The 72,089-nt window shown below is 35.0% G+C and overlaps 3 protein-coding genes and 1 long non-coding RNA gene across 7 annotated transcripts; 2 read left to right on the top strand and 2 right to left on the bottom strand.

Annotated features, from left to right (window-relative positions):
- Positions 1–14,512: 14,512 nt before the first annotated feature.
- LOC115950132 lies at positions 14,513–15,358 on the top strand. The gene has a single exon (XM_031067376.1). It carries the CDS (start codon positions 14,513–14,515, stop codon positions 15,356–15,358), a length of 846 nt encoding a protein of 281 aa, XP_030923236.1.
- A 1,736-nt stretch (positions 15,359–17,094) lies between these two features.
- LOC115993778 lies at positions 17,095–20,071 on the bottom strand. Of its 3 annotated transcripts, XR_004093077.1 has the most exons (4): positions 19,972–20,071; positions 19,121–19,126; positions 17,768–17,856; positions 17,095–17,159 (listed from the first exon to the last, which is right to left on the bottom strand). It is a non-coding gene; the product is annotated as an uncharacterized LOC115993778 (long non-coding RNA). The 3 variants fall into 3 exon arrangements; XR_004093078.1 differs by lacking the exon at positions 19,121–19,126; XR_004093079.1 differs by lacking the exons at positions 19,121–19,126; positions 19,972–20,071 and adding an exon at positions 19,028–19,119.
- A 26,760-nt stretch (positions 20,072–46,831) lies between these two features.
- LOC115994739 (developmentally-regulated G-protein 3) lies at positions 46,832–59,130 on the top strand. The gene is made up of 10 exons (XM_031118974.1): positions 46,832–47,046; positions 48,237–48,290; positions 50,037–50,213; positions 52,051–52,122; positions 52,582–52,641; positions 54,045–54,154; positions 54,856–55,155; positions 57,791–57,982; positions 58,491–58,542; positions 58,673–59,130. Exons 1-10 carry the CDS (start codon positions 47,005–47,007, stop codon positions 58,721–58,723), a joined length of 1,110 nt encoding a protein of 369 aa, XP_030974834.1. The 5' UTR covers positions 46,832–47,004; the 3' UTR covers positions 58,724–59,130.
- Positions 59,131–59,523: 393 nt separating this feature from the next.
- LOC115950740 lies at positions 59,524–64,122 on the bottom strand. Of its 2 annotated transcripts, XM_031067975.1 has the most exons (4): positions 63,897–64,122; positions 62,297–62,551; positions 60,098–60,166; positions 59,524–59,813 (listed from the first exon to the last, which is right to left on the bottom strand). In XM_031067975.1, the coding sequence occupies exons 1-4, from the start codon at positions 63,912–63,914 to the stop codon at positions 59,766–59,768; spliced, it is 390 nt and encodes a 129-aa protein (XP_030923835.1). In that variant the 5' UTR covers positions 63,915–64,122; the 3' UTR covers positions 59,524–59,765. The 2 variants fall into 2 exon arrangements, with proteins under 2 accessions (XP_030923835.1, XP_030923836.1); XM_031067976.1 differs by lacking the exon at positions 60,098–60,166 and having other exon boundaries at positions 59,545–59,813; positions 63,897–64,120.
- Between the last annotated feature and the right edge of the window lie 7,967 nt (positions 64,123–72,089).

Raw genomic sequence — 72,089 nt, 5'->3', positions numbered from 1 at the left:
GTGTCTCTGTAAAGTGATTTTTATGGCTTTGATGGTGGTTGTAATTGTGTTTTGGTAGTTGAATGAAATATTATTTTTATTGTAGTGTTTATATTATTTTATTGTGTTAAAAGCTAAAATAAAACCACTGCTGTTGGATGTGAGAAGGTAAAATAGATAAAGTGACTTTTGTGGTGCTAAAAAACTAAAAATTTGGCTCCACTGCTGTGGATGCTCTAACATGTGTACTCTCTGTTATGTTTTATTTAAGGCGTAAATGCATTTTTTATCCTTACATTTTGGAGTCATTTCTATTTTACCACTTTTAGTTCCTAAAACAAAAAACACTTTCCATTTTGGTCCTTACCGTAACTCACTTAATAGAAAAATCATATGTGACAAATGAAGTGTACTATTGGTACAGTAAATGCTAATGTGGCGAATAAAATAATATTAAAAATGTCATATCATAATCTTTTTTTTTTTTTTTTAAATTTATCAATTTTAAACCTGTTAACGTATATTATGTTATGGGCTTTAGGCTCAGTTAGGTTACTTGTATAGTACACTTGTATTTGTACTACACTTTACTTGTACCGCACACATATGCCTCCTATATAAAGGCACTGATGTATATTCTTTTGATTCATGAAATACAATACAATCATTCTGTATTTCTAACATGGTATCAGAGCCACTGCTCTGATCTTTTCTTAGCAGTCTTGTCTTCATTAGTGTGACTTCCTTTTTAACAACGCTTCCGCCATCACAATTGCCGTCGCAGCCTCTCGCCGTTGAACTTCCGACGTAATCCAGCCATCGTCCTTGGGTTCCGGACCTGCAGCCGCCGTCGTTAAGGAGTTTCACACTACACAGACCACTGCTCTTTGCATCACCGCTGCAAATATTGCTCCGATTACGTTTTTGAAGGTACCACTGAGATCGTCTTGCACCGATCTACACACTCGTGGAAGCCTCGACGTCATCGGAAACTGCACGCGCCTCCACGCGTCGTTCAAAGTTGTTGTTCCGCTGATCACGCGCCACACGCGCTCCCACGCGCCGCAGCTTCTTTTCACGCGCATCCAAGCGCCCACACGCGCCTCAACAGTATTGCTGACGTCAGCCCTAGTTGCGCCGTTGTTGACGTCACTTGCTTGCGTCAGCCGCTGACGTCATCTTCTGACTTTGGGGATTTGACCGTTGACTTTTCACGTTGACCGTTGACTTTTCTCCGGGGGTTGACTTTTTCAGTCCAGGTTCTCCTTACCCAGTTTTTCACGTAGATTTCATTTTTGCAGTCTGTTTTTGCATATTGTGTCTCTAAATGGATAAAAATGATATTTTTGTTCCTCGCCCCATTAATATTGTTTTGGAGGGGAATAAAAATTACTTATCTTGGTCTCAAGTTATGCGCAGTTTTCTCAAGGGTCGCATGCTCTAGCATTATTGTATTGGTGCAATCATTATTCCTGTCAAGGGAGCAAGTGAAGAAGATGTTGTCTTTCTTGGTCGCATGATTGAATGGGATAGTCATAACCACATGATCCTCACATGGATTCGGAACACTTCCATTCCCTCTATTTCCAATCTGTTGGGCAGTTTTGATGATGCAAAATCTGCATGGGATATGTTGGCCAAAAGGTACTCCACTACTCATGGATCCATGAAATATCAGTTAGTGGTTGAATTGCATCAACTCAGGCAAGAACCAGGGCAATCCATCAATGACTATTATGATCAACTTCGCTTCATTTGGGACCAAATTGACCTTTCTGATCCAACTTGGGCATGCTCAAAGGATGCTCAGCAATATGCTTCCATCAGAGATGAATTTCGCCTCTATGAATTCTTGATGTCACTTCACAAGGATTTTGAGCTCATTCGAGGTCAGCTTCTAAATCGCAGTCCTGCTCTCTCTCTTGATATTGCTGTGAATGAGTTGGTTAGAGAAGAAACTCGTCTTGCAACCCTTCAAGCCTAGAATAAGCTCAATGTTTTGGCTATTACTCCATCTACTCCACTCATAGAGCAACCTCAGCAATCAGGTGATTCCTCTAGCTCTAGCAATCGTCGCAAGCAGACCAACAAAAAGGTCTGCAACTATTGCAAGCGTTCTGGACACACCATTGAGACTTGTTACTGTCGTAACAAATCTACTGCTATTGTTGCTAATACTGAGCCTACTCCGCCAATGGCTTCCACCTCAGCTGAGTCCCAGTCTTCTGGATCCACTATCAACCTCTCCCCCACTGAACTATAGGAGATCATAGCTCAGGCTGTTCGTATGGCTGATAATGCATCTCTTTCCACTGCCCTATCTGTTCTACCCGGTAAGTCTCAAACTTGGCTTTTTTATTCTACCTGCTACAATCACATGACACCTCACTCGTCCTTATTCTCTAAACTTGACCCTGCACCACATCCTCTAAATATTCATATAGCTGATGGTTCCACCATGCATGGGAATAGTCTAGGTTTTGTTTCAACCTCTAACCTTTCTGTTCTTAGAGTCTTCCATGTACCTGACCTATCCTATAATTTGTGCTCTGTGGGACAATTAGCTGAACTAGGTTATCGCCTTATTTTTTACTATTCTGGGTGTATTGTGCAAGATCAGAGGACGGGGCAGGAGCTTAAGACCGGTCCTAGAGTTGGGCGTATGTTTCCCGTGGACAATCTTCATCTTCCACCTGTTGCTCCTGTTTTTGTTGCTGTTACAGCTGCTGCAGTTTCTTCCTTACATTCTCTTGCACTTTCGCATTCTCGTCTTGGTCATGCACCATCTTCTCGGGTACAACAGTTAGCGTCTAAAGGTCTGTTGGATTCTGTGTCCAAAGACAATTTTGATTGTACTTCATGTCAGTTAGGAAAACAACCAGCTTTACCTTTTAATAACAGTGAATTTATTTCTAATAGTATTTTTGAGTTAATTCATTATGATGTTTGGGGACCTTCTCCTGTTGCTAGTATTGGTGGATCTCGATATTTTGTTATTTTTATTGATGATTATTCTCGTTATAGTTGGATCTTTCATATGAAATCTCGTTCTGAAATTTTACCAATATACAGCAACTTTGCAAAAATGGTTGAAACACAATTCTCCAAACGTATCAAAACTTTTCGTTCTGATAATGCTCTTGAATATACTCAATATGCGTTTCAAGCTCTGTTACATTCCTATGGCACTGTATATCATCTAACTTGCCCAGGTACCTCTCAGCGAAATGGTCGAGCCGAAAGAAAACTTCGTTATATTCTTGACACTGTTCGTGCTCTTCTTCTTTCTGCCAAAGTTCTTGCCCCATTTTGGGGTGAAGCTGCTCTTCATGCTGTTCATGCGATTAATCGCATTCCAAGTGCTGTCATCTATAATCAGACTCCGTATGAGCGTCTCTTTGGGTCACCCCCTGACTATCATCAACTTCATTCATTTGGATCTGCTTGTTTCGTTCTTCTTCAGCCTAATGAGCACAACAAACTTGAGCCTCGATCTAGACTTTGTTGTTTCCTTGGTTATGGTGAAACTCAAAAGGGGTATAGGTGTTATGATCCTGTCTCTCATCGTCTTCGTGTTTCTCGTAATGTTGTCTTTTGGGAACACCGATTGTTTGTTAAACTCTCTCACTTTCGTTCTTCCTTGACTAACTCCTCTGTTTTAGAAATCTTTCCAGATGAGTCTCTTGTTCCTTCTACAAATACTTTTGATCCTCCTTTGGAATTTTCTCCAGATATTTTTGATACTTCTCTTAGACAGGTTGAAGATAAACAAGTTGATGACGACCTACCCCACCTTGAGCTTGGGCCCTCTGCTCCTGCTCTGCCTGAAGATCCTCCACAAGACATTCTACCTCGCCACTCAACCCGGGTAAGATCCATTTATACACATTTACTTGACTATCATTGTTACACTGCCCTTGCTACACTTCACGAGTCTCAAACCTATCGTGAGGCCTCTACTGACCCTTTATGACAAATTGCAATGAAAGAGGAACTTGATGTATTAACCAAAAATCATACTTGGGATCTGGTTACTCTCCCTCCTGGACAGCCTGTGGTTGGTTGTAAGTGGATCTATAAGATCAAGACTCGCTCTGATGGATCCGTTGAGCGCTACAAGGCTCGTCTTGTTGCCAAATGTTTTACACAGGAGTATGGGATTGATTATGAAGAGACTTTTGCTCCAGTTGCTTGTATCTCATCTGTTCGTGCTCTCTTAGCTGTTGCTGCTGCTAGTAAATGGGATCTTTTTCAGATGGATGTTAAAAATGCTTTTCTTAATGGGGATCTGAGTGAAGAAGTCTATATGCAACCTCCTCCTGGTCTCTCTGTTGAATCAAATAAGGTTTGTCATTTTCGACTTGCACTTTATGGTCTTAAACAGGCCCCACGAACTTGGTTTGTCAAGTTCAGCTCCACTATCTTTCGCTTGGGTTACACTGCCAATCCATATGATTCTGCCTTATTTCTTCGTCATACTGATAAAGGCACCATTTTACTTCTTCTATATGTGGATGATATGATCATAACCGGTGATGACCTCAGTGGCATTCAAGAACTCAAGGATTTTCTCAGTCAGCAGTTTGAGATGAAAGATCTTGGACATCTCAGCTATTTCTTGGGTCTTGAAATTACTCATTCCACAGATGGTCTTTATATTACTCAAGCCAAGTATGCTTCTGACCTGTTGTCTCGAGCTGGACTCACTGACAGCAAGACTGTTGACACTCCAGTTGAACTTAATGCGCATCTGACACCCTCGGGGGGGGGGGGGGGGAAACCATTTTCTAATCCTTCTCTTTACAGACGATTGGTTGGCAGCCTAGTTTATCTCACAGTTACTCGTCCAGACATCTCCTATGCTGTTCATCAGGTGAGCCAGTATCTGTCTGCTCCACGATTAACTCACTATGCTGCTGTTCTGCACATTCTTCGATACCTGAAGGGCACCCTCTTTCATGGCCTTTTCTACTCAGCTCAGTCTCCTCTTGTACTCCGTGCATTCTTTGATGCTGATTGGGCAGGAGATCCTACTGATCGCAGGTTCACTACAGGTTATTGCTTTCTCCTTGGTTCTTCTTTGATTTCTTGGCGAAGTAAGAAACAAACTTTTGTAGCCCGCTCTAGTACTGAAGCAGAATATCGTGCCCTTGCTGATACCACATCTGAGCTCCTTTGACTACGATGGCTTCTTAAGGATTTGGGTGTGTCCACCTCCTCTGCTACTCCCTTTTATTGTGACAACCAGAGTGCCATTCATATTGCTCATAATGATGTCTTTCATGAACGGACTAAACATATCGAGATTGATTGTCATTTTATCCGTTATCATCTTGTCCATGGTGCTCTTAAGCTTTCTCCGTCTCCTCCAAAGATCAACTTGCAGATATCTTCACCAAGTCACTTCCTAAGGGACGCACTCGTGATTTGGTTGACAACCTCAAGTTGGTCTCACATCCACCTTAAGTTTGAGGGGGGCTGTTAACGTATATTATGTTGTGGGTTTTAGTCCCAGTTAGGTTACTTATATTGTACACTTGTACTTGTACTACACTTTATTTGTACCGCACACATATGCCTCCTATATAAAGGCACTGATGTATATTCTTTTGATTCATGAAATACAATACAATCATTCTGTATTTCTAACAAAACCAAAAAAAACAACAACAAAATTAAAATTCAAAAAATACATAAATTTAAATATGGGTTCACCTTCAACAAGAACACAATGAACACAAACTCAGATTTTAAATATAAGAACACACACCCAAATTTTTTAGTATTTTCTTGCCCTTTCTTGTTAACTAAACACAAAAACGTAAACACAAAAACACACACAAACCCCTGGCAACCAATGGACTCAAGGCAGTGAAGAACTCCATCTTTGAACTCAGATTGGTTTTGAGGAAAATTAAGATACTTTTATCCATTTTCTTGGCAACCAAACAAATTTTCCAGTTTCACAAAAAAAAAAAAAAAATCAGATTTGACAACCAACCAAAATTTTGATGTCAATCCTAAGATCTAAACATTTTCACAAACCCAACAAATCCCCTTATACACAAACCCAACAAATTCTCTATCACAAACCCAAAAAATTTCCTTTCACAAACCCATATTATCCCTTTTCAAATTTATCAAAATTCCAAAAGAAATACAGCAGACTCAACCCTAGATAAAGAGAGAGTGAGATGAGAAAGTGAGGAGGGAAAGGGGTTTCGGATCTACCTGGAAACCCACATGATGGCATCGGCATCCTGCCATCTCACCATGCTCCTCAACCTCACCCTCACACTCATGCCCACTCTTACCACCAGCTCTAGCAAATGATTCTTAGCGATAGTAGTGGCAATGATGAGGACCATGAAGTCGAAGTCAAGGCTCCTAAGAAGCGAGCTGAGACATGGGTCCAAGACGAGAGCCGAGACGTGGGTCCAAGCGGAAGTCGAACAAGCACTTGTAGGAGCAAATTTCATCGAAGATGAGAGAAAAAGGGTTCGTTCGATCACCCACTATGTGCACAGACAAGTGGAGGAACTTGCTTAAAGAGTTCAAGAAGGCTAAGCACCAAGATAGAGGGAGAAAGAATGGGAGGCGGAGAAAGATCTGGGGAAGAAGAAGAAAAAGAAACTAAGTACAAACAAAACAAATATAAATTCCACCATTTTTTTTTTGTTTTTAATTTATTTTTTTCTTTTTTCTAATTTTTATAATTGATAAATTTAATTTTTTAAGTTAGATGCTAATGTGGATGTTTACATGGATGCTGATGTAACATTTTTTAATATTATTTTAATAGACACGTCAATATTTACTGTGCAAACAGTGCACTCCGTTTGCCACGTAGGATATTCCCGTTAAGTAAGTGACAGTAAGGATCAAAATAGAACGCGTTTTTTGTTTTAGAGACTAAAAATGATAAAATAGATATGTAGGAACTAAAATAAAAATGATCCCAAAATATAGGGACCAAAAGTGCATTTACGTCTTTATTTAATAAAGTTCCCCTATTATGCCAAAAAAATTATCAATTCATTCATAGGTGTTATTTGAAGAGTTTTATTAGGATGTTGTTGTTGTTGTATTTTTTTTTTTTTTTTTTTTTGGAAACTTAAAATAACTATAAAATTAAACATCAAAGGTTTTTTTATAATATGGTTTATTTAACTTTTTTTTTTTTTTTTTGAGAAGATGGTTTATTTAACTAGGCTAGTCTAAACTCATAAGATTTGTGAGTTTTAATTAGTTTAACCATTGTCAAATAAAAAATTCTAGAATTTGAACTCCAATTACAAAAAAAAAAAAAAATTGATTGGTGTCTTGGTCATGATGATAAGAGCAATTATTATGGAATTGACATCATAAATTGAATTCTATCTTATTTATATATATTTAAAAAAAAAATCATTAGAACTAATATAGGTTTAATATTCATGTGTGAGGTAAGATCTGCCATTTTTTTGTTTGGATCGACAAGATCTGCCATTCTTGAATTTGAAAGGAATCTCATTGAATAATATATTTGGGTTTATGTTTAAGTTTTAATTTATTGTTTTGAAAAGTTGAATATTTGTATTCAGCAAAAAAAAGAAAAGAAGAAAAGTTGGATTCTTGTTAAATAGAGGGATAAAATATAAAAACAAAGGGAAACACAGAAAACCCACCCCCACAAAAGAACAACATATTAGTAGTTGGAACTTGGAAGTTGGACACTAGCTTCCTCAAATTTCCACAATCTTATCCATTACCTTCATATCCTTTACTTGGTTAAGTAATACTTTTTGAGCCCCAAAAAGAATGTTTTAAGTAATACAAACTCGGAGTATCATACTTAAAAACCGGTTTGGTTTAGTTGAACTGGGATGAAAGGGAAAGATACTAATGGAAATTTCAATAGTTTTTTTTTTTCACCATAGAATATATTTAAATTTTAATCCAGGTCCCAGAGATAGCTCCTCACTACAAGTCTTTTATTATTATTTTTTTTTTTTTTTTTTTTTTTTTTTTTTTTTTTTTTAATTTTAAAAGCGTGACATTTGAAATTGTACCACAAGCATATCCAATAGTTTGGCCCAAGAAAACCTAGTCCAACTAAAAATAGGCCAGGTTTTCCCGTCCCACAAATGCAATTGGTGCGAGAATAGAGGTTAATTTATATTTTTATTTTTCTCCTGTAACCGTCCCATTTACATTTAAAAAAATAAAATTATTTTCTATGTTTTTTTACAAGGTATATATGCATGCTTTAGCCTTCAATCTTTAAATTTATGATTTTTTTTTATGTTGCATTATTGGTTTTATATTTTCATGTTTTAGATTTAAATTGTATATATTTTTTAATTGTTGTGTTGTAATATTTAAATTTTATAATTTTTTTTTAATACTTGAATTGTTATATTGTCATACTTTTGAAATATTTTTGTAATTTTAGAACTTATTTTTTAATGTATTTATGAGTTTTAAGTTAATATATGATATATATTTTAAACCAAATTTTAATAAAGTAAATAAACAAAATTGAATATAACAGGGCATGGCAGGTCCTTGCAGGTGCCCGTTAGGATAGGGTAGGGGAAAAAATGTCTAGAAGCTAGAGTAAGGCGGGTACAAGGAATAGGAAATATCCTATACATTCCCTGTTTCCATCCCTGCATATGGTTCGTCAAGTAAAACGGGCAATCATGGTCACATAACACCTTGAAGAGGTCGAACTATATACTTAAGGGGTGTTTGATTTATCGTGATGTTACATTACACCATAATATTATATTATTATAATCTTATATTAATGTCATCTCAAACAATTCAAGTATGCAGAACATTTGGAAGTAGATTTGGTGCTTGAACTGTCCAAATAAGGTAAAACATTTTGTTGAGGACTATTTTTTCGGTGCACGTGGTATTACTTCATTGACACCCCATGCCACATCAACATATTATTGGTTTTTTAGGTAAATTTATTTAAAATCCAAAATAAGCTCATATCTCATTCAATTACATGGATTGGGCTCGCATGGCCCACAAGATCCTTACTTCAAGAGGCGGATTTATGGTCCACATTTCCTCTTCATCAATTGGGATCATAACCCCATGACATTATCAATATCAACATTGGATTGGGCTTAAGCAATGAATCAAAGCTCCAGCCCATATTACCTCTCTTACACTCATGACAAGCGGCTTCTTCAACAAGAGCCCATATTTACACAAAATAACAACAAAACCCGAGATACGTCATCTCATCTTTGACTTATGACCCAAGCTTATAAGTCTTTTTGGGGAAACTTTGGGAGTCGTGGTTTGGAGAACCAAGAGGTATGTTCAGTAAAGTTCCAGCGGTTTAAAGTTGGTAAAAGAAACATGTTGCTTGACGTGTCTTCTCCAACTCCCTAAACTCTGACGAGTCCGTGTGTAGCGGGTAACATATGGTAAGCATCTCTTATCACGTAGCACTTAAAATGATAGAATTCTCCATTACTCTTTTTCTAAAACTTAATATTCATCATATAACAAATGCTCAATATCTCCAACTATCTAACTACTGGATAACTGTTCATTCAATCCCTAGCTGTTGCTATACATATTTAGAAACTTCATTATATTATTCTACATAAATCTCATTACTTCTTTCAGCTAAATTCCAACTCAAACACATGGCCTAATCTGATCAGCTACCTTTTATCTCTAAATATATACAAAATATTCATGATATCTCTGTAGGGGCATTTTTTGTGTATGGTGTATTGGGTTGGGTTACCTCCTGCGGTAATGGGTCCGAATATTTCTGAGTAAGGGAGTTGGGGCCGGTCCAGTTGTAACTCAACTTGGGCCGGTTTGTGTACAAACTTATGCCTTGTCTACCAGGAGTAAACTTATTGCAAGCAGAACTGTTGCAGACAAGTTACGGCAGGCAGATATAATAATAATGACCAAAAAACAAAGTATCTGACTATTTAAATAAATGGCTATGTAATCCCTACTTATAAAGCACGATTACGATTATAATTATGATAATGTCATTGCACAAAGAAAAGTAAAGGAGAAAGAAAATAACATAGACTAATCCAGAATGGGCATAAATCAAGTTTTAAGTCTAGTCTGCCGGAACAAAGCTAAAGAGGGGAGAACGCCTCTTCTCAATGCAAATAATCCCCCAGGAAAAAGACTCTGCCATGGGGATTAATAGCTTTGAGGGAGTCGAACCTGAATAGTTATTGCCCAAAAAAGAAAGAGTCCTTATTTACGTTTTGGAAAAAAGCAAGATTTAAAGGGGGAGAGAGGGAAAACGATCTACCGATGCATGCCTACTGTATTACTTCTCATTCTTCCTTAATTTTCTCTCTTTTCCTCTCTGTTTTCTTTCTTATCTTTTTTCTCTTCTTTTTACTCTGTTTTTCTTTCTATCACGTAAAAATGCTCTGTTTTTCGGTCCTCTTTTCAAGGCACGGCAAGGGCCCTTTTATAGTGCCTGCCATGACTAATGTTTTACCGTTTTGCCCCTTAACCGCCTTTGTCTGGTCTGGGCATACTTGCCGACCACCAGGTCTGTGCGACATCCACCCTTGCTAGACAGAGGCAGGTTTGTTTCGTTCCTCTGTATACCCTAACACTTCTTCCTGCCACGGTATAAATGCTTTCTCTCTCTACTCTCAAGGCATGCACCCAACGGTTCCCCCTCAAACTTGCCTCTTTTGGGTGGTCTGCCATCCCAGCAGGACGTACCTCCCAAAAGGGTTTGGGTAGGAGCCGCAAATAGATCTTTTCCCATCTCCCCACCACCAAACCATACCCCATTTACCTCTTACCTCTGGCCCATGACCCCACTACGTCCTATATTGGCTGGGTACAGGTTGGTGGTGCCTGGGCCTTGTTCGTGCTTTCTTTTCAGATATGTCTAAGAGTCTGCTTGCTGCTCATGTGTCTGCCGTGATCTGGAGACTTTCTGTCTGTGTTTTCTGACCTTTCATGTGGGCTTTTCTTTGGTTTCCCGCTTCATTCAGGAGCTAGGCTTTGTATGATGATGGGCCTTACATTTCTTTGGCCCATTCTTGATTTTCTTTATTTCCTGCAACGTTGAACTGTTATTCCTGCCGTAATAACTTAATCCTGTTGTACCATTTTTTAGACCAGCCGCTTATCCCTTTTCTCAGTGGCCTGTCATGGACACTGTTTTGCTTTTACTCATAGGCTCCTATGTCCCTTTGGGCTTTCCTTTGGGCATCTACGGCCCGATTGCTTTCTTTGGGCTTCCTCGACCCGTTTGCTAATTCCATACTCCTATGGGCTTTTTACTAATTTCATTGGGCTTCCTCGGCCCAATAACCTTATTCTTATCTTTGGGATTCATGGGCCTGCCATAAACCCTTACTCTCTTAGTTTGCATTGTCTTGGGTCTTTTCTTTGGGCTTCCTCGACCCGTTTGCTAATTCCATACTCCTATGGGCTTTTTACTAATTTCATTGGGCTTCCTCGGCCCAATAACCTTATTCTTACTTCATACACTGCCCATGGGATGCTATTTCTTTCTTTCCTGGTTTCTTTGAGTCCGCTTGCCTCTTCAAGACCCATTTATTTATTTGTTGGGCCTGTGATCCATTATTCCTGCCGCTTGGGCCTAATGGGTTTTTGCTATCTATTTTGTCAATTCTTTGTTGCCCTCATTATTGGGCTTTCTTTTTGCCTTCTTGGGCTTCCATAAATGGCCCTCAACAATCTCTCATACCCAGCTACTGTCTGCCATAATCTGACCATATATGTCTCTGCCAGCTACCAGAGCAGAGTATTAAATACTCTTCTTACTCACCAAGATTATGTCACAACCTAATGAGACCTTGACCAAATCTCTAAAGCTTCATTAACTTTCAACTTATCCTTCTATTACTTGCTAGAAATGTGTTGTAATGGAACCTTGCACCAAAAACACAAACACCCGAAAATGAAACATTTCCAACTGAACCCCAGCAATACATTCAGCACTTGACACTTGGCTGGAAGTGATATCATCAGCCATTTAATGCTGAAATCCCAGCAACAAGCTGTTATACCCAAAATAGTAAGATACCCTTCAAAGAGATCTTACCATTTTTCAGCCAAATCCATCCAATAAATGCTGAATGTCCTCTCCAGCAGTCTAAAAGCACCCATCTGACCTCATTGGCTTCTGCCCAAAGCAAACAGCTTTTCCTGACAGCTGGGACAGCTTTTTCATGATAGCTGTCACAGCTTTTCCTGACAACTGGGACAGCTTTTTCATGATAGCTATCACAGCTTTTCTTGACAGTTGGAATAGCATTTTCAGAACAGCTGTGACAGCTGACTCAGCAGCCTGAACATTATTGATTTTTCCACATTTGGCTAAAACCAAAACCAACTATTGAAACTACCTTTCTCTTGCTAAAATACCTTCCTTTTCTGTTACTTTTTCCTTAGCAACTCTTACCCGAAATAGCAAGAATATCTTAAAGCTAAACATACCATTTTTAACCAAATCTTAAGATGGATTCTCTGAAAATTTATTGCTATTTGGGACAGATTTTGGCTGATATTCTTTGCTAAAATACCCCATTTAAACTCAGCTAAATGGAACCCTTCATCAACACCTCAAAGGGGGACACCAATGGAGGAGAACTCTCCCATACCCTTCCCTATTCTTTCTCCCTCTAATTGTCTTCTGAAGCTCTCAATGAAGTACTGAGCTTTTGAGTTTTTAGTTTCCAAATTAGGAACTAAACTCTTCAGCCCTTAGCTCATAAATGCCATTCATAAGCCTTCATACATCCTTCAGCAGAAGATCCCAGCAATTTTGCTAAACACACTACATTACTATTACTCTTTTATACTCATTATCTCACTCTCCATATTCTGAAGATACATATATCTTACTGCCCATATCTCTAAAGATCTTTTTCTCCACTTCTCTTACACAATATCATACACACTTACTACATCATTACATATAATACACCATAACTCTTCTAAACTCCACTCTCATACTCTCTCACTCTGAAACTCTACTGTTTTGTTGTCCATAAACACATCTCAATACTCTTCTACATCTATCTTACTGCTCCCATCTCCAAATACCTAAACACATCTCCATACTCTTCTCTTACAAAACCTTTCCTCTTGGAAAGCAATCTCTACAACTTCTCTAGTGGTTATAATCTCACATTTTACTATCTTTAACCTCCATATTTCTCATACTTCATATATCATACATATTATAAATACTACATCCCACAAAACATCTATGTCATTACCATCTCCACACTTTTCAAGAGATGCCAAACACTCATACTAAAATCCCTTCTCATGAAAGACATGAACTTCTATTACTAAAGTCCTTCTCCTAGAAGGCACCAAGATCTTATATCAAAGCCCTTCTCTTACACGGCACAACTAATTCTTACAAAAACCCTTCTCTTAGAAGGCACAACTATTTCTTACATAAAGCCCTTCTCTTAAAAGGCACATATACTCTATAAAAAAGCTTTTCTCATGGAAGGCAACTTTATTCATAACTTCACAACAATTAAAAGAGTATTGTCAAAGGGGAAACTCATTTAAGTACATGATAAGAGGGGCAAGTTTAACCAGCCCCTACACACAGCTGGACATACTCTCTCTCCCTTCAGTTGCACCCATTTTTTTCCCTCAATCTTGAAGTTATCATGGCAAACTGCCTCTCTACCGCTAGAGTCATTCTACTGGAATCCTATCAGCTCACAGAAGCTGTACAGCTGGGCTGCAAACCATCAGAGATAAGTGACCTTGCTTCCTTATCTTTAAATTTACATTATTGAGTATATGATTACTTCACATTTAAATGCATATTACTTTATTCCAACTGCTATTACAACTATTAACTAAGGCTTAAATTCATTTAAATGCATGATAAACTAGCCTTTACCGCTGGCATTTTGCTGGAATCCTATCAACTCACTGATGTTGTATAGCTGGGCTGCAAACCATCAGAGATAAGTGACCTTGCTTCCTTATCTTTAAATTTACATTATTGAGTATATGATTACTTCACATTTAAATACATATTATTTTATTCCAACTGCTATTACAACTATTAACTAAGGCTTAAATTCATTTAAATGCATGATAAATTAGCCTTTACCGCTAGCATTCTGCTAGAATCCTATCAGCTCACTGATGCTGCACAGTTGGGCTATAAATCATACAAAGATAAGTGACTTTGCTTCCATATCTTTAAATTTACATCATTAAGTACATGATTACTTTACTTCTGAATAAATACTATATTCCAATTGTTATTACAACTACTAATCAAAGCTATTATATCAAACGAATATTACATATTTATTCAACCATTATCGCGATTCTTAGACTTTGGCTTTAATGATTTTATAGGCTTAAAAAATACGCTGGTAGCCGTTGGACCACGTGGTCCAATGTTGAGTTCCGGACGCAACTCCCCAAAAAGAACCCAGGCCTAATAAGATTATCCCTCTAACGGACCACACGTGGCTGGGCATCCGAAAAAGGCCCCTGAACACATTTCATGTGGAAAGCATGCTTGAACATACTCCCAACCAAGCACCAGCTAAGACTCAGGGGCATTGGGCAAGATGATAAATACGAGTTGTGTGGTAGCTGTGAAACATCAGGACATGTTTTTTGGGGGTGCAAATTGGCAAGGGAAGTATGGGGAAACAAAAGACTGAAGTTGCCATATTTAGAGACCACGCCTAGGGACTTCATAGATATCATGTGGCAGATTAAGCTCAAGAAGCCAGAGCTTGACTGGGAATTATTTGCAATCACGGCATGGAGTTTGTGGAGTAATAGGAATTCAGTATGCCATGGAGGAAAGAGCAAAGCAGCGGTATTGATAGCCCGAGAAGTGACTGCATGTACGAAGGAGGTCAGGCAGACCAACGAGGTTCAGAGTAGACCTTCACCTTCAATTGGGCAAACTTGGACTCCTCCTAGAAGGGGGTGCTACAAGATTAATGTTGATGGGGCGATGTTTAAAGAAATGGGCTATTGTGGGGTGGGAATGGTCATTAGAAATGAGGAAGGACAGATAATGGGTGCAATGAGTAAAAGGTTGGATCTACCTTTGAAAGCGTTGGAAACGGAAGCAAAAGCAGTGAAGGAGAGCATCATCCTTGCCAGGGACCTCAGCCTAAGGAACATTAGTGTGGAAAGCGATGCCCAGGTTGTTGTAAAATCCTTGAATGCACAGGGCCTAGCATCGAGCTCCATCCATAAGGTGATTGAAGGAACAAAAATGGAACTCCGTGGTTTTGATTCATGGGAAGTAAACCACATTTGCAGAGACAAAAACTCTACAGCACATCTCATTGCAAAGCATGCCAAGTTTATATCTGATTGTTGTGTATAGGTGAAAGATACCTCACCTGTTATTGCCAATCAAATTCTGTATGATGTAGCTTAGCTGAGCAATATCTCAAGTTAATGAAATTTCAGTTTATCTTGATTATCAAAAAAGAAAAGAAAAAAGAAAAGTAATAAGATTAAGATGATGTGATATATTTTGTAATTTTAAATTATGGTAATGTCAGAAAAAATAAAATAAACCAAAAACTTTAATGTCACATTATCATAATGCGCATTACATCAAAGGCACATCACTGCGAACCAAACGGCCCCTTATGGTAATTTACATCATATTAGATTTTGATGAAGTTAACTTAATGGTTAGCGGCCAACTAGCTTTACCTAAAAGGATTGCTTATAGAGCACCATCATCCATCGCATATGCATTTAATACTTCCCACCAACAATCTTTTTGCATTTAATGTAACTAGTTGCAAACCCGTGCGATGCACGAAATAGTTTTAAATCAAATGTTAACACATTCAGATTTAAACATCTCTTTAATTTCAATTATTGAAAGCTAAATTGACTTTGATATAAGATGAAACATGTAATATTATGAAGTAATATTAAAAATGAGATAAATACAGATATTATGAAGTAATATATTACAATAATCATAATATGCTTTTACATTTGGCTTAATACGTATTACAAAAGAACATCGCACGGGAAAGTTACTAATTTTTTTAATTAAAAATAAATAAAAATTATATCCATAATAGAAGGACATAAAATATCATTACTGTCCCAAAAGATGACACATAGATGACAGTTTTAAGCTGAAGCTCCTCCCAATAGTTTTTAATTTGCACATAAGTCCCAATACCATGTATTTTTGCTATGGCTTTTTTTTTTTTTCTTTTCAATTTCATTTATTTCATGACTTCCACTAAATATTCATTGTATTCATAATATTTAAAAAACGTTGAAGTAGAGTTGTATCCTCAAATAACTAAATAAAGGAGTTTAATTCCTCTCTGTTTCAATTTAAAGCCAAATTGTGCATAAAAGCAAAAAAATTTCCTTTGTTCCACTATGTCTTTAGTACCAAAATCACAAATCCATTAAAACCAAATTGTGCATAGAAAATCTTAGAAATTGAAAGACAACTTTAAAGTGTTTTTTGCATCTTCTTCCTTTGTTACTTTGTAGCAGTCCCTGAATATGCCCTTTTGTTTTCCTTGGGTACAGATGTTGGTGTGAGTTGCACATTGCTTTGAACATCAAGTTTCACTGATGTAAGCCTAGCAATAGAACAGGTTGAGGAATGTATTACAACATATACATCTTAAATATCATATTTGTAATTTTGCTAAATTAAAGGATACGTACTTCTGTCATTTTATCAAGCTAAATTGCTTTGTCAATTTCTTCAAAAGAGTCAAAAAGTTTCTTGACGGAGTAGAATTCCCATCCTTACTTGAGATTATAGTCATTTAGTTGTATTTTTCTTTTTAATTGAAGAAAAATATAGCATTCACATACTAACTTCAAAATTAAAAAAAAATAAAATAAAAATAAAAACATGATTATTTGATAAAATACAAATTGTACATAGAAGTAATTAAAACAATGGAAATCTTGAGATGAAACAATTAACCCAAACATAAAACCAAGTTTGAGATAACCAAGAAACTTAAATATGCAATCATATTCTAATTTCAAATTCTTTCTACAAACATATTACCAATAAATATGCAATAAATAGTTCAGAATAAAGGAAAGACTAGTAAATACCTGACTTTCCTTGTCTTGTGGTTGTATTACCAAATAAGCCAGATATCAAAATGCTAAATCCCTACCTACAAAATAGTGAGAATCCAATTTTCAGCCAAGAAACATTAATAGAAGAGAAATAGTGCAGTACAGAAAGTTTGAAACAGTGTAGTATAGTGCAGATTTTAATGAAACAGTGCAGTGTAGTGCAAATTTTTCTTTTTTAATCTCCTTCATATCATCAAACAATTTGATTGTGAGAGCAGACAGCTTACCCTCATAAAAAAAAATGAGAACTCTTCCTATATATGTTATTTTCTTCAAGAATTAAATAGATTAGCATAAAATTTTTTATGATTCTATCCAATGAAAAAACAATCACCTGCATCACCATAGTTGCTGCTGTTAGCTAACTTTAACTCTTTTTTTCCATAGTGACCAGTAATTTATAGAGGCAAAGGAACCCAAATGTTAAAAGCAAAAGCCTAAACTAAATCCTCTAATTGATTTAAGAATTCCATTTTGTTTTATGCAGTTACTTTCAGTTATAGTCATGTAGCCTTGCAAGTATTTGAATGTATCTTATCTAATCAATGTGTCAGCTGCATCATACCTTGCATGTCCATATGTTCATGTGTTTGAAGACAAAAATAATGTTGTTGAGCAATATAATATTCAATTCTGAAAAACTAACCTCAACATACTCCACACCAATTTCGCTAAGATTATCAGGAATGTTGTGTAATGAAAGCAAGTTGATAACTCCACCTCTCTCAGTTTCCACTAAACAAATTCAAACCCATAGCTCAGTTTCCACACAAAAAAATTCAAATTGATTATCACCATTTTAATATCTATTTAAAATATTGAAGATGTAACTCACTTCAAAAAATATTATCGTCAAAACACACTACTAAACTCAATTACAAAGTTCCAAACCTAAGACTTATCTAAGCATGTGCACAAACTCAATTACAGATACAAAAGAAACACAGCTAAAACAGCACATATTAAAATAATAAGCCAACAGTAAACTATTGAAGTTATAGAAACCAACAACTGTCACATAAAAAGCTGAATAAATCCCTCTTGAATTACAAAACAGCTGACTTCACCATCTGTTGCAAATGCAATTCACAGAGTTCCATCTTTGGGGTAGCCCAAGACAACGAAGCCCCACATTCTACTACTGGTTATAATGTATCACACCACTTAATTCCAAGATACATCTTTCAATTTATGATACAAAAAAGAAAACAAAGTTCAATACAAAAAATTTTATCAACATATACTCAAAAACATTTTGCAAAAAATAGGAAATTGACCCAAAACCACCTACTCAAATCAATAATGCATTCACAAAAGAAAATTCCCAGGTATATGTATAATGGTGTTTTTTTTTAAGGATTGAAAAGAAGTGGAGCAACTATTATGACAAAGAATTTCATTAGCGTAATCATATTTATAATGAAAGTGGCAGAACACAAAGTGCTTTAGAAAATACCAGGTATTGACACATAGATGGCTAAGAAAGTGAGTCCACTTAGAAGCACTCTGCTTCATGGAATAGGATATTCTCCAATTACTAATTCTCATGGCCCTTCAAACCACCCATGGAACAATGAATTTTAGACTTGAATTGGAAACATCAGAAGAAGTAAAGGGAAATCCATAAAGCTGGATTGTTGGGGTCATCTATAAATATATATAAATATATATATATATATATATATTCTATTGAGAGTGAAAGAAGACCAGCTATTTCAAGCATAAAAATTTAAAAAAAAAAAAATCAAATTGATTATCGTCAAAACACATGAAACAAATCAAACAAAACACACCAAAAAATTTATTTGAATTTTCTCAAAAACGACCCTAGAAACCCAATCTTTACTGCCAATCTCTTCAATCAACAATAATTCCCACAATCACAATTCAAATAAGAAATACATACCCACTTAGACAGCCATTGGTTTCTGCTTAGAGAATTTTGTAGGGGGATTTCTGGAACTATGAAAAATCAATCAGAAGGGCAAAAACTTAGTACCTGATCCTGAAATCAATGGCAAAAAAAAAATAAAAATCAGTGAAAAAGGAAAGACGAAAAGAAGACTGCATAACAGGTTTTCTGAATCGCAAGGTAACAGGGTGGTGAGACCGTTCTAAAACTAAAATTTAATTAACTTCAAAGTAAATTAATTTGAAGTAAACAAAGCAGATCAAATCCTAAGTCATAATTCTGACATCAAATTGGTTGAAAGCAAGCATAAATGCAGACCAACCATAGACTACCACTAAACAAATTCAAACCCATAGCTCAGTTTCCACACAAAAAAAATAAAATTGATTATCGTCAAAACACAGTACTAAACTCAGTTATAGAGTTCCAAACCCAAACTCAATCAATTACAGATACAAAGAGAAACGCAGCTAAAACTACAATTTAATCAACTCTAGAATACAAAACAGAAATCAATGAAGCTGGGGTAAAAAATCTCAGAAAGGCTAAGAAAAAAAGCTAAACTAAAAGCTAAGAAATCCAAACTAAACGAATACCATACCTTTAACCCTACTGCAAAAACTAAAATTAACAACAATTTATAGCATAATAACATATTACCAGTAAATTTTATTTATTTCAATCAACCTAAACAAATAAAGACCAATAAAATTATGGTATATAACACCAATAACCTAGAGGCCAGAGGTCAGAGGTCAGTTCGTGTTGTGTTTTTTAGGGAAAAGACGGAGAGGTTGAGAGAGAGTTGAAGAAGAAGCAGATATCTTCGATTTTGCACGAGTTCAACATTAATCAAAACCAACTATCCAAATACCTAAATTAAAGAAAATCAAACCAAATCCAAATACCTAAATCTAAGATAACAAAAATTAAAATACCTGCACTGGTAGCGGCTTTGGCGGTATATGACGGTGGTGGGAGGCTGGCACTTTTTGCCACTGAAGGAGTGAGAGAATGCCCATAGGATATGGTTTAGGGGTTTTGAGAATTGAGAGAGGCAGAGGCTAGAGAGAACGGCAAAAGAGAGAAAGGGTATAAAACCTAAAATAAAAAAGAAAAAGAAAATAGTGGTAGAATTGGGTTCCGGTTTATAAAACCTAAAATAAAAAAGGAAAATAAAATAGTGGTAGAATTGGGTTCCGGTTTTAAAAAGGTTTTATTATTATTATTTTTTTAATATTGTGCTGATGTGGAAAATTGTGGGAGCTTCAAAAGCTTTGGTTTTATATATATATATATATATATATATATATAGATTAGACATAAGTCATTCTTTTGCATTTGTGGAGAAGAACACCTTAAGTGCCATCTTCTTAGATCATTCACATCAGTTCGTGTAAAAATTTATATTTATTTTAGCATAAGAACCTATTTTTTCTATTTTTCACAATTGATTTTCAAAAATACACACATCATATTATCTATTTTACACTATAATTCATTCAAATGTTATTTATTTATCAATATTCCTCTCTCTCTCTCTCTCTCTCTCTCTCTCTCTCTCTCTCTCTCTCTGAGTAAAGAAGTATTTAAAAAATAGATTTGCATGTGAATAGTAATGATGTATATTTACATGATTACTGTAGCAATGATTTAAATTTATACAAATTTACATGGACTTTGATAATTTTTGGAGTTTCTTTTTAGAAGAAGTTTTGGAGTTGGAACTTGGATGCAAATTTTACTGGTTTGAGTATTCTTAGCCAACCTCAATGGGCAACATGTTGGTATGCTCTTTGCATTATTGCATAGAGGAAACACCAACCAACCTCCAATGAATGAATACTATAAACACCCTACTCTAAACATCACAAAAACTATGCCTTCTTCGATTACTATATTACTTTGCATTTGTTCTCTTCGAATCACCTTCACTAGCTTGACCATCGGAGCAACTCTAAGGGTGTGTTTGTTTGGAGGTGAAATAGGGTGGATGGAAAACTTTGGAGAGAAAATGGGAAGGAAAACTTTTTTGGAGTGTGTTTGGTTGGATGGGGAGGAAGAAAAATAAATGGTGGGACCCGGGTGTTTTCTCTCAAAAATAGAGAGAAAACTGAAGGGAGAAAATGAGACTGCTTAATGGACAAAAATGCCCATATGCAATTGGTCCAATTTTTTTTTTTTTCTTTTTTTGTGCTTTCGTGGGCAGTTGCCTCTTCCCTTTTTCTTTTTCTTTTTTTGGATTTCCTGGGCTATGACTGTGATAGTTGTTTTGTTTTGTTTTTTTTTTTTTTTTTTTTTTTTTTTTTTTTTTAACTAGATATGATTTTATTTTTTAATAAATTGGGTGATTGCTTTTTTTTTTTTTTTTGTTGGTTGTTTGTCACTATTTTGTTTTAATTGACCATCATTTTTTAACAAAGGAGTTTAAGTAAATTTATACAAACTCACTTTTTTCATCCCTCTACTTTTCCACTCCTAACGAAAAAAAAAAAATCTTTTCTATCCTCCCACTTTTCCATGCTCCCACCATTTTCTATTCTCCCACTTTTCCACCAATCCAACAAAACGAACCCTAACCTTTAAAGTAGGGAATAAATGTTCATTTCTTTGTAGGTCCAAAACCAAGTTAATAGAGTGCCATTGAGCCAAATATTTTTAAGAAGAAGTATTTAAAAAAAAAAATTTATTTTATGGCACTATAAAAGTTTACTAAGTAAAGGAGGGCAAATGAGTAAATACTCTTTGTAGGGATAAGGGCCTAAAATTATATATTGGGTCTTGGGCCTTGGCCAAGGACGTTGGTTGATCCGAGGACGAATAAATAGTAGTGAAGGCGTTAAGCTTAAAGTCCCATGAGTATTTTGCAAATGGATAGGTTGGGGGAGGTGGTTCGAGGAAGAGTATCTCCTTGGATAAACGAAGTACATACCAAATGTATATCCTATCGTTCAAAATGACCTTTTAGGAAATTCCACTGATAGGGACGTGAATTATGAACGTACAGGAGGGATGGAAGCTCAGAAATATCTAAGAGAAAGCTGCTACCATCACATTGAATGCTCTGTAGCTAATCCTCTGGCTGCATTAATGAGGAAGTGATCTTTGAACAGTGTTTTTCAGCCTTATAGCTACCCCCAAAGACTTCAGAAAGATGCTGATGGGACAAAGATCAACATGAGCGATTTACTGTCCACGTGTAAGGTGAAGATAAGAAAAGGGAGATAGTATAAATTAGAGGGAGGACCCCGAAAGAAAGGGATCGAAAAATAGAGAGAGAAAGCATTGTAGCAATCAAAAATTGTATTTGTAATCTGAACAATTGAATTATATAAGAACTGACCTTCTTGGATTGTGCCGAGGGCGAATTTACTTAGAAAAATCCTTACTACTCTTGCTTGATTGTCTTCTAAATCCATTCCAACCATTATCCAAATCATTAGGGCCTAGTTTTCTCTTGTATGGGAGGTTTTTTTTTTTTTTTTTTTTTTTTTTAATGTCCTTATATTCTAATATTTATGTAGAAACAAAATTTTTAGGATTCTTATTTTTTTTTGTTCAAAAATACCCCTTTATCCCTATGTTTAAGGGAAAATTTTTAGGTAATCTTAAAGCATGGAGAAATGGTGCTCCTTTCTCTCACATTCATGGTAAACCCCACCATGAATTTAATGAGTAAATCCCATCATGAATGTGAGAGGAGAGAATATCATTCTCCATACTCTGGAAGTATCTAAGAATTACTCATATTTAAGTAGAGATAAAATTAAAGGATAATCCTGTAAAAATACAACTTTAACTCTCACTAAAACATTGTTTGAAAAATAAGGTCACTCTCTTGTAGATTTTCAAATTTATTTATCTACTTATAAATTAGATTCTCAAAATAAAAATTATATATATAAAATAAAAACACAGATTTTTTTTTTCTACAAAATAGGACTACTAAAAAAAAAGTCTTTTCGCAAGCGCTAAGTGAGTGTGATGAGGTTAGTTTTTATTTATTTTTTAAGGAAAATGTTAAAGGATGCTCTACATTAATCTATGGACTAATTTTAAAAAATTTATATTAAAAAAACAAAACAATTAATTGTTTTGAATGCTTTTATATTTTCCATTAAAATAATGTCAAAATTTTTCTAAAATGATTTATTAACAATGATCCTAAAAACACTTCTTAATAAAACTTATTTAAAATTATAAATAAATAAGTGATATCCTCATATTATTTTATTCTCTTTGCTTGCGAGACACGCTCTAAACTTGTCTCTAAACCAATGAACTCATTGAGTACTCTCAACCAGGAGAAACTTCTGTGTAAACACACAATACCATCTCCTCAACCAGATGCTATGGACTTGCATTGATTGGTATTTCCCCAAATCTCAGGTATATTTGTGAAATTTACCCTTTTTATTTTTTATTTTTTTGGAAAAAATTGGATCAAGTGCCAGGCTGTGTTTTTTGTTTTTCTTTGAGGCAATAGTACATTAGTACCCAAGTGATTCATACACTGCGCTGCGGCCGCGTATTACTTGTTTCTCAGCATGTTTGACGAAAATTATACAGCATTATTAATTCATTCATGGTGTGCCCTTTGCAGTCTTGGGCAGTGTGTGTTGTTTTATATTTGTCCTCTCGTTTTGTGTTCTATGAGTACAAGCAATAGTGGTCCTAAATAGCTCTAGGAGAATGTTAACCAGCAGCATAGGAGAATGTTAACCAGCACCGCTTGGTGCTGGTTAAGTGCAGAAAAGACAAAAAAAATTTGTTAGAAAAAGTCAAAAAAAAGTTTCAAATAGTACTACTAAACTGAAAAATTAACATAAATTGAAAAAAAGACAAAATCTGTGGTAGGAAAACGTAAAAAATTTTGTGCTTAACGGGCACTGTGTGGTGCCCATTAACACAACCCATAGCTACATAGGATATAGTTTTTTTTTTAACTTTTTAGAACGACTAAAATTTAAAATGTATCTTACTATAGTGGAGTCAAAATATTTTTTTTGGCTCCACAACTACAATTCACAACTATTTTTGATTGTGCACGGTAGTTGAAAGGTAAAAAAAAATATTTTTTTATTATTTTGCATTCAATAATTTTTCCTTTTTCTGTGTCTCTATGCAATGATTTCTATGGCTTTGATGGTGGTTGTAGTTGTGTTTTGGTGATTGAATGAAATATTATTTTATTGTAGTGTTTATATTATTTTATTATGTTAAAAGCTAAAATAAAATCACTGCTGTTGGATATGAGAATGTAAAATAGATAAAGTGACTTTTGTGGTGCTAAAATGCTAAAAATTTGGCTCCATTACTGTGGATGCTCTAACATCTATACTCTCTGTTATGTTTTATTTAAGGCATAAATGCATTTTTTGTCCTTACATTTTGGAGTCATTTCTATTTTGGTCCATACATTACTATTTTACCACTTTTAGTTCCTAAAACAAAAAACACGTTCCATTTTGGTCCTTACCGTCACTCACTTAATAGAAAAATCCTACGTGGCAAACAGAGTGTATTATTGGTAATTTGGTACAGTAAATGCTGATGTGGCGAATAAAATAATATTAAAAATGCCATATTAGCATCTAATTTTTTTTTTTTTTTTAAATTTTAATTTATCAATTTTAAACCAAAAAAAAACAACATAATTAAAATTCAAAAAATACATAAATTTAAATCTGGGTTCACCTTCAACAAGAACACAATGAACTCAAACCCAGATTTTAAATATAAGAACACACATCCAAATTTTCTAGCATTTTCTTGTCAACCAAACACAAAAACACACACAAACCCTCGGCAACCAGTGGACTCAGGGCAGTGAAGATCTCCATCTTTGAACTCAAATTGGTTTTAAGGAAAATTAAGATACTCTTATCCATTTTCTTGGCAACCAAACAAATTTTCCAATTTCACAAAAAAAAAAATTTAGATTTGACAACCAACCAAATTTTTGATGTCAATCCTAGGATCTAAACATTTTCACAAACCCAACAAATCCCCTTATACACAAACCCAACAAATTCTCTATCACAAACCCAAAAAATTTCCTTTCACAAACCCATATTATCCCTTTTCAAATTTATCAAAAATCCAAAAGAAATACAGCAGACTCAACCCAGATAAAGAGAGAGTGAGATGAGAAAGTGAGGATGGAGAAGGGTTTCGGATCTACCTGGAAACCCACATGATGGCGTCGGCGCCAGCGTCTTGCCACCTCACCATGCTCCTCAACCTCACCCTCACACTCACGCCCACTCTCACCACCAACACCAACAAATGATTCTCGGTGATAGTAATGGCAGTGACGAGGACCATGAAGTCGAAGTCGAAGTCAAGGCTCCCAAGAAGCGAGCCGAGACATGGGTCCAAGACGAGAGCCGAGATGTGGGTCCAAGCCAAAGTAGAACAAGCACTTGTAGGAGTAGATTTCATCGAAGATGAGAGAAAAAGGGTTCGATCGATCACCCACTATGTGCACGGACAAGTGGAGGAACTTGCTTAAAGAGTTCAAGAAGGCTAAGTACCAAGATAGAGTGAGGAAGAATGGGAGGCGGAGAAACTGAGAGAAAGATCTAGGGAAGAAGAAGAAAATAAAGAAGAAAAAGAAACTAAGTACAAACAAAACAAATATAAATTCCACCATTTTTTTGTTTTTAATTATGTTTTTTTTTTTCTAATTTTTATAATTGATAAATTTAATTTTTTAAGTTAGATGCTGATATGGATGCTGATGTAGCATTTTTTTGATATTATTTTAATAGACACATCAGTATTTACTGTGCAAACAGTATACTCCGTTTGCCACATAGGATATTTCCGTTAAGTGAGTGACGGTAAGGACCAAAATAGAATGTGTTTTTTTTTTTTTTTAGGGGCTAAAAATGATAAAATAGAAATGTAAGGACTAAAATAAAAATAACCCCAAAATGTAGGGACCAAAAGTGCATTTACACCTTTATTTAATAAAGTTCCCATGTTATGCCAAAAAAATTATTAATTCATTCATAGGTGTTATTTGAAGAGTTTTATTAGGATGCTATTGTTGAAAACTTAAAATAACTATAAAGTTGACCATCTAAGGTTTTCTTATAATATGGTTTATTTAACCTTTTTTTTTTTTGGAGAAGATGGTTTATTTAACTAGGTTACTCTAAACCTATAAGATTTGTGGGTTTTAATTAGTTTAACCATTGTCAAATAAAAAATTCTAGAATTTGAACTCTATTTACAGAAAAAATTGATTGGCATCTTAGTCATGATAATAAGAGCAATCATTATGGAATTGACACCATAAATTGAATTCTATCTTATTTATGTATTTAAAAAAAAAAAAATCATAAGAACTAATATAGGTTTAATATTCATGTGTGAGCTACGATCTGCCATTTTTTTGTTTGGATCGACAAGATCTGCCATTCTTGAATTTGAAAGGAATCTCATTGAATAATATATTTGGGTTTATGTTTAAGTTTTAATTTATTGTTTTTAAAAGTTGGATATTTGTATTCGGCAACAAAAGAAAAGAAGAAAAGTTGGATTCTTGTTAAATAGAGGGATAAAGTATAAAAACAAAGGGAAACACAGAAAACCCAACCCCACAAAAGAACAACATAGTAGCAGTTGGAACTTGGAAGTTGGACACTAGCTTCTTCAATTTCCACAATCTTATCCAGTATCTTCCTATCCTGTACTTGGTCAAGTAATACTTTTTGAGCCCAAAAAAAATGTTTTAAGTAATACAAACTCGGAGTATTATACTTAAAAACCGGTTTGGTTTAGTTGAACTGGGATGAAAGGGAAAGATACTAATGGAAATTTCAATGGTTTTTTTTTTCACCATAGAATATATTTAAATTTTAATCCAAAACAGGGAGATTCCAGGACAAAGTTCTAAAAATTCAAACTATTTATTGCAACAAACATGTTTATAATCTGTCTTAACGACTTCACTACATTTTTAATTAGAGACTACCAAACATATGAAAGGGAATTGGGTCAGTGTGAAACTGTGAAAACGTTTTTCAGGTACAGGTTACAGCCCAGGTCCCTGAGATAGCTCCTCACTACAAGTCTTTTATTATTACTAGTATGTAGCCCCGTGCTACCGCACGGGAATGGATATATTATTAATCATGAGTTTATTCATATTTAAAAGGCTCAGTTAAGTCTAAATTCATATTATTAACCAGAAAATTTCATTAACAAAACTTAGCAGTATATATATTTTACATAGAAAGATTAACCTTGGTGACAATGTTTATCCAAAAGATCCATTCACGCTTTTGAATCTTCAATCTCTATTGGTGATTGAAATTTTCGCAGCTTAAAAAATTTAAAATTAAAAAAAAAATCCTCAGAGTTGTACTCATTTTGTAGTTTTACGATGGGTCATTTTGTAACATAATGCGCATTTATGTGAAGAAAAAACCTCTAAAGTTCCATGGCTGATAAAAGAAATTCTCTCCAATCTCTTTTTATAGAGAAAGGGGTTTGTGCATGTTTTTATACATCCTTCATAGTTGTATTATCACGAAACAAGTCCAATGGATTTAGATTGGTACTACTGATTCCCAAAGCATGAGTGTTTAATGTGTTATTAATTTCATCTCATTGGCTTCTGCACATGACAGCAAAATTAAAAATAATTAGATTGTACACGTGTATAGTAAAATTGGACTAAAAAAAAAAAGTCAAATATAAGGATAGTGATTTTTAGGCATAATGTGCATCTAATCACATATTAGCAATTTATAACAAATGTAAAGATGCAAACTTTGTAAGTGAATAGTAAACAAAACTCAGTGTCAAAACTAAGAAGAAAGTACTTTAATCCGAAACTCAGTGCAAATGTAAAGATGCAAATGTAAAGATGCAAACTTTGTAAGCAATTTATAACAAATATGCAAACTCTGGCTTTGCTATCTTTTTGGAAATTATGCAATGTACCCAAACCAAGTTCTTATCACCGATATTAATCTCTTTGGTTTTCACGTTTGACTACAAAATCAAGAAAAAACTTAATTAGCACAGTAACTCACTTGACCTGATACATAGAAGTTGTTTTAATGAGAATGAGTCCACATACATTTAACCACATGATGCAAAATTCAACTTCAATTTCAGATTCTAGACACATGGCACAAAATTAGAGTTATAATTCGGAATTCAATTTCACACTCTTTCTGCTTCACCTATTATTTTATATATAGATTAGTTTTTTTTTTTTTTTAAGCATGACATTTGAAATTGTACCGCAAGCATATCCAATAGTTTGGCCCAAGAAAACCTAGGACAACTAAAAATTGGCCAGGTTTTCCCGTCCCACAAATGCAATTGGTGCGAGAATAGAGGTTAATTTTTATTTTTATTTTTCTCCTGTAACCGTCCCATTTACATTTAAAAAATTAAAATTATTTTATATGTTTTTTTATAAGGTATATATGCATGCTTTAGCCTTCAATCTTTCAATTTATAATGTTTTTTATGTTGCATTATTGATTTTATATTTTCATGTTTTAAGATTTAAATTGTATATATTTTTCAATTGTTGTGTTGTAATATTTAAATTTTTACAATTTTTTTAATACTTGAATTGTTATATTGTCATGGTTTTGAAATTTTTTTGTAATTTTAGAACTTATTTTTTAATGTATTTATGAGTTTTAAGTTAATATATGATATATATTTTAAACCAAATTTTAATAAAGTATATAATCAAAATTGAATATGACAGGGCAAGGCAGGTCCTGCAGGCGCCCGTTAGGATAGGGTAGGGGAAAAAAATGTCTAGAAGCTAGAGTAAGGCAGGAATGAGGAATAGGAAATATCCTATACATTCCGTGTTTCCATCCCTGCATATGGTTCGTCAAGTAAAACGGTCAAACGTGGTCACATAACACCTTAAAGAGGTCGAACTATTTACTTAAGGGGCGTTTAGTTTGTCATGATGTTACATTACATCACTATATTACATTATTATAATCTTACATTAATGTTATCTCAAAAAATTCAGGTATGCATAACATTTGGAAGTAGATTTGGTGCTTGAACTGTCCAAATAAGGTAAAACACTTCATGTGGAAAGCATGCTTGAACACACTCCCAACCAAGTACCAGCTAAGACTCAGGGGCATTGGGCGAGATGATAAATGCAAGTTGTGTGGCAGCTGTGAAACGTCGGGACATGTTTTGTGGGGGTGCAAATTGGCAAGGGAAGTATGGGGAAACACAAGACTGAAGTTGCCATATTTAGAGACCACGCCTAGGGACTTTATAGATATCATGTGGGAGATTAAGCTTAAGATGTCGGAGCTTGACTGGGAATTATTTGCAATCACGGCATGGAGTCTGTGGAGTAATAGGAATTCAGTATACCACGGGGAGGTGTTTAAAGAAATGGGTTGTAGTGGGGTGGGAGTGGTCATCAGAAACAAGGAAGGACAAATAATGGGCGCAATGAGTAAAAGGTTGGATTTGCCTTTGAAAGTGTTGGAAACGGAAGCAGAAGCAATGGAGGAGGGCATCATCCTTGCAAGGGACCTCAGCCTAAGGAACATTAGTGTGGAAAGCGATGCCCAGGTTGTTGTAAAATCCTTGAATGCACAGGGCCTAGCATTGAGCTTCATCCATAAGGTGATTGAAGGAACAAAAATAAAACTCTGTGGTTTTGATTCATAGGAAGTAAACCACATCTGCAGAGCCAAAAACTCTGCAACACATCTCATGGCAAAGCATGCCAAGTTTATATCTGATTGTTGTGTATGGGTGGAAGATACCCCACCTGTTATTGCCAATCAAATTCTGTATGATGTAGCTCAGCTGAGCATTATCTTAAGTTAATGAAATTTCAGTTTATGTTGATTATAAAAAAAAAAAAAAAAAATGATAAGATTAAGATGATGTGATATATTTTGTAATTTTAAATTATGGTAATATTAGAAAAAATAAAATAAACCAAAAACTTTAATGTCACATTATCATAATGCACATTACATCAAGGGCATATCATTGGGAACCAAACGTTCCCTTATAGCAATTTACATCATATTAGATTTTGATGAAGTTAACTTAATGGTTAGCGGCCAACTAGCTTTACCTAAAAGGATTGCTTATAGAGCACTATCATCCATCGCATATGCATTTAATACTTCCCACCAACAATCTTTTTGCATTAATGTAATTAGACATAAGTCATTCTTTTGCATTTGTGGAGAAGAACACCACGAGGGCCATCTTCTTAGAGCATTCACATCAGTTCGTGCAAAAATTTATATTTATTTTAGCATAAGAACCTACTTTTTCTATTTTTCACAACTAATTTTCAAAAATACGCACATCATATTATCTATTTTACACTATATTTCATTCAATATTATTTATTTATCAATATTCTCTCTCTCTCTCTCTCTCTCTCTCTCTCTCTCTCTCTCTCTCTCTCTCTCTCTCTCTCTCTCTCTGAGTAAAGAAGTATTTAAAAAATAGATTTGCATGTAAATAGTAATCATGTACATTTACATGATTACTGTAGCAATGATTTAAATTTATACAAATTTACATGGACTTGGATAATTTTTGGAGTTTTTTTTTAGAAGAAATTTTGGAGTTGGAACTTGGATGCAAATTTTACTGATTTGAGTATTCTTAGCCAACCTCAATGGGCGACATGTTGGTATGCTCTTTGCCTTATTGCACAAAGGAAACACCCATCAACCTCCAATGAATGAATACTATAAACATCCTACTCTAAACATCACAAAAACTATGCATTCTCCGATTACTATATTACTTTGCATTTGTTCTCTTTGAATTACCTTCACTAGCTTGACCATCGGAGCAACTCTAAGGGTGTGTTTGTTTGGAGTTGAAATAGGGTGGATGGAAAACTTTGGAGAGAAAATGGAAAGGAAAACATTTGTGGAGTGTGCTTGGTTGGATGGGGAGGAAGGAAAATGGAAAATAAATGGTGGGGCTCGGGTGTTTTCTCTTGGGCCTACCAAAAAGTTTTCTCCCAAAAATAGAGAGATAACTGAAGGGAGAAAATGAGGCTACTTAATGGACAAAAATGCCCATGTGCAATTCGTCCAATTCCTTTTTTTTTTTTTTTTCTTTTTTTGTGCTTTCGTGGGCAGATGCCTCTTCCCTCTCTCTTTTTTTTTTTTTGTTTAACTAGACATGATTTTTTTTTAATAAATTGGGTGATTACTTTTTTTTTTTTGTGGTTGTTTGTCACTATTTTGTTTTAATTGGCCATCATTTTTTAACAAGGGTGTATGAGTAAATTTATACAAACTCACTTTTTCCATCCCTCTACTTTTCCACTCTAAACCAAACAAAAATGAGAGAAATTAAAATCTTTTATATCCTCTCACTTTTCCATTCTCCCACCATTTTTTATTCTCCCACTTTTCCATCATTCCACCATTTTCTATTTTCCCACTTTTCCACCCCCTCCAACCAAACAAACCCTAACCTTTAAAGTAGGGAATAAATGTTTATTTCTTTGTAGGTCCAAAACCAAGTTGATAGAGTGCCATTGGGCCAAATATTTTTAAGAAGAAGTATTTAAAAAAAAAAAATTATGGCACTATAAAAGTTTATTAAGTAAAGGAGGGCAAAATGGGTAAATACCCTTAATTTTAAAACTATTTAGCAAAATACCTTATCTTTCTAAAGTATTTAGCAAAATGTCCCTGTTTTTGGAACTCGATTTTAAAAAAAAATTGAGTCACAGTTGAAACTCGAAATTAGCAATGTTGAGTTCTATGCATATTTTGCCACTTCATTTTTAAAAAAAAATTTAAGTGGAACTTAACATTACTAATATCGAGTTCTATTTAAAAATACGCATACACCTGATTTTGAGGAGATCAAATTTTACACAAAAATTGAGTTTCAAAACATAAGCATTTTGCTAAATACTTTAAAAAGAGGGATATTTTGCTATATATTTTTTAAATTAAGGGTATTTACCCATTTTTCCTGGAAAATGAAGATAAAGAAGTATTATGGAAAATGACAGACTGAAATTGGAGAAAAAAAATCATGACATTTTGGCATTTGAAATACCAAAAAGCTGGCTAGTGTTTAAACTTATTTTGGTATTTCACTGTTTTGAAGAGTTCTTATAATACCACATTTTTTGTGTCAAAACTTTTGCCACAATTTAATATGAAAATTTGTGAATCATTGCTTATAATATTCATATGAATTCACTATTTTTTTTCACCGCTTACCGTTTGTCACATTAGAATTATGGGAGAAATTGTGTCCATAGATTTCTTCAGGAAATTCTATATAAGATTTCAAGCAGCTATATTTTAGCTTTTCGTGAGACAAAATGCGGTGTATTTTGTCCTTTCTTTTGCCGAAATGTCAAAATCCTTTCTTTTACCACCACCAATACTAATGCTCTAAGCGACACAAACAATGCAATTTTGATAGTTAACTACCACAATTTACACCTCCCATCATTCCCTTAATTAACTTCACCATTCTCTCAAAAAAAAAAAAAAAAAAAAAATCTTCACCAGTGCCATAGAGCTACCAAAACAATTATATATATTTTTAACAATATTTTCACAATTGACCCGGTGATATAGGCACTACCAATTTTAATTGATCTACTTGTTATGATTCCAAATTCTATGTCCTACCCTCCTAAGCTATGACATTTTCATAACACTTTTACAACAAATTTCATGTGGTAAATTGTTATTGATTTTAATTTGAACCCGATACTAAAATTACTTTTTTTGCCCACTAGTAATAACTTGCTACTTAAATTTAAATATATATATATTATGAAAATGTTGTGGACATAACATTTTTCCATACAGTTAGCCTTAAAACCCAACAAAGCAACACTATAACAATATTTGAAACCTTAGTTAAGCATACAAAACTCTAAAATGGTAGTAGACTAGCAGCAATCATATGCCAGTTGGATGGATAGGGGGAAGAAGAATAGAGTAGAGTTTGTCCAACATTAGGGTATAAAGTAAAGTTGACTAAAAATTAGCCTAATTTTCGGCCTACTCTACTCTAGTAACTCTACTTTTCAAGAAATTATTAGGTCCATTAAGAGGATTGCTGAAGTGATCATCTAGATTCTAGTAGTTTTTTGTTTTTTATTTTTAATTCTTGTACTGATTAAATCTCTGACTCATATATTTACATAAATGACATTATTTTATTAGTTGGAAGGATTATTTTAGTAGCTTCCGATAGACCTAATAATTTCTCCTACTTCCCCTCCCAAACTGGCCAATAAAGCGGTGAAAGGTGAAACCTGCAAGAAGCTTGGAAACATCACGGCATTGGAGCACTTATGCACCGCCGGGAATACAAGTATACTACTGACAAACAAAAGGAGGATCAAAACTTCGTGGACACTCCCAACTCCTATGTTAAAGGGTTTGCTCGTAGTCAAAATCCCTATTTTGCATCGGATATGATTGCGACGGCAATGAACTCGTGTTGCAAGTGCAACTTTTAAATCCCTAAATAATAATTTGCTTGGGTCCAGCCCTAAGGATAAGAATTGGTGACAAGACCTTTCAAAAAAAAAAATTTGGTGACAAGTGACAACATAGCTTACACTAATAATTTTGTTTATCATCTATCGTAATCTATGATATGACTCATCAACAAAAAAAATCATATATGATCGTTACATGAGTGGCATGTTTTTGATTATCAAATTGGATATATACCTATACCTAGCCTATATATGTCGACAATCGTCATAAGAATGGTTGAATCCACTCCCCTAGCCATCATTAGCTAAAAAAGGTAAGCAAAGTAAAGGTGGCCTCCTACCCATCTAATGTGAGAGATACCAAACGAGAAATTGATAGGGAATTGCACTACTGCAATTCCTATTAAGGGCTGAGATTGATTGTTACAAAAAGTAACCTTCAATCTTAATTATTGATTAAAAAAATTAAGAAAAAAAAGTAAAAAGAAATAAAAAGTATAAGTTAAAATAAGTATAAATTAAATTTTTTTTTTTTTGTGAGAAATGGAAAGGTGAATTGCACTCAGTGCAATACCTAGTCCACCATACGAGATTTGCTTGATTAATTGTAAGATAATAATCATTAAGTATTTATGAATATATTGTTGATATTTTATTATTTAGGGAATGCTAAAACCATTACAAATTTCATTTTAAAAAAAAGCTTATAAATCGGCCTAATAATAAATATGATTGGTATCACCTTCACAATATAATAAATAAATATTAAAGTACTCTTTATAATCTATGACACATTTGTTTGTATAACTTATGTAGTAAAATTCCTATTAAAAAAAAAAAAACTTATGTAGTAAAATGTATTCCAATTTCCTAGCATCACTCTTATAGTCTTATTATTATTTTATTATCAGAATTTGTTATTATTATTGGTATTAGTATTAAATATTTAGTAGGTATATGTTATTATTACAATAATCTATCCTCCACGTTTTTTTTTTTTTTTTTGCATTATTATAAAAAGAAAATATAAGCCTATGTGTAATTTTTATCCACACCAAATGAGGACAATACATTTAGAAGAACAAATACATTATTTACAAAACTTATAACAGACCGGATAAGGAGGTTTTATGTGAGACTCCTTTGTAAAAGTTTTTCAAATAGCTTGAGTATTTGTTCTGGTTAGAAAGACAAAATCAGGAGATAGAATTTAAAAGAGAGAAAGATTGAGAATTAGATTGTCTTTAGGTTCTTTCTCAAAAAGATTGTCTTTAGGTTTAACAAAAGGAGGAGAGAGAGAGAGAACTGCCAAAAAAAAAAAAAAAGAGGAAAGAGAGAGAGAGAAATGTATTAGATAAAAATAAAGATCTGATTAATAGATACCCTCAAAATATTTGTTAATGGATTATTTTAAAAAAGCTTTTATACTACTTTCATAAAAAATATTAAAAGTAGTTAAAAAATTTAATTAATTTTTTTTTTTATAAAAAGTTTTTAAAAATATTTTATGGTACCCTAAAATATCCATTAACTTTTACATAAAAATAATTGTGTCAAAACCTTTTGCATATGCATTAATTATCCATTTAAACTGGGATAAAGCAAAGATGGTAGCTTTAAATTTCCAAACTATGTATATGATTTTTTAAAAAAATACTAAATATTTTTAATACACACAAAAATAAGTGAAGATTTTAAAGGAACTTACCATAGCACATCCAAAAAGTCTTCATGCATAAGAAGTTGAGTGTTGGCTATAGCAGGTCTTGTTGGTCCTCCTGGTCCTGGCCCCTGGGCACACCATTTTAGTGATTACATGACATCATTACACGTCAATGTTGATTGACCCATTCACCTACCCAGCCTGCGGACTTTTTTTTTACTTTTTATTTATAGGTCAGAAGGTAAACACGTGGATCTAAGCTGATCTGAATCCAATGGTGATCCCTCATTTAACCATTGTCACACAAAGGTGTCCCTACTGTTAGTTAAGGGTCCTTAATTAATAGTAATTGTCGTGCAGTTGAGACCAGAGTGGGAGATCAGAGTTAAAACAAAAGGTATATAATTGGATTCCGAAAACTTAGGTTGGAAGGTGGACTCGTGAATCACACTATTCTCTAGGGTAGGTTTGCATGTATAGTATGATTGAAAACAAGTTCTTTCTGAAGCACATGAACAAACCAACCAAATTTGCACTTTCACCAAACAACTCAGGAGATAAAGCCATAATTTCAGTTTAAGGAGCAAGATCAAAAGATAATAATAATCAATATTACTAATAAAATTATAAATATAATTATTATAAAAATATATATTAAAATTTCAACAACCATAAAATAAATAAACAATTGTAAAACAACAAATTCATAGTTACTAACAATTAAAGTAAGAGATTAATCTATATACACAAATTTTAGACATCTAATTTGATTCCATGTAATAATTTGAGAAAATAAATTTCCAAATTTCTTTCTCTATTTTTCTAATTATTGAAATTTTAGATTTATTGTAAAAACTCAAAAATTGAAACTATGAAAGAATAAGAGATAGAGGTGAAGAGTGAGAGATCACAGTTAAAACAAAAGGTATACAATTGGATTCATAAAACTTAGATAGGAAGGTAGACTTGTGAATCACACTATTCACTAAGGTAGGTTTTGCATGTATTGTATGATTGAAAACAAGTTCTTTCTGGAGCACATGAACAAACCCACCAAATTTGCACTTTCACCAAACAACTCAGGGCAGTGATGAAGCCAGAATTTCAGTTTAGGGGTGAGGGGTGGGGGCAAAATCAAAACACAATAATAATAATGATAATAATCAATATTACTAATAAAATTATAAATATAATTATTATAAAAAAATATTAAAATTTAAACAACCGTAAAATAAATAAACAATTGTAAAACAACAAATTCATAGTTACTAATAATTAAAGTAAGAGATTAATCTATATACACAAATTTTAGACATCTAATTTGATTCCATGTAATAATATGAGAAAATAAATTTCCAAATTTCTTTCTCTATTTTTCTAATTATTGAAATTTTAGATTTATTGTAAAAACTCAAAAATTGAAACTATGAAAGAATAAGAGATAGAGGTGAAGAGTGAGAGCTCACAGTTAAAACAAAAGGTATACAATTGGATTCATAAAGCTTAGATTGGAAGGTAGACTTGTGAATCACACTATTCACTAGGGTAGGTTTTGCATTTATAGTATGATTGAAAACAAGTTCTTTCTGGAGCATATGAACAAGCCCACCAAATTTGCACTTTCACCAAACAACTCAGGGCAGTGACGAAGCCAAAATTTTAGTTTAGGGGGGCAAAATCAAAAGACAATAATAATAATAATAATGATAATGATAATAATCAATATTACTAATAAAATTATAAATATAATTATTATAAAAAAATATTAAAATTTAAACAATCGTAAAATAAATAAACAATTGTAAAACAACAAATTCATAGTTACTAATAATTAAAGTAAGAGATTAATCTATATACACAAATTTTAGACATCTAATTTGATTCCATGTGATAATTTGAGAAAATAAATTTCCAAATTTCTTTCTCTATTTTTCTAATTATTGAAATTTTAGATTTATTGTAAAAACCCAAAATTTGAAACTATGAAAAAATAAGAGATAGAGGTGAAGAGTGAGACAAGAGTGAGAGATCATAGTTAAAACAAAAGGTATACAATTGGATTCCGAAAATTTAGATTGGAAGGTGTTGAGGGTCATTTGCAGAAGTCCAGGCAGACAGAAAAGCCCAATAATGAGAGCTACAAAGAATTGACAAGGTAAATAGCAAAAAACCCATCAGGCCCAAGTGGCAGGAATAATGGATCACAGGCCCAACAAATAAATAAATGGGTCTTGAAGAAGCAAGCGGGCTCAAAGAAGCCAGGAAAGAAAGAAATAGCATCCCATGGGTAGAGTATGAGGTAGAAAAGTGAGAAAGGGCCGCCGCAGGCCCAAGACAATGCAAACTAAGAGAGTAAGGGGTTTATGGTAGGCCCATGAACCCCAAAGATAAGGATAAGGTTATTGGGCCGGGAAAGCCCAATGAAGTTAGTAAAAAGCCCATGGGAGTGTGGAATTAGCAAACGGGCCGAGGAAACCCAAAGAAAGCAATCGGACCATGGATGCCCAAAGGGACATATGAGCCCATGAGTAAAAGCAAAACAATGCCCTTGACAGGCCACTGAGAAAAGGGATAAACGGCTGGCCCAAAAAAGAGGTCCAGCAGGATTAAGTTATTACGACAGGAATAACATTTCAACGTGGCAGGCAATAAAGAAAATCAAAAGTGGGCCAAAGAAATGTAAGGCCCATCATCATACGAAGCCCAACTCTTGAATCAAGCGAAAAACCAAAGGAAAGCCCACATGAAAAGCCAGGAAACGCAGACGGAGAGTTTTCAGGTCGCGGCAGACGCATGAGCAGCAGGCAGACTTTTGGACAAATCTGAAAGGTAAGCACGCGCAAAGCCCAGACACCACCAGCCTGTACCCAGCCAATATAGGACATGGTGGGGCCATGGGCCAGAGGTAAGAGGTAAAGGGGGTATGGTTTGGTGGTGGGGAGAGGGGAAAAGATCTATTTGCGGCTCCTGCCCAAGCCTCTTTTGGGAGGTACGTCCTGCTGGGATGATAGACCACCCAAAAGAGGCAAGTTTGAGGGGGAACCGTTGGGTGCATGCTCTGAGAGTAAAGAGAGAAAGTATTAATACCGTGGCAGGAAGAAATGTTACGGTATACAGAGGAACAAAACAAACCCGCCTCTGTCTGGCGAGGGTGGATGTCGCACAGTCCTGGTGGTCGGCAAGTACACCCAGACCAGACAAATGTGGTTAAGGGGCAAAACAGTAAAACACTAGCCACGGCAGGCGCTATAAAAAGGCTCTTGCCGTGCCCTGTAAGAAGGATCGAAAACAGAGCATATTTAGGGGAGTGAAAAGAAAAAACAGAGCAAGAAGAAAAGAAAAAAGATAAGAAAGAAAATAGAAAGAAAAACTAAGAAAAATGAGAGTTAGTTTAATGGGCATGCACCAATAGATCGTTTTCTCTCTCTCCCCCTTCAAATCTCACCTTCTTCCAAAACGCAAACAAGGACTCTTTCTTTTTTGGGCAATAACCATTCAGGTCCGACTCCCTCAAAGCCATTAATCCCCACGGCAGGATCTTTTTCCTAGGGGATTATTTGCATTGAGAAGAGGCGTTCTCTCCTCTTTGGCTTTGCTGCGGCAAACTAAGCTTAAAACTTAACTTATGCCCATTTAAATTAACCAGCATTATTTTCTTTATTTTTCTGTGATTAATATCATTGTAACTGTAATCATGCTTTATTAGCAGGGAATGCGTAGCCATTTATTTAAATAAGTCAAAGTACTCTGTCTTAGTTATTATTATATCTGCCTGTTGTAACTCGTCTGCCACAGTTCTACTTGCCGTAAATTTGCTCCTGGCAGACAAGGCATAAGTTTGTGCACAAACCAGTTGAGTTACAATTGGACCGGCCCCAGCTCCCTTACTCAGAAACACTAGGGCCCATCATCGTAGGAGGCAGCCCAACCCATTACTGCAGGAGGCAGCCCAATATACCATATACAAAAAAGGCCTCTACAGAAGGTAGACTCATGATTCACACTATTCACTAGGGTAGGTTTTGCATGTATAGTATGATTGAAAACGAGTTCTTTTTGGAGCACATGAACAAACCCACCAAATTTGCACTTTCACCAAACAACTCAAGGCAGGGCAAAGCCATAATTTTAGTTTAGGGGGAAGATCAAAAGACAATAATAATAATAATAATGATAATAATCAATATTACTAATAAAATTATAAATATAATTATTATAAAAAATATTAAAATTTAAACAACCTGTAAAATAAATAAGCAATTGTAAAACAACAAATTCATAGTTACTAACAATTAAAGTAAGAAATTAATCTATATACACAAATTTTAGACATCTAATTTGATTCCATGTAATAATTCGAGAAAATAAGGTTATGTTTGGCAACAATTTTTTTTTTCAATTTTCAAAAACTTGTTTTTGGGAATATAAAGAAAAAAAAATTCTTATATTTTTTAAATCAAAAACATGTTTGGTTAGTTGAAATTTTTTTTTTAAAAAAGAAGTTTTTTGAAGGAAAAAAATAGAAAATACTATAAAATGTTGTTGATTTGAACTTTAATGCTAACTTATTAAATGAGACAGATTCACTGAATTAAATGCGTATTTTCATTGACATTTGAAAATTAGAAATTGAAAACATTTTTTTGCATGTTTTCAGTTTCCTTCACAAATTAAGTTTTGAGAACAATTTTTTATTTTCTATCCATTTTGAGTTGCCAAACAAGTTTTTTAGTTTCAAAAATAGAAAATTGTTTTTGAAAACAGAAAATAAGGAGAAAAAACAGTTACCAAACATATCATAAATTTCCAAATTTCTTTCTCTATTTTTCTAATTATTGAAATTTTAGATTTATTGTAAAAACTCAAAATTTGAAACTATGAAAAAAATAAGAGATAGAGGTGAAAAAAATAATGGATGCTTTATTGCTTTAATACCATACAAGATGTTGTATTATAATAATAATTATTATTATTAAGTGTAAATTTTGAGTTCCCCAGGCTGTACCTAAGTGAAAGAAAGGAACTTCAGAGAGGAATTTGGATAAATGAAAAAAAAAAAACCCTTGAATATTGGTCAAAGTGCAAACAGGCTTTAAGTTAAAAATAAAGGTTATAGTTTTAATTAATGCAAAAAATAGATTTTATGAATGCGGTAAGCAGCTTCGAAATACAGTAAACGTGGTGTGTAGAGAGCAAATTTTATTAACGTAGAAACAGATTTTATCAATGCAGAAAAACAAATTCGATTATTGTGAAATTTAAATATGAAAAAGTATTTAGATTTGGCTTTTAAATTTAGAAAACACGATTTCACTAGGTGTTTTATGAGAAAACAGCGAACAATTTTTTAAACAGTGAACAGAGAATAATTTACGCAGAAAAGAGAGTGAAAATTTTTTTAAATAATGCTGAACAGAAAATAATTTTATGCAGAATGCTAGAAATAGTTTATACAGAAAACAGTGAACAATTTTTATGAGAAAACAGTGAACAATTTTAATTAATGCAAAAAACAGATTTTATGAATGTAGTAAGCAGATTTAAATATACAATAAATATGATGTGTAGAGAGAAAATTTTATTAATGAAGAAACAGATTTTATCAATGCAGAAAAATATATTCGATTATTGTGAAATTCAAACATAAAAAGAAAACACGATTTCACTAGGTGTTTTATGAGAAAACAGTGAACAATTTTTTAAATAGTGAACAGAAAATAATTTATGCAAAAAAGAGAGCGAACAATTTCTTAAATAATGCTGAATAAAAAATAATTTTATGCAAAATCATAGAAATTGTTTATATAGAAAACAGTGAACAATTTTTATAAGAAAACAATGAACAATTTTAATTAATGTAGAAATTAAATTCATATTTCAAAATTAAAATCTCTATATTTTACAATGCTTCTATTTAAATAAATAAAAACATAAAAAAAGCTACTTATTTTTATCTTTATGTTTATTTGTTGATTATCCCCCAAACATAAAAAACAAAACAAAAAACAAAAAACAAAAAAAAAAAAAAAAACAAAAAATTTACACGGTATCGAGTTTGGTAAACTTGAGTACTGTAGATTTTTTTTTTGCATTGTATTTATAAAAGGTACTCGAGCTTGGTATACTCGAGTATTGTGTTGCATGGTACTCGAGTTTACCAAGCTCGAGTACCACATAATTTTTTTTAATCGTACAAATCCAACTTAGCAGTGCCACGATGGTAGAACTGATGAGGAACTCGAGTTTCTGAAACTCGAGTTCTGGAAAAAGTGGTAGTTTGCCATTTATTTCCAAAACAGTGTTTTTTTGCTAAAAATTTCCAAAAATTTTGGTATTTGGCCATTTTGGCCAAAATATTCCTTTGTTTTACTATTTTAGTGTCAGAGTGGCAAAGAACTACTAATAGAACAATATGAGTTTTTTTTACAAAAAAAGAAAAGAAAAAAAGAACTATATAAATGGTATTTTGGGTGGAGTCAAGGGGGGCAAGTGCCCCCCTCGCCCCCCTCTGGCTAAGCCCCTAACTCAGGGTAAGATCACTGGTTTTCTAGAGTTGTTTTGCAACGAGAGAGAGAGAGAGAGAGAGAGAGAGAGAGAGAGAGAGAGAGAGAGAGAGAGAGAGAGAGAGAGAGAGAGAGAGAGAGAGAGAGAGAGAGAGAGAGAGAGAGAGAGAGAGAGAGAGAGAGAGAGAGAGAGAGAGAGAGAGAGAGTGTGTGTGTGTGTGTACATGCAGTCACTCTCACTTATGTCTTTTCTTTTGATTGCAAATTAAAGCATGTACTTGAGCTGAGGCACAATTTTGAGCACTTTGCTTTATAAACTCGACAAATGCATGTCCATAAATAATAATATTCAAGAAGGTAAATGTTAACAAGCACTGTACGGTGTTTCTTAAGTTTAAATAACATGGATCTCACTTAATAAAAAATTAGATAAATGAAAGGAATTGTATAAAACTGAACCTAAAACCTATAAAATTAACAAATGCTAACAAAATATTGACACAAAGTTTGGTGTTAACCCAACCCATTTAAGAATACTCACCACCATATACATATATGTGAAATGTCTTTGTCTAATAAGTAATGTGTTGTTATTTTCATCAAAGTATAGTATATTATGATTGGATCTTTTTATAGATTTATGAATTTTTACGTAAAGACACTTAATAAGAAATTAGAGTGTGATTGGAAGGCTACTATGAATGATGAACAAACTTGGAGTGCATTTAAAATATAAGACTATTGTATACTTTTGACCCTTAAGGTTTAAAATATGGCGGTTATTGAGTAATCAAGATTCTCTTTTTTATAGATTCTTCAAAGCAAAAGTTTTCCCTCATGGGATGATTTTTGATGTTAAAGAGAATAGAGGGTCCTTTGCGTGAAAGAGTATACTCAAAGGAAGAGACATCTGTTGGGGAGACAAACACCTTGGGGAGCTTCCTTGAGTAATTAATATAACATAACCCAAAAGGTCTAAGCCCTATGGGTATGTGCTCAATTATGTTATATTGACCACTCATTCTTCTTATCTTTATTCAATGTGGGACTTCACTCACACGTGTAACCCAACAATCTCCCCCTCACGTGTGAGTCTGTCTCTTTATGGGTTTCAAGACCTCTTTGTGGGCCATGAACAAGTCCTACTCACTCCTCCTTGCCTAATGGGCTTTTCACTTCATCAACGCGTCATCTATAAGTCTCTCGTATGCCATCCATGGGAACCACGTGTCAACCCCACACCCACATCCATGGGAACCCCATACGTCCATGTCCATGGGAACCTCACACCACACCATTATTTAGCACCACACACGTATAACCCAACAATCTCCCCCTCACGTGTGAGTCTGCCTCTTTATGGGCTTCAAGACCTCTTTGTGGGCCATGAACAAGTCCTAGTCACTACCCTTGCCTAATGGGTTTTTCACTTCATCAGCGCGTCATCTATGGAAAACACGTGTTAACCTCGCACGCACATCCATGGGAACCCCGTACGTCCATGTCCATGGGAATCTCGCACCATACTATTATTTAGCACCATTAGCAATATTCCTCCTTTTTTTTTTTTTTTTTTTTTTTTTTTTTTTTTTTTTTTTTTTTTTCAGGATCTTTGTGTGTGGGCCATTTAGGTTTTCTCTGTCCCCGCTAGGTAGGGATCATGAACACCTCACCACCTTCGCTGCACACCACCATGGGCTCTGATACCACTTGTTGGGGAGACAAACACCTTGGGGAGCTTCCTTGAGTAATTAATACAACATATAAAGACACACTTTAACCCAAAAGACCTAAGTCTAATGGGTATGTGCTCAATTATGTTATATTAACCACTCATTCTTCTCATCTTTATTCAATGTGGGACTTCACTCACACGTGTAACCCAACAATCTCCCCTTCACGTGTGAGTCTGCCTCTTTATGGGTTTCAAGACCTCTTTGCGAGCCATGAACAAGTCCTACTCACTCTCCCTTGCCTAATGGACTTTTCACTTCATCAGTGCGTCATCCATGGGAACCACGTGTCAACCCCACACGCACATCCATGGAACCCCGTACGTCCATGTCCATGGGAACCTCACACCACACCATTATTTAGCATCACACACGTGTAACTCAACAATCTCCCCCTCATGTGTGAGTTTGCCTCTTTATGGGCTTCAAGACCTCTTTGTGGGTCGTGAACAAGTCCTACTCACTCCCCCTTGCCTAATGGGCTTTTCACTTCATTAGCGCGTCATCCTTGGGTCTCTCGTACGCCATCCATGGGAACCTTGTACGTCCATATCCATGAGAACCTCACACCACACCGTTATTTAGCACCATACACGTGTAACCCAACAATCTCTCCCTCACGTGTGAGTTTGCCTCTTTATGGGCTTCAAGACCTCTTTGTGGGCCATGAACAAGTCCTAGTCACTCCCCCTTGCCTAATGGGCTTTTCACTTCATTAGCGCGTCATCCATGGGTCTCTCGTACGCCATCCATGGGAACTCTGTATGTCCATGTCCATGGGAACTTCGCACCATACCATTATTTAGCACCATTAGCAATATTCCTTTGTTGGGTTTTTTTTTTTTTTTTTTTTTTTTTTTTTTTTTTTTTTTTTTTTTTTTTTTCTTCTCCAGGATCTTTGTGTGTAGACCATTTAGGCTTTCTCTATCTCCGCTAGGTAGGGATCATGAATACCTCACCGTAGGGATCATGAACACTTCACCACCTTCGCCGTACACCACCAAGGGCTCTGATACCACTTGTTAGGGTGACAGACACCTTGGGAAGCTTCCTTGAGTAATTAATATAATATATAGAGACACACTTTAACGCAAAAGGCATAAGCCCAATGGGTATGTGCTTAATTATGTTATATTAACCACTCATTCTTCTCATCTTTATTCAATGTGGGACTTCACTCACATGTGTAACTCAACAATCTCCCTCTCACATGTAAGTTTGCCTCTTTATGAGCTTTAAGACCTCTTTGTGGGCCATGAACAAGTCTTACGCACTCCCCCTTGCCTAATGAGTTTTTCACTTCATCAGCACGTCATCCATGGGTCTCTCGTACGCCATCCATGGGAACCACGTGTCAACCCCGCACGCACATCCATGGGAATCACATGTCAACCCCGCATGCACATCCATGAGAACCCCGTACGTCCATGTCTATGGGAACCTCACACCACACCATTATTTAGCACCACACACGTGTAACCTAACAACATCATCAAGAAATGTTTAAGAAGGAGGATTGGGGATGGATCATGTGTTCAAATTGTCAAGACAACTGGCTACCAGAATCTCAGTCAGGAAGAGTACTCTCCCTTGTTGGGGATATTCCTCCTTCTGCTACGGTTTCTACCCTCATTGACCATGACCTGCGTGGTTGGGGAGCCAGTGAAATTGTTAGAAATTTTATGCCCTCTGAATCGGCCATCATCAAAGCTATTCTGCTAAATTTTTTCTATGAGTGCAGATTCTATTTCTTGGCCGGAGACACCTGATGAAATTTATTAAGTTAAATCTGGATACAAACTTATTTTGGAGGAGGACGGCGAAGACGTAGCTGGTGTGGCTACTGCAGAAGTGATGAAGGGTGTTTGGAGCAAAATTTGGAAGCTCAAGGTGCCAAACCATGTTAGAAATTTTCTCTGGTGTGCAAGGAATGATTCTCTACCAACTAAAGCAAATCCATTGAAGAAAAAACTCTTGGATGATTTGTCCCCACTGCAAACTCAGCCCCTAGGATGGCCTTCATGCCCTATGGTCCTGCTCTGAGTTATTAGTTGTGTGGCAAGCTCATTTTGCAGACTTATGGGCTACTACTTTAGGCTGCATTGCCTTCTTGGACGTTATCCAATGTGCCCAACATGATTTGTCATGCTTTGATTTATTTGCTATGACAATTTCTATAATATGGTTGCGAAGGAATAAAATGAGAGTAGGTGAAGATTCCTACCCGTTGACTCGAGTTAGTTCCATGGCCTATGATTAACTTCAGGAATTTCAACAACTCCGTCCCACTCATAGCAGGATTCCTTGAACAGCTCGGTCAGTACGTTGGCACCCTCCTCCACCTAGGTTAGTCAAGGTACATTTTGATGGTACCTTTTTCTCTAGAGAAAACATTGTTGGTCTCAGCATAATAATCCGAAATGATCAAGGATTAGTTATGACAGCTTTATCATAGCAAATTCCATTACTTGCTTCTATAGAGATAGTGGAAGTGTTAGTGGCACGCCGAGCTCTCTTTTTGCTTAGGAGTTGGGTTTTGAGAGTTTGGTGATGGAAGGTGATTCTGAAATCATTATTAATGCTATCTTGGGCGACAGTATGAACTTGTCTGACTATGATCATCTATTGTAGGACATTAAGCTTCTTAGCTCTTCTTTCAAAGATGTTTCTTGAAGGTATCGTGTAGCTTATAGGTTAGCTAGAAGGGCTATTTGTAGTCCTTTTCTTGTTTGGATGGAAGTTGTTTCTCCAGATAATTTTGATGTTTACAACTATAATTTTTGTTTGATTAATGAATAATACCCCCACTTTCTAGGGGCTTCTTCTCAAAAAAGAAAAAAGAAAAAAGAAAAAAAGAAATTGTATTCATTTTAACCTTTTATATTTCTTTTATCTTCATTTTCATATTGGTAATGTTGTCAATTTCTATTAATAATTTGGTGACGTGACATTATATAGGTGGTGTCTTAATCAGCGCCACTTTTTATGGCAGCACATAATAGTTTGAATACCCAACAAAAAATGGGCAGGAGGGTCAATATGATTTTCATTTGTACACCAAATTGGTCCACAAATCTTCAATACTTCTATTTATATAAGTGATGATAGTTGGGTTAGTACAAATTTTAATAGATAAATATTTTTAAAATAAAATATGAAAATTTATATATATATGTTAACAGTTAATTTAATACAAATCTTACTCATTAAAAAAATTCATATTCCATTAGCGTATCATATTATCAATACTTTTCATTACATTGATCTGCTTTCTTTAGAGGTTGAAAGGAAAGTTGGGCCTATTGGGCTTTCGGCTTTCCCCTTAGTGGGCTATAGACCTCGAGGTCCAAGACTTGTTGGGCCAGACCAGTCAGTACTCAAGGGCCACATATGCAATTTCTATCACCTCGCCAATTTCATTACGCACCAAGAAAAGAAAACTCTGCCTCCATTTTTTCTAGTACCTTCTTCTTCAGCCTCTCTCTCTCTCTCTGCGAAGAAGAACCACTTCATAGTTCATAACTGTCACAGCCCAATCTCTCTCTCTCTCTCTCTCTCTCTCTCTACGCTTCTCTGCTTCAACAATGTCGACGGTTATGCAGAAAATCAAAGACATCGAAGATGAGGTATTCATTTATTTCCTATAGCTTACGCACTTTCTAGTTTTTAAATTTTGTGAAGTGAAACCCTAGCAGCGCCTTGATTTGGTTCTGTTTGGTTACGGAGAAATCAGAGGAAATATAGGCAAAAAAGGAAAACATAAAACAAAAAATTGAGTTCATTTATTTATTTGATGGCTATTCGTAGTTTAGATTTCAACTTTACATTTAAGCGGTTGTGTTAAATTTTTATGTCAGTGGTTAGAATCCGTTTGGTTGCTGAGAAAACGGAGGAAAATGAAGGAAATCATAATTATGAGTCTCCGTTTTAAACTATGTTTTTCATATTATTCAAAAAAATGGAAAAAGGGATTAGAGAAGAAAATTAAGTTCCATATTTTAGTTTCTGATATGTCCAAAATAATTAGCAATAATAAGAATCAATCTTCTTCTTCTTTTTTGGTTGTTGGGTCAAGTTTATAATTTTCCTGTACTTCATGTTCTCAGAAATGCAATTGGAGAGTCATGTTATGTCATTTTCTTTCCATAAGTATCGAATTAATGTTGAATATATAAGTGAATGAAAGAATGGTGGCCCTAACCTATTTTATGGAAACTCAACGTCCTTCATTGTCTCTCCCAAGTTCCATCAAATACACCAAAAATAAGCAAAGTGAAAGGACTCTAAATTATACCACATTTGCAATCTCCATGTCTTGAGCTAACGACCAAACAACCAATTCATTGCTGAATTTGAAACAAAGAAAAGTACGGAGACTGTAAAATCCCTTGCAATGGATGAATAAACACAATAATTTCTCAGTTTTCTTTTTGAGTGCATTTGGAACACGGAGATTAGGGGAGAGGAGAGGGGAAGGTGGCTGGAATGGACTAATTTGAGTATATTTTGGCCATCTTCCCTTTTCCTCGTATTCCTCCATCTAAACACAAGTCTGTAATAATAATTTAGCTCTTAGTAAGATTCTAGACTTTTGGGTGAATAGAGAGTTGATCTTTATGTTGTTTAGGGTATACTTGTGACATTTTTTTATTATTGGTAATTAAACACGCACCTGATGAGTCTTGAACCCACAACCTCACGAGATCCTTTGCTTTTACAATGAGTGAAGGTCGCATTTGAGCTTGAGCTCATTGGCATACATGTGTGATTTTTTTGATTAACTAATATATGAACATGGTTTTTGTGTTCATTGCAGATGGCAAAAACTCAAAAGAACAAGGCTACTGCTCATCACCTGGGATTGCTCAAGGTAGATATTTTTGGATGCCATAATAATAATTTTTTTTTTGATGAGTAAGAATGATATATAAACAAAACCCATAATAATTTTTCATCAGAAGACTGAAGATTCATGTTTTCATTATCACTTCTTTCTTATATTAAAATTTTCTGTGTCATAAATGTGGAAAATGGAATGAAGAATCATCTTTCCTCATTGTCCCATCATTGATACTATTTTTATTATACACTAATCATGACACGCCACCTCAATAGTTGTGAAAATTCTTGTATTACTTAACTTATTGAAGTTGAATAGGGTCGACATTTTATAAGCACTTTAAAATGTTTAGCACTGGATAAGCTCTCTATACTGGCTTGGGAATTGTGCTATGTGAAATTAGAAGTCTAGGCTAAATATTATCATGTGCCTAATGTATGTAGTCCGAAGGAAATTGTGTTCGCTTTGTTTGATTTGAAAGCAGATTCTAATCCAAAACTATAGTGATTATTTTTATTTTTTTTACTTAAAATCATTTGCTAATGGACATATTTTAATACATCATGTGAAATGATTTTGCGATCATTAGAATATAGATCTCCTTGGTATGTGTGTAAAAACTCATATTTGGTCTAAGACTTTCTCTTGAAGGTTGTTTGATTGGATAGGTTTGTTACTTTGTTTACATCATGTAGACAGTTCTGGTTAAAAAAAAAAGGTTGAAGCAGATAGTGAAAACATTATCTCTACACTATTATTGTTTGAAATGTTTTCAAAATCTATTAGGTATGAACTGATCATTTGATGCATACACTTTTTTTTTTCCGCCTTTTAAATTTATCAACTCTGAGCTTTTGATGTTTTATTATCGTTTTGTTTCTCTATATACATTTTTTTAAGCTTCAATTGAAGTTTTTATTCACTTTGGTTTGTATCACTTCTTTTTTGGTGGGTACACTTGGATAAGTGAATTATCTACTACAATGTAAAGCACTTCATAGTTGTTGTTACCTTGAGGAAAAAAAATAAAAAACAAAACTACCATGTTGAATATATTCATTTAAGGCAGTATGTTGCAACTGCATAGTGCACTTGTCATAATCTGATTTCTCCTTTGTCTTGCTTCTTGTTACACTAGCTCTGTAACCATGCTGATTTATCATTATGGCTTCTCATTGCGTCAAATAAAGGGTTGGAATGTGCTTAAATTCCATTCATACATGCACATAAAACTCAAATGGTGCGGTCCTTCCCCTACATAATGGGGTGGAGGGCATTGTATTGGGTTTAAAACCCATAGGATGCACATGTAACTTACTAATCTCTATGCGCGCATGTGTGTATGTATGAAGTTGAGTCACAATGTATTAATTTAATAATTTTATCATGTAAAAGGCACTGATACGATAATGTCCCTTGTTCCTCTTACTTTCCATGTAGTGCTTTACATGCACATTTTTGGATATAAACACATGGGTCCTTTGCTACACGAGTAGACTAGACTACTCTCAAGCATTCATCTGTGACATGTCTCAATCAGAGTTAAATTTCATGCAGTTTTTACCAATATTTTAATTTTCTTGCATCCGAGATTCCCCAGTATTAGTTTAGCCAGAAATTATGGTCATCATTTGTTGTTAAAGTTTATTGTATGCGGATTTGCATGCTGATTCCATGGTTCTTTCACATTTTATAGTTAAGTTTCTAGAATTCTTTTTTTCGTTGTTATATTTTTTGACAGAACTGATCTATATGTTAGTGATTATGCATTACTAGGCTAAGCTTGCAAAACTACGGAGGGAACTCCTTGCGCCTCCCTCAAAGGGAGGTGGTGGTGGTGCTGGTGAAGGATTTGATGTAACTAAAAGTGGAGATGCAAGAGTTGGTCTAGTGGGTTTCCCTTCAGTAGGGAAATCTACACTGTTAAATAAATTGACAGGGACCTTTTCAGAGGTAAGTGGTTTTTTCCCCAACTCATAATGTTTCATCCTTTTGGCCGTTCTGCAGTATGGAACAGATCGCTTTGTGTTATAATTTTTTTAGGTGTACATTATAATGGCTCCTAAACAATTATGTTCATACTTAAGCAATGGGATGGGAATTTTGGCTGGTCGCAAAATCTCTGGCTAACCTTGTCCAAAATAAGAAAAGAAGAATTCTCCAGTTAACTTCGCATAAGGATTCATATGATGGGTACTTGGTTTAAAAGCCAGAAATCTCATTTATTTTGGAAGTTGACAACCACAGTACCACTGATACAAGGATTAAACTGTAGATTGAATATTTTACTTGACAGTTGATTACATAGGTGTTTTGAGTGTAACTCCTGCTGTTGTTCTTTGAATTATGTTTCAAATGAAAAAGATGAAAAAGCTGCTTTTGGTAATTGTTGGATACTTTTTTCTTGATATATAATTAACTTCATTGGAAAAAAAAGAATACAAATCCAAGCACACCGACAGTCTGCAAAAGAAACAAAAAAACACATAAAAAACTAGGACTCAAGAAAAGAACATCTATCGATCAAATCCAAACAAATAATTAAAAGTGAAAACACCCGTTGCATTGGTCCATTCAAATAAGGTACGGGAAAATGTAGAGCTCAAGGTCCTGGATCGATCCTTCATGCCCTTCAAAGGTCTGAGCATTTCTCTCTCGCCAAGTACCCCACATAAGGCAGTGGGGGATCATGTTCCAAATCACTACATTTCTCTGCCTGCTAAACTTGCCTGGCCAACTATCTAGCAGGCTAGCAGCTCCACAACACCTCTTGGCATAACCCAATAAACCCCAAAAAGTGAAAACACCATATTCCACACCACTATAGCAACCAAGCAATGTAAGAGTAAATGATTATTAGACTCCCCAGCCCTTTTGCACATGCAACACCAATCTAGGACTTCAATTTTTCGCCTTCATAGATTTTCAATAGTTATAATTTTTCCCCACGCCACTGTCCACAGAAAGAAACTAACTTTTGTTGCACATTTGGTTTTCACACAGTTTTCCATGGAAAGGAAATATGTGAGCTGGAGTGTAAAGCCTTGTAATAGGAGTGAACATCAAACATCTCTCAGGATGAAAGTCTCCAGCAAAACTTGTCCATTCTGTCACCTCCATCTCCTTGGACATCATTTTTTTATGAACTTTATGCTACGACTTAATGAATTATATTCCAGTTCTGACGTAAAAAATAAAGATAAAAATTTTTCCCGACAAATGTATGTGAGCTTAGAATGAGGTTGAAGTTTTTAAAGAATGGACAATAGAATGGATGCACAATCACCTCATGTAACAAGAAAAATGTGGCTGTTTGGAAATGCATAACTACAAATATCATTGTGTATGAAGTATTTACTTTGCAAGCAAGCAACTTATAGGCTCTAACAATCTGTCTAGGTGGATGTCTTAGCACATTTATTTTATTTTCCTTTCACTGTGGAATCTGTTATTGTTGTCATTGGTACCTTTGGCTTCTGTTTTGAAATGCAGCAAGCAAAATATGGCTATTTGGAATTGTATAAATACAAATATCATTGTGTATGAAGTAAATCTTGTGCAAGCAAGCAGCTTGTTGACTCTAAACATCTGTCTTGGTGGATGTCCTAGCATGTTAATTATGTGTACATTCTTTTCACTGTGGAATATGTTTATTGTTATTTTTTGTTTCCTTCTGCTTCTGTTCGCAAAGGGGGAAGAGGGGTAATGATGAAAACTGTGTATTATGAAAGCTTCTTGTAGGTTATTTCCATAGTTTCTCTTAAGGTCATGTGTTTTTTATGGTTTACAGGTTGCTTCCTATGAATTTACTACCTTAACTTGCATCCCAGGTGTGATTGTGTATAGAGGAGCTAAAATTCAGGTAAGCATGGATGTTTCTGTTTTTTCAGTGCAATCTTATCTGTTGGCTTTGTTTAATTATTGCTCTATGCTCTGAATGGTTTTATCTCATTTAAAAAGCAACCACCTCTGTGTGTGCAGTGTTGCACATTATTGAGGGGAGATTGGGCTTCTTTCTTCCCCCACCCTTACACCTCCTTTTGTTTTTCTCTTAAATAGTTGTAAAAAATTTAATTCTTAAAGTTGTGATAGATTAGATTTCTCTCAAATTGTGATTCCAATTTGTCCTTCCCAGCTTATTGTGAGATCATTCTGAAGGTTTACAGAAATTTAATTTTTACTAGATACTGCAAGATCCCTTTGATGAGTGAAGTCTTACTGGATTTTTTTTTTCCTTCACACACTTGCACTTCCAATGTTTATTTGTGAGACAGTCTCTCTCTCCTATTAATTATTAATTTATTTTTATTTTGATTGGCAGTTGTTGGATCTCCCTGGAATTATTGAGGGTGCTAAGGATGGAAAGGGTAGAGGAAGGCAGGTAAGACATCTTCCCCTAACTTGGTTGTCTGTTTTGGGGCATATTGATCTATGAAAGATGTAATTAGCATATGTCTTTCCTCAAAGGGAAGAAATGGGAAATCAAATGCCTTTAAAATTGGAAGTTTCTATTTCAGTTTTTGAGGCTAGAAGCCCTATGCTTGTTGTAATTTGATAAATGAAAAGTGTTATAGTTGTCCTGGACAGCAGGAAACTTGGGTATGGCTATAGGATATGTGTTGGACATGCTTGCTATTGGTCCTTGATGTGAACTTGACCAATGTGTCCTACAATGTAAATAAGGAATGAGCTTGCACTGCATGAAAAGTCTGTCAGGATATTTTCCCTATCTGTTGTCATATATTTGCATGTTCCTGATCCCAGGGTCAGTCCGGAAACTGATATTGACAGTTATATGTCATGATGATATTTAAAGTTTGGTCTTTAATTTAAGTTAGTAGTATACCCGTCAGGGTGCAGCCTAGTGGTTGGAGGCTTGGATGAGTTGTAGACCTAGACATCTTGGGTTTGATCCCCACTAGGAGTTTCCCTAGATTACCTAATACACGGTTTTGGCGGGTGGGGTCGTGTATTCGTAGTTTACTTTCTGTGTCCAAAGGGCCCTGCCTTTGTGTTACAACCTTGATCAGAGAGGTTTGGGAGACACTTGGTGAGGTTCCACATCATAAAATAAAAAATAAAAATTCAAGTTATTAGTGCATTTAACACCAATTCTTGAAAGAACAGAAGTTGGACCTGTTTGATGACTTAACTTCATCATTGCATCCCAAAATTTGCGGGTAACAGAAATCTGATAGATAGACACATGCCAATCTCCAGACCTTCCATGCACGGCAACTGCTATTAAGAAACATGGCTTAGTTTTTCTTCTTTCTTTTTGATTGTGGGTTGAAAGCCCTGTGGAATAGGGTAATACTTATACGGTTATACCTATATAGAGGAATGGGTTCAAGAATGCCCGTATCATCTATGAACTTGATGCATAACTTTTTCTTTGAATTTTTGACATCTGGTACGAAATATTGCAGATATTGTTTCTACAAGGATACTGCGTGTTCTATTACTGATCAAACAAAAATAAGGATGCTAAGTCTTGGTTGTTTATATTCAACTTGAATGAATTTTTCAGAGATAGCTAGTATATCTTTAGTATACTTGTGTTTCTGCAAAGTTTTTTTTTTTTTTTTTTTTTGCCCCCTATCTCTGTATTACTATTGGGGCTTTGATGCTGTAAAATGGTGGTTTTATTATATAAGTCATATTATTTAAGGCTTAATTAGGTGCACAATTTATTTGGCATGGTGTTAAATGCTTCTAATGCATATATATTCTTCATATGCCCATGAAATTAGATCTTCTATTGAACTGTCATTGCAAATGCAGGTTATTAGCACTGCTAGAACATGCAATTGCATTTTAATTGTTCTCGATGCAATAAAGCCAATAACTCACAAACGTCTGATAGAGAAAGAGCTTGAGGGATTTGGCATAAGGTAATATGTGTGTGGTTATAATTTCTGTCTTTGTACAGTTACTCTGTTTGTTATTCTAGCAAATGTGTGGTCTAGTTTCTACCTTCACGTGGTCTAACAAATGGATTATTATCACTCTATAACATGAACTTATGGAATAAGTTATTTAGACTGAGGTGTTATCATCCCTTACAGTATTCTTCTGCCTTCAAAGCTTGTTACTCAGGCACAAAGTGACAGTGAACTTGATACATGCCTTTCAGTCCAGAAAACAATATTTCTGTGGGTGTATGATGTAGGAGAGGAGTCGATCTGAGAAATGCTGCCCTCAACTCTAATACATGGTGGGCTAGACATTACCACATATTGTTGTTTGTAATTTTGTAAAGGTGGAAGGGATACTTAGTGCTAGTTGATTGAAACAGGATATTATCATTATGATGATTTGGAGTGTATAGGTACACTACTTGATGAAATTTATTCAATTGTCTAGTGGTAATATACTTCAGTGTATTAATTTTTATCTGTGTATCATCTTGGATGCTGTTCTCTTTATTGATTTATGAACTCTGCTGCTTCCTACATTTCACTTTGTATAGCACAGTGCTTCTGAGTTGCATTTCCATTACTTATTTGCTTCATGGAAATTGCTTACATATTTTCTCTTCCTCATTCTTTTTTTTAGTTCTTTGGATTTTTTTTTAAATATATTTTTAATACAGGTTAAACAAGGAACCACCTAACCTGACTTTCAGAAAGAAAGATAAGGGTGGAATTAACTTTACCTCAACAGTTGCCAACACACATCTGGACCTTGAAACTGTGAAGGCAATATGTAGTGAATACAGAATTCATAATGCTGATATTACTCTTAGGTTTGATGCAACTGCAGATGACCTTATAGATGTCATCGAAGGCAGTAGAATATATATGCCTTGCATCTATGTTGTGAACAAGATTGATCAGATTACTCTGGAAGAGCTGGAGATTTTGGATAAACTTCCTCACTACTGTCCAATCAGGTATGGTTTTCTCCATATTGAAAGTTTCTCATTATTTAAATCCTTCTCTTGCCTTTTACATCCCCCTTCCTGATTTCATTTTGAGTGTCTCATAAGATATTTAATTGAGGGTTTTTTTTTTTTTTGTTTGTTTGTTTGTGGGTTTAGTGTATAATTTTTCACTCATTCTAATTTGAGACTTGCACGTTTTCTTACAAAAATTGCGCATTTTAGAACTTCTAATACGGCTAGGAGTGTCCTAAGGCTTGCTCCAAAAAATAAACATCGAAATAATTGAAACCATATGTTCATGAGTGGATTTGTTCATTTTTTGTAGCTAGCCTTATGACACTTTTGATCGTATTAGTAGAGTTTTAAATGCACAATATTTGTGGAAAAACGTGTAAACCTCAAATTAAAATGAGTGAAAAATTATGACACTAAACCAAAAAAAAAAAAAAAAAAAGAGCCTCATAAATTTATGCAATTGCTAACCACCAAAATAGTTAAAAGTGTAATGAAACCTAGCACCAAAAAAAAAAAAAAACTTTGATATTATTGAAGTCATTGTGTGGGTACTTTTACTTACAGACCTAAGAAAGTAAATTGCATTTAGCATAAATTTTTGCAAAGTTTATAAATAGAAATAAAAAAGAATACTATCAAAAAAAAATTCAAAATAGATATAGGACTACTAATCTACTATTGTTTGTCTTTCACTCTATCTTTTGATATATCTGATTAAAGTTCATCTGTTCATAATAAGATAAGGAAGACATAGCATCCATACACACACCAAAAAAAAAGCCTTCCCATTCCAGATCAACCATGAATCTCTTGGCTTATGGATAAATGTATTTGATGATTGATGGTGCTAGACCATATGATCTAAAGATCTAACTATTTCGCAAGCCCATAAAGTCTTAAAGATTTTATGGCGCAAGACCTCCATAGTTTTTGAAGTCCAACCTATTGATTTGAAGACCGTGAAGTGTAGATTCGAAGTCCCATCGAAGACTCCAGTGCAGTGGTGAGGGGACAAAGGTCATCATTAATAGGTATATGATGAACTTAACTGAGTAACCCATCTTCAGCAAAAACCAATAATAGTTAGCAACCGTTTGGTTTTTTGAAAAACAAATAATGTGTTCTGGACCTTTTGGTTTGTCCGGTGCAGAGACCAAGAGAGAAAAATTGATGCATTCTCTAGAATCTCTTCCACTACATGAGTGGAGGAAGTACTTCTCAAACAGACGTTGTCTCAGTAAAGAAGGATCTCAAACTCTCAACCTCACTGTCCAGCTTTCTCCAACAATTCATCTGTTCCTTCGCAATCCTTCTGGACTTCCTCAACTCGTGGTGTTTGTTTGAGGAGCCTTTATTTCACCCATCGTAAACGAAAATTTATGCACACTTCTGTCTCTGCAAATCCAAAAAGAAATGATAATAAAATATTTTATTTACTATTTTATAAGAAAAATAAAAGAAAGCCAACGAACAAATTATAACTTTAAACCGTGACAGAGGCACATAACCTATAACACAGGAAAGGGGAAAAAGTTAATAAAAGGCATTGAATAGGTGAGGTAGTAACTGTTTGCAATTTTTGTAGTTTTCCGAACAAAATGGTAGTGGGTAGTTTCTGAAGTAGTAAAAGACGTGAAGAGTGGAGTTATTCAGTGCAGTTTTTGGGTATGAAATATTTTATATACCCTTGTCTCAAATTTTAGAAGTGAAATACGGTAAAATATATTGAAGGGTTATCTGTGTCATTTCATAAAAGAATTACTAACTTTAGGGGTATTTTAGGGAGTTGAAAAGGCAATAACTAACTTTCTGAATCCTCTTAATATATAGAGATGAGTTTGCTGAAATGTACTTTTTGATAGGTAGATACAAATCATTCACCCAAACGGGATTGAACCCATTTGACTTCAGATTCCATCCCTTGGACATGGTTTTGTTGAGAATTGGCTTCCTTATCTCATATTTCAATTCTCTTTTTCTCTCCAAACAACTGGAAATTGCGTCCATAATTCCATTTAAAAAAAATTTGAGCTGAGGAACTGTTTTATGTACTAAGAGTGAAGACATTATATATCATATATCATTTCCCACTTTGTTTACTAGGTTTCTATTCATGCAAGATTTCTCCAAAATTTCCATATTTAACAGCAGAATGTAAAAAGTTATATTGGGAAAAATTAGTAGGTTGCAGACTTGCAGTGTACTCAATAAAGCATAGGCGGTATCCAAATTTACTGCCTTTTTCCTAGTAGAAAAATGTTTTGCAGTTCATGTTGTGTGAAAACATCAATAAATTGTATGTCTTGGGTTTGAACTACCTTAAGGTTTTCAAGTAAACATGTAGTCATGAGTCCTTTTTGACTTGTCCTCAGATGTCATTCTCTGTTTCTGATTTTCCTCGGTGGCATCAGTCTGTTTTATACCCACTTTGTCCCCACACCCCCCCCCACCCCCCCCAAACAGAAAAAAATTTGCCAATGCCTGTTTATCTTGGTTCATAAGTTACATTTATGAACTCATTTATTTAGTGGTCAGTTGTTATTATTACAGTCGATCCCAAAGCTTTGTTGTTGTTTTTATTATTGTTATTATTATCATTATTTGGGTTTTTTGCCATCACTATCTGCAGTGCGCACCTGGAATGGAATCTTGATGGCTTGCTGGAGAAGATATGGGAATATCTTAATTTGACTCGCATATACACAAAACCTAAAGGGATGAATCCTGACTATGAAGATCCTGTAATCCTGTCATCTAAACATAAAACAGTTGAGGACTTCTGTGAACGAATCCACAAGGATATGGTTAAACAATTTAAGTAGTAAGTACCCCTACAGATTTTCATGCTTTCACTGGTTTTAACTTCTCCTATCCTAAAAAAGGGTCTTAACTTCTTTTGAAATGTAAAATGTGAGAGCATAAGAAAGCCGATTTAGGAACTTCTCTGCACCCTTCATAATTAGGTGCTATGAATGCTTCCTTTCCAAAAAAATGGATATAGCTTTAGACTGAATAAGACAATATCCCACTGCTTGTATTTTAGTATTACTATTGCCATTGAAACAAGCGATAGGGGTGGGATGGCTAGCCAACTTATTTTCTGCAGTCACTCCCAAGTTGCTACATAAAACTAATTAGAATTTCTTTAATTTTTGATCAGTCATTTTTATAAAAAAATTCTGTTTTTCATTGTAATCATCTACCTGAAACTTTCTTCATTCTGTTTTTTTTTTTTCTTTTATTTTGCTTGAGTATCGTCTTTTTGTTTAATGGTTTTTTCTTCATCATCTTGACTGTGCAATGATAGCTTACTCTGGCTTTGTGTACAGTGCTTTGGTATGGGGGTCAAGTGCGAAACACAAGCCCCAAAGGGTTGGCAAGGTTTATTCAATAACCTTCTCTGTGCTCAGTTTCAGATGTTACATTTTTCTTTAATTGTGAAATTTTTTTCCTCTTGATCCATTTAATTTTCATGCGCTGACTGAGTACATGTATGGTTCTTCCATGCCAGGAGCATGAGCTTGAGGATGAGGATGTTGTTCAGATAATCAAGAAGGTGTAACTGTAGAGACACTATAGTCCTGGAACAGCTTCTCAATGTCTGTTAGGAAGCTACCTTTGAAAGAAATTTTCAGCAGTGAGGCTCTTGTTATGAGATTTATCTTCAATCGTGCCTAGTTTGCTAGACCTAAGGATTCTATGTCTTCTGCCTTTTCATTCAAATTAGGTAGAACAAGGGGGAGCTTGATTTGTAATTAAGCTTTTTTTGTGGTGGTCAAGCTTTGTTTGTAGTGGTTTTGCCTATTGCTTGGTTGTATGGGACTGAGCATGGAATCTATTAAAGAAACGGACTACATAGAACAGATGGAAGTTATAACTTAAAATAACTTCACTAAATCTTGGTGTATTCGAGACTTTACATGTGCTTTTAATTTTGAGATTATTTGGAGGTTTTAAATTCACTATTAACTCATGTCCAAGGATTCCATATCTTGATCTTCAACACAAAATGTCCTTTGAGAGCAAGGGTTGAACTGTATGCTAATTAATTCTGGTTCACATGAATTTGCTATGTAGTATTGCAGGTTGATTTTAAGTGTGTGATTATAGATTATTTTCATTGGTTTATTGCTGGACTATAATCAGGAAGATCTCAAGCCTGTGCTACATGATCCCACCGCAATATCCAAAGAGGTCTTTCAGAGTTCCTGGGTCTTTATTTCCACCCTAAAGTAACTCCTGATATATTTCTGCCCGAGATGATATTCAATTTTGCCAGAGTTAGTCACCTTGCCAAAATGTTAATACGACCAAAAAATTGACCTAACTAAATATGTAAGTTTTATATATATTAAATTGGTCAAAATGAAATGCAGTTGGTAGTGGTATATACGTATGAATTCTATAATAAAAATGCAAAGGAGCGAATGTATTTCTATTTCGTCATTAGTAGGAAATAGAACCGTTCCCATCTGAATAAAAAACAAAGGGTGAGGAAGAGAACAGAGAAACCATAACATACAAGCAAAAGAAATTAGAAATTTAGCCCCAAAAACAATATCGTTACACTTTAGTTCGAAAGCATATAACACGTGTCCTCAAATCTAAGCTTTAACGCAACAGTTGAAGTAGCTGAGAAAGCTCCTCCTTGTCTGCAAGGAAAAAAATAAAACAAATAATTTTGCAATCATTCAGCAATTATAAACACGGGAAAAAGAACTTATAAAAAAAAAAAGAAAAGAAAAGAAAAGAAAAGGTGGCATTAAAAAAACACTCCAACAAGGGAGAATATTCTTATACTTAAAAATATTTGGACTTTGATTCTGATCACAGTTAACAAGCTTTTTCGTGTTTTCACATAAACTAAAATACATTACATGCTGTTATAAATCATTTATAGAAATTGAAGAAATGAAAACCTAAATTATTTTCCTACCATCTTGCTGGGTATCCTCCTCCAATGTCCTAGAATATGACCAATTTTCTTGTTGGATTTCACAGAGTTCTGCAATGCAATACAATTCCTTTTTTGAGAGGGCATTCAATCACCGGCCGGTTATTATTTTCAGTTGGTGTTTAATTACATAAACAAACGTGTTGATTACGAGATGATCGAGCATGTATCAACTATCAAAGCCCCACAAAAATTGTTTATTTGTGTTTTTTCCTCACACGCAGAAGAAACATCTTTTCTGCATTATTAGAAGAAAATCGAACCAATAGAAATACAATGATTAACCAATAGTTTATGGCTGAGAGCATCCGTTGCATGTGCACCACTTGACTTGCGTGTACCCTAGGTAAGTGTTAGATCATTCTCCTTTTTTTAATAGTATTTGCATCATGTTTCCACTTTGTGCACGCATCAAATGTCATGCCAACCTTTGATGGGTCCATTAAATTGTTTTAATGGATGTCAACAAAAGAAAATCATATGCTGTGGTACATTTTCAAGAGACATGGGTATAGTGCATCCAAAATCACAAAAATACTATTCCCTCCGTCCCAATTTGTATGTCTTGTCTTATTTGAAAAGACATACTTTTTAAAAGAATATCATTTATTATCTTATCTGCCTTATAAAAATATATAAATTTACAAAACTACCCATATAAATTTATCAGCTTTTTTTTTAAAGAGTTATTCTTAATAAGGCAATTAAAAAGGTGCCCCAATTAGATTTATTTTTTAAAATATTTGTTAGTTTTCTTTTCAAATAGTTTTGAAAATAAAGTAGGAGTATAATAGGAATATTAGTAAATTAATGAACTTTATTTTTAGAAACAGGACAATATTTTAGAACATTCCAAAATAAAATAGAGGACAAATAAACTGAAACGGAAGGAGTATTATATACATTCATTCTAGTTTCTTTGTTCCATTTATAAAGCCCATTAAAGAAAGAAAAGGAATGCACTAAAAAAATTGAATAGCAATTCTTGATATCAATTATATTTCACATTTAAAATTAAACTAAGAAATGAAGCCTGAGTATTGTCTTTTGAAAGTGTTAAAAAAATGCAAAAATCTTAGCAGCGATGTCATGTCTAATTTTTTTAGGATTAAAACTTACACATGTCAATCAATAAAAGGAGTAAACATGGGGAAGATTACATTCTAGTCTAGAGTCAAGCCTACTTTAGGCACTATTACCCTCAAGAAAATAATGGTAAAAATTGTATTCAATTGCCAACTATAACTCCTTTTGGCACTATTATCTGTACAAAAATAATGTAAAAAAAAAAAATCATATTCAGTGGGCAACCATTCCTATTGGAAATTGGACTAAACTATGGATCCGAGGACTGACTATGGGTCCGAGCATAGCACATGCTATGATGTTTTGATAAAACCGTACGATTTCTCGATCTAAACAAAGCAGATTTTCCGTGAAGAAGATTTGGCTTTAATAGAATTGGGAGAAGAACCAAATTCGATATTCTTTTTTTTTTTGAAAAGAATTCGATATTCTTATACATGTTGAAAAATCAGAAACAAATCAAGACAAAGTGGATTAACCCTTCTTTTTGTGACAAACTGTCACCTGACTCATGTAACAGGGTATTCGCTCTACTTTTTCTTCAATTGAAAGAAGTGTAATGCTAGATACAAAACATTTTTCACTACTAAGATGCTCTGTGTTATGATTGAACTAATATCACTTTCATTTTGATATACACCTTTTATTATTTATCATTAATAACAACGATCATGTCAAGTGGAAAAAAAAAATATGTCCCTAGACATATTGGTTGAAGCAATAACAACATAATTCATAGGACATTCAGCTAATAAATTTTTCTGCATTCATGCGTGTGCTTTGAAATATCTAATTCCCTACAGCAAATTAACTGTATCAAAGCTCATAAAATAGGCTAAAAGAAAGTTCTACCCTACACACTAGGCACTAGCAGCTTTGGCCCACTGTATTTAATACCAACTTCGATATTTTTTCCAACATCCTACCACATGTACGCCACCATCATAGTTATTGAATAGTAGTATTATCAATTATGTTCCTCTCCTTTATAACCACCAACTACTACATGTCTAGCAGTACTAGCAACATTATTAAACAATGTCACAAAAAATAGTGCATGATGTACCAAAGCAGAAAGCTAGACAAGAATCTTACAGTTGGAGAGTGCTGGCCCTGATGGTAGTGGTGGTGTTGGTCATCACTATTTGTGGTGCTTGCATCGGTGTTGGTGGTGGTGGTGGTGGTAGAAGCAATGAGCTCTTCTTCATTTCCAAGACTCGCTCTAGATACATCCCTCTTGTTTTGCTTCCTATTTTCCCTTATTTTTGAGAAATCGAGAGAGTAATCTGGCACTTGACCTTTCTGGTCCCAGTCCCCAAATTGTGGCACTGATAGCCAAGGAGCATTCTTCTGCATAAAAACATGGAAGTTTTTTCATACACGCATCAAAAAAATTCATGGCTACATTAACTATAAGCATCAATGCTGCTTTTCCGTGGACTACAACCTTTAATTAATCACACATTTCAAAAAATTCAAAAGAACTCCTGAATTTCTACCAATTCACATTCCAAAAGCCAAAAAGGGTGTAAAATACTCAAATGTACTAATGGATACCTCACAATCACATAATCAAGTTCTTGATAAAAAGCCATAAAAGAAGCTAATCAAGTGATGTCTTATAATCAATTATAAGGTCAATATTGACATACTAAACACCTAATGTGGGGGGACTCTACATACTTCTGCATATCAATGACAGCATTAAACTCACCTAATCAAATCCACATAATCGATATATTACAACAATGATCCTACTTCAAGTTCATGACAAATACTTAGAAAACCCTTTTGCATGATGTTCAAAAGTAGACAAAATAAAGAAGAAAATTACATTCGCCTTCATTATGACTCCTACTTCTTTCTTCTCCAAAATTGTCAGTTTAGAATATCTAAAATAAAAATCACGCCTTGGATATGGTCTTCCAAATACATAGATGTAATTGATGGTGACAGGAGTTGATATTTAAAATCCAAAGACTGAAAAAATAAAAATTATAAAGGTGGCAGCTTTGATTATTTCTCATGTTTGAATGAGAACAAAAAAGGGAAAAAAAGGTAAACTGATATGATTACTTGTCTGAATGTCTCATGAGGTTGAAAAAATCAACAAAAAAACAAAACAAAGAATTGACTTTTCAGAAGAAAATGGCCATTAGAATGAGAATTTCTAGATCTAATTTGCTTCTAATTTCAGCAATATTCCTCTAAAATAATAAAATAGATTAAAACCGAGTTAAAAATCATAAAGCTCAACTGAATAACACCATAACAATAAGTATAAATTTCCTGTAAGCGTATACATTTCAGTATATATAGCAGACTGAAAAAGAACTTCATGCTCCGTTTGGTGGCCAAGAAAACGCAGGAAAATAAAAACGAAGAACAATTTTATATTTGAGTACTTTAACCTTTAGTTTCTAGTGCATGTGAACTGATCAGTAAACATTAATCATTAATGTCCACTTATCGGAGTCCAACAAGAAAATAAACACAAAACAAAAAAAGAAATCTTTCCTTAAACTCTTATTAGTATCCTTTCCAAACCCAAAAGAGCATGAAGCATATACTTCTTGAATCCATAACTTTCTTAGCAAACAAACAAGTACACAACTCAGCATCACAAAAATAATAAATAAATAAATACAAACACAAAACACAGAGAAAGAAGGAAAAAAAGAAGAAGAAAACCCACCTCCTTACGATCCTCCATGAGATTGATATGTATGAATTTAGACAATCAAAGAAGAAGAAGAAAGAAGAAGAAGAAGAAAGAAGTTTTTGTTGTTTTTTTTTTGGTTTTTTGTGCGGCTGGCAGAGGAAGAATTGTATTAAACGCACAGCACAGAGAGATGACAAACAACACGGTTGGTATTGGTCCGTTAATGTAATACTCCTATAAAGCACAATCACTAGGGGAATTGTAAGTTGTAACTATATATATATGCGTTACAATTTACAATATGGGACTTTTGGTTTTGACATAATTACGCAACTGCCACGTCTCAGACACGGTTTAGTACTTTTGTTTACTGTTTACGTGTATTGAGTCTTTAGACCTTATCTTTTTGTTCGGTGCCGCCATAGGATTTTTTCTAACTTATTTTCTTGCTGACTGGATTTTTTTTTTTTTTCAAATTTTTCGTTCAAAGTTTTCGGTAATTGATTTTGCTAGCTGGCCTTTTATATAAAAGCAAGAGAATCTTTCATGACTGCACAGTTGGGGCAGTGATTAAAGTTAAACCCGCCCAAGTCCAACACATGATCGCATACACTGCGGAGTCATCTTTTTCTTGTTTTTGCTGAATGGTCGGTCATCTTTGCATTATTGTATAACATCAATGGTTGCTCCATGCATTCGTTAAGAAAGAGTATAACAGGGTTTCCTTGCATTGATATGAGGAGAATAAGTCAATAAATAAATATACTATTTTAATTAAATATTATGTGACTCACACAAAGTATATAAATTTTTTATAATAATTGATTGCAATAAGAAACTCAACATTAACTAATAAACTTTGATATTTTTATCATCTGAACCTTCTCGTTATTAGTTTATTTATCTCTCAGTTCTTTTCTCAAACTTGGTCTGTTTTGATTGGTTTAGAGATGGTTGTTTTTTTCCTCTGCCTTGTATTGATTATTTCTCCATTGTTTTAATCAAAGTCTTATTTATTTTTATTTTTTATGAGATCAACGTCTTAATTAGAAGAATAAAAAAATGTATCGATTATTTCTATATATATATATATATATTGAAAGTTTTAACTTATTGATTCCACTCTTAAATATATATATATAGTTATTTATCGTCAGATTAAGACACCAATCAGTTTTTAGTGTAAACAGATTAAATCTCAGATATCTTATTCAACCATCAATTTACTAGTTAAGTTAACTCGAACCTACTTCTCCATTGGTCCAATAAAATCTTATTTAGAAGAATAAAAAAATATAAAGGATGTAGGGATGAATTCATATGATATTATATAATCACAACTTATAGCATTTATTACCACGACAATTTATAAATATATAATCACAACTTATTGAAATCTACCAATAGCTAGCATTTATTACCATGCTAATTTATAAAAAATTATACTAGGGACACAACTTTTGATACAATTTTGTGCCACAACTCGCCACATAGCGAGTTGTGATTGGTAGCAAAATTTATTAATAAATATTTTGCACAAACATTTGTAGTAGGGATACCTCTAAAATGGTACATTGCATCACTTTTATAGGGATTTATTTTATTAAACACTAATCACAATAGAAATAATAGAAAACTTGTGACACAAGATTTATTACAGTCAATAATATCAATTTAAGTTTGTTATTTTTCCTAATCATGGGGAAGGGGAGGGGGGAGGGGTGGGAATTTAAAATTATTTGGACTTTTTAAAGCCTGTTGTTTTTCCCCAATCATGGGGTGAGTTTAAAAATTTAATAGACTTGAATATATAATGGTTGTAATTTAATTTACAGTCATGCTAACGAGTGCCCTAAGGGCATTCATTAACAATCCATTTTAGAAAAGTTTTGATATCACTTTTATGGGAAATGAAAAAAACTGTCAAAACATTAATTGTTTTTTTTTTTTCTTTTCCCATAAAAACTTTCTTTAACTGGATTCTTAACCAGTGCCCTAAGGGCACTTGTTAGCATTTCCCTTTAATTTATTATCAGCATTATTGTGTCACTTAGGACAAGGTTAGTATGAGCTTTGTCTTTAACAATGGTTCTAACTTCTTACTCATTCCCTCTCTTTTATAGACTTTCATTTGCAAATGAATGTTTAAGACTTGAGAGTGTCGCCAACAACTTTGGTCGACTCATCTGATTCCTGCATGGCAATAAAGTTTTTGGTGGATTAAAACATCCAAGTTTTCTAACTTTAGAAAGCCTAGTGATACAATTTTTATGAGATAACTTTTATCACAACTTTTTCATGTTAATTGTAAGAAGTCGGAAAAAAGAAAAAAAAAAAAGCGATCAATTCATAGAAGTACTTGTTTATTACTCACAATTGATTATTTCGATCAAAAGAACCATTTCAACTTTCTTTATGGGTGAGTGGAGCATTACTAGGTATTTTTGGAGTATTCTCATATTAATAGTAAATTTCATCATGAATTTAATTAATGAAATATTATATAATAAGAGGAAGAGGAATGAGTATCAAAATAATTACTCCACATGAGATAAAAGTCTCTCATTTTACTGTTGAAAGGGGGGAAATACCCTAAAGTTAGAGTTTTAAGACATTTTTTTTAATGCTAAACACGATTTGCGACTCGCTTGTTAGACTTTATTTCTACGTACCTTAATCATCATATTTAGTTAGTTTATGTATAGTTTTTTTTTTAAATTTTATTATTATTAAGTATAATTATTATTTCTCTTCAAAATAAACTGTTTCAAATGAACTTTAGACGGGATCTATATAAAATTAAAAGCAATCAATAATCCTGCTTCTTGGAGCTGAAATCTGTAGCAAAATACATTGAGAATGAGTCGGTTGATAAAAAAAATGTAGATCCTTTTTATTCCTTAAACAATGCTGGTCCAATAATTTATTATATTGGACTTGCTTCTGTGGTACCAACTACCAAGAAAATATCGAATTGCTTTCGTGAGTTCAATATACTAGTGTATTTTTAATTGAAACGACGTAACTATAATTGGGGCTAATTTTCGAATGTGAGATCTTCTAGGGAGGGTTTTTTTTTTTTTTTTTTTTTTTTAATAATAATAATTAAGCTATGCTTTTTTCAGGAGATAATTCACAAAATAATGTTCTTTTAATATTGCTTCGCATCCTAGTGCCATTCATGCATGCCACAAGAATGTCATTATGGCATGAATAACATCACAAATATTAATATTTAACTTTTTAAATTTCTAATGGTCCCTTCATTTATACGTTTTAATTTGATATATATATATATATATATATATATATATAGAGAGAGAGAGAGAGAGAGAGAGAGAGAGAGAGAGAGAGAGAGAGAGAGAGAGAGATGAGTTCAAGTTACACTTGGTGTAACTTGAGAAGAGTTACACTATTTGTAGACCGTAGATTTGTAATTGATCTAATGATTAAAAAAATAGAATTAAATGCTAATTGACTTACATCTTATTTACTTAATTAATAGCAATTTTATTTTTTTTCTCCTTATTTATTATTTAAAACCTTTTACATATATTCCTTTTTTTGTCAACGACTTTACAAATATATTTGCAATACTTAGTCATTCCGTATATATATAGTTTTGAGTTATCCATAAAGTAAGCATCATGTTACTTTTTTTTTTCTTTCTTTTTCTTTTGGGGGGTGGTGGGGTGGGGTGGTGAATCATCACGTCAATTGTTAAGCCTAAACCTATGATTTGAATTTTTCTTCCTCATATTGAATGAATTTATAATAAAATAAAAAAACACATATACATAGGATTTGAATTATCCAAAGATCATATAGCTATAAATAGATTATTACTATTTTTAATTGTTAACGTTGTCAACTGATTAGATTTGAATATATATATATATATATATATATATGTATATGATCAGGTCCAACTGTTATTCAATTATAAATTTACACTGAATCAATTTATTCAAGCATTTGACTTCTATAATCAAACAATAAACTTGGGATCCGGAAACCAAAAAATGAAAATGTCATGAGTATTACAGACTCAGGCACATCCAAAAAAGAAGAAGAGGGAATAGCAAATATAATTGTAAAGTCATTCAACCAAAAAAAAAAAATATATATATATATATATATATCGGGCCAAAGAATTTGACAATCCCGGCCCACTTTATACTAAGCCCAAGGCCCACGCCGAGGAGGAAGAAATGGCCGAGGACGAACAAAAAAAGCCCAAATAGCCTAGGAACGTTGCCAAGGACGATCCTGTTCTCGGCATCTCAGATCCCAGAAGGAAAGAACGGCACACCGTTAAAGGCAGCCTCCCAGAGCGCCCTCAGAAAAAGGACAAATACAGTAGGACACCTATGGGGGTATGGTGTAGGAGTGATTTAAGAAGAAACTGTCACCTCCGTATTGAATGCACCCAACTAATGTTCTGGCCGCATTAATGAGGAAATGACTCCTGAACAGTGCGGTCTTGGTTACCGCAACTCACAGAGAGTTTGGGAAGGTGGCTGATGGGACGAGCACTCGAGTAATGACCTGCATGATCAACAAATGGAGGGCCAAGATCAACTGGAAGGGGGTATATAATGTGAGAGATCCTCCAAGAATAGGGGATTGAAAAGGAGAAAGAGAAAGAAGGAGAGTACGAGAGAAATTTGCATGATCTTGGAAGCCTTTGCAACCTAGCATTGAAGAAAGAAGAAGAACACTAAGTTCCTCGGACGAAGTGCCCGAGGACAGAATTTCATAATTTAGTCTATATCCTTGTTATTCAATCTACACATAACTGTGTCTAGTTGTTGTAATCCTGACTAAGACCTAGTTCTTAAACCCATTCTCTATAAATTTATTATATTGGGCTAGTTGGGCTTGAGTCCACTCATCCAATAGAAGAAGTGCTCGAACCTAGTCTCTACAATTGGCGCCGTCTGTGAGAAGAACTTGTGTGTTAGGAAGGGCAACAATCAAGCATGGTAGGATCAGGCCCTCATCAAGCAAACTCCTATTAGCCTGAACCAGCTAGATCCCAACAACAGGGCAACTTTCCTAACCCTGAGCGTGATTGAAATGAAGAGAATGGAAGGTTCTGAAAGGGAAGTGCACACACCACTCAAACCAGCAAAAACTATTCTCGTGTGGGCAGTCACGTGCTCTAAAGACAAAATAACAACTGGGTTGTGCAACCAGTAGAAGTTAGGAGTCATGTATCCCAGAGTTAGAACGATAAGCGAGCCATGCAGCGAGAGATAGATGATTTGAAAAGAAGGCTGCGCCATGCACAACGAGGGTGATCTCATTCTAGGCTTGACATACCCTCCGATGATGAAAGTGACGATGACTATAGGCAAAGATCGAGAACTCCCCCAAGTGAGACATTTTCTCACGAAGAAGAGCACTACCGGAGGCGTGAGCATAAAAACCCATCTCCTAGGGGCTTGGGAAACGATGCCATGAGCAGGGCACTGGATCAACTCTCCAAGTCACCTTTCACACACCACATAGAAGGGGTTACACTTCCTTGACGATTCCAGCAGCCAACCTTCGCCATTTACAACGGCAAAACAGACCCCGTGGAGCATGTGAGTCAGTTCAACCAGAGGATGGCTGTCCATTCTAAAAACGAGGCACTGATGTGCAAGGTCTTCCCGTCTAGCTTGGGACCAGTGGCGATAAGGTGGTTTAATGGGTTAAAGATGAATTCCATAGATTTTTATAGGCAGCTAACCCAAGCCTTTGGCTACCGTTTCGTCACAAATAGCAGAGCTCCTCGGCCCTTGAGCGCTTTATTATCGTTATCCGTGCATGATGGAGAAACTCTAAAGGCCTACTTGAACAGATATTGGGAGATGTATAATGAATCAGCACCTTCAAAAACAGTCTCCCAGCCGAGCACTACTTGAGGAAGTCTCTGACTGGTAAGCTGGCCACCAGTGTGCGCCAATTGATGGATCAGATCGACAAGTATAAACGAGTAGAGGAAGACCAGCTGCAAGGTAAAGGAAAAGAGAAGGTTATCCTTCAGGAAAGGAGGGATTTCAGGTCGAACTGATATAACAGCAGCCGCCCGAGGAGAGATTTTGTAGGGCAATCCGGAGTAACCAACACGCAGACTGTCAATGCTATATTCTGAGAACCAGTACATCGGGTGTTGGAGAAAATCAAGAACGAGTCATACTTTAGGTAGCCAAATAAGATGGTGGGAGAGTCCACGAGGCGCGATCAGAACTTTTATTGCCAATACCACTAGGACCACGGACATACCACAGAGAACTGTAGGAACCTTTGGAACTACTTGGACCAGCTAGTCCGGGAAGGAAAGCTGAAGCACCTTCTGCATCATTCCAGTGGTCATCAAGACCAGACCCATCAGGAACCCCGGAGGGATATTGCCCTAAGGCCACCCGCAGGGACGATCAACGTAATCTTAGCTGTACCAGGAAGAACAGGTACATGCCCTTCACGAGTGTTATCGGTGGCCTAGCTGCCTGCCGAGGAGTCCCAACCTGGGCCGAAGAAAGCCAGAATGAATTTTCGCCCAATCTTGAGCTTTTCAGAATAAGACAAGATCGGAACCACCCAGCCCCATAATGATGCGCTGTTGATCACTCTCAGAATTAGGGACTACGATGTGAAAAGAGTGATGGTGGATGGCGGCAATGCGGCTGAGGTTATGTACCCTGACCTCTACAAGGGGCTGAGGTTAAAACTGGAGGATTTGATGCCCTATAGCTCCCCTCTGATGAGCTTTGATGGGAGCTGGTCATTCCAAAGGGCATGATTAAGCTACCCATCCAAACCAAGTTGGAGATAGTGGAGGTGAACTTTATCGTAGTGGACACCTACTCTCCCTATATAGCCATCGTCGGTAGGCCCTGGCTCCATACCTTAGCGGCTGTTGCTTCCTCATTGCATTAGAAGGTGAAATTCTCATCAGAGGACCAAGTTCTCGAAATCCGTGGTTGCCAATCCACGACAAGGCAGTGTGTGGTGGCCGCCGTCTCACATCGGCTCGATGCGGAGCCCTCGGCCTCTGCTGAAAAGAATTTATAGCAATCAAAGGCCCCGGTTTCGCCCTTTGACATAGCTGCCAAGAAGGTGAAATGCGAAGATCTGGAGGATGTGGTTATTGGTGCTGACCCGGAAAAGTTCTTTCGGGTAAGGGCTCAACTGCCTCTTCAGGAGAAAGAGGAGTTGATTGAGTTCCTCAAAAGAAATATTGACGTATTTGCATGGGATGCCTGCGATGCTCCCGGGATTGACCCAGCCTTCATCTGTCACCATCTCAATGTCAACCCGACCATCACTCCCAAGAAGCAACCACCTCGTCGCCCATCAAGAGAGCACACTGATGTGATTAGGGACGAAGTGGCGAAGCTTAAGCATGCAGGGGCTATCAAAGAGGTTTTTTACCCCGAGTGGTTGGCCAACACCGTGGTGGTCAAGAAGAAAAGCGGAAAATGGCGGGTTTGTGTGGACTTCACAGACCTAAATAAAGCATGCCCAAAAGACCCATTCCCTATGCCTTGGATAGACCAACTGGTGGATGCAACAGCAGGCCATCCTCGGATGAGCTTCTTAGATGCCTTTCAAGGCTATCATCAAATACCACTAGCCCTAGAGGATCAGGAGAAGAAAGCCTTCGTGACACCAACTGGGAACTATCACTACAAGGTAATGCCGTTCGGTCTGAAGAACGCAGGGTCCACTTATCAAAGGATGATGACGAGAATGTTCGAGCCGCATTTGGGCAAGAGCATCGAAATCTATGTCGATGATATGGTGGTAAAGAGTAAAGTGGTGTCCGAGCATTTAGGAGACCTCGGCAGCACCTTTGGTGTCTTAAGGAAACATAAGTTGCGCCTAAATACTTCCAAATGCTCATTTGGCGTGGGATCAGGCAAGTTTTTGGGCTACATGGTTACTCATAGGGGAATTGAGGTTAACCCCGACCAGATCAAGGCTATAAATGAACTAAAACCACCGCAAAATGCAAAGGAGGTCCAAAAGCTTACTGGGATGATCGCAGCCTTTAATCGATTCATTTCCAGGTCGGCGGATAGATGTAGACCGTTCTATCTCTTGATCAACAAGTGGAAAGGGTTTGAGTGGTCTGAGGACTGTATTGTGGCCTTCCAGCAACTCAAGGAATACCTATCCTGGCCACCTATCATGTCTAGTCCTAAGGCCGATGAAGTCCTATACGCATATATTGCT

The sequence above is a fragment of the Quercus lobata genome, chromosome 6 (assembly GCF_001633185.2).
Source record: "Quercus lobata isolate SW786 chromosome 6, ValleyOak3.0 Primary Assembly, whole genome shotgun sequence".
NCBI classification, from domain to species: Eukaryota; Viridiplantae; Streptophyta; class Magnoliopsida; order Fagales; family Fagaceae; genus Quercus; species Quercus lobata.
Note: the sequence above shows the minus strand (reverse complement) of the source record. Positions and strands in the feature narration are given on the sequence as shown.

Coding starts and splice junctions, on each gene's coding strand:
- LOC115950132 (XM_031067376.1), top strand. CDS start 14,513: ATGTGGAAAGCATGCTTGAACATACTCCCAACCAAGCACCAGCTAAGA.
- LOC115994739 (XM_031118974.1), top strand. CDS start 47,005: ATGTCGACGGTTATGCAGAAAATCAAAGACATCGAAGATGAG. Junction 55,156..57,790: donor CCTCACTACTGTCCAATCAG/GTATGGTTTTCT, acceptor CACTATCTGCAG/TGCGCACCTGGAATGGAATC. Junction 58,543..58,672: donor AGCCCCAAAGGGTTGGCAAG/GTTTATTCAATA, acceptor CTTCCATGCCAG/GAGCATGAGCTTGAGGATGA.
- LOC115950740 (XM_031067975.1), bottom strand. Junction 60,167..62,296: donor AGGGCCAGCACTCTCCAACT/GTAAGATTCTTG, acceptor ATTGCATTGCAG/AACTCTGTGAAATCCAACAA. Junction 59,814..60,097: donor GGAGGATACCCAGCAAGATG/GTAGGAAAATAA, acceptor TTTTCCTTGCAG/ACAAGGAGGAGCTTTCTCAG.